The sequence below is a fragment of the Malus domestica genome, chromosome 17, assembly GCF_042453785.1.
Source record: "Malus domestica chromosome 17, GDT2T_hap1".
NCBI lineage: Eukaryota > Viridiplantae > Streptophyta > Magnoliopsida > Rosales > Rosaceae > Malus > Malus domestica.
In genome coordinates this window covers 28,118,621-28,179,568 of record NC_091677.1, presented here as the reverse complement: position 1 = coordinate 28,179,568, position 60,948 = coordinate 28,118,621, and the positions used below count along the sequence as shown (strand labels likewise).

The window sequence follows — 60,948 nt, the reverse complement described above, 5'->3', positions numbered from 1 at the left end:
TATCCTCTTTTTATACTAATTTTGTACATTATAAATGAATATCGTACATTTTCAGAAGAAAAAAAAAATTACAAAAAACTAGAAAATATTATAGAAAGAATGAATAGATGACCCACATTTTTAATTGATACTCCATATATAGTTTACCAGGGAAAACCAAATCCCAGTTTCCATTATCTCCACATTACCTTAATTCTTCCATATTTGCAATAATATTAGAGTGCTACTAACCACATCCTATTGTCCTATTTTCTCATTCACTTTTTAATAAAATAATAATAATAACATGTATAATTTTCTAGAAAAAGACTTTTCAACCCCTATTCTGTTTCTCTCCCTCTTGCTTCTCTCGTTGGTTTATCTCTTCTCGCCTTCTACATCGACTGCTATGGCTTCTCCACCAACCGCCACCATCTCTCTCTTGTCCCTTGTTTACCATTTTAGTACATAAGTTCTCTCTCTTTATCCCTAATAAACACCATGGACATGATGACACTTTTTAGGCGTCATATAATTGTTTTTTATGGCATTTGACCAACGCCGTGAATCTCTCTCTCTTTGAATCTCGCGTTCATCCCATCTCACTCTCTTCGAATCTGGAATTTTTCTTTGGAGTTCATTTGCACCTGCTTTCATAAATTCTTGCTATCTTCTGCAAAGGAACTGAAATGTAGAGGAATTGAAATTTTGCACTCTCTGAATTGAAATTTCTTTATTCTTTGAATTTGAAATCTCGACTGTGGTGGTCATTTTTCCCCCCAAATCAATTCAAATAAGCTTGAATTTACCTGATTAGGATTTGATTACTCTGCATATTATTCTATGCAAATGATATCGTCTAATATTGGAGTACGATCATGGTGATTACAAATTTTGGGTTTGTTTTATTAGATTAGGTCCCATCCAATTTTCAAGGCATCTCATTGTAGTGCATTCGGAATTTTTCAGAAATTTTTGGAATTTGGATATAGAAAATTTGTACAAAAATTTTGTTTTATTAGGTTAAGTTCCATCCAATCATCTATTTTGTCCTCTTGGTTGTGAAAACGGAACAATGGAACTGTGGTGAAGGTTATTTTAGGAATTATGGTGGATGGAAAAATAGGATTTCAAAATTTTAAACTTTTATAGTGGGTGAGATTATAACGTGGGTGGGGAAATAAGATAATAGGGTGGGTCTATCAACACTCTATTATTATTACGTCATAATTCTATGATATATGCATATATATGCCTTGTAAGTTGGACGACCAGCCTTCTAATATCCCTCTGTGTTTTCATGGCTTCTTTTGCAATTGGAGCTGCAGTATCACTGCTTGTATTTTCTCTTCTGCAACACCAAGTGCATGGAGGACTTGTAGGGAGCGTTATCAAAGGCTGCGATCTTTCTCACGGAAACTGGGTTTTTGATGATTCATATCCTCTTTATGCCGCGCCGACCTGCCCTTTCATTGAGACGGTATTTGATTGCGTAGGGAATGGCCGCCCTGACAAAAACTACCTCAAGTATAGATGGCAACCCTTTGCCTGCGGCTTACCAAGGTACGTTACGATTGCCCATATCATACATGCATATACATACGCAAATAATCTAACCAGACATCCTACATGTAGTATTGTGAGAGTTATTTGGATCACACATTCAAATAACAATTCATCCTCCGAGTCCGAGAAGGATAATGCTACGGAAACTAAAATTTTAAATTAAATTTTGTAAACTATATGATGCGGTTGTTGATAATTCGATTAGGGTAATGTTAGGAATATTGTAGACAAAATGATGTGTTACCAATGAGAATGAGCAAGTTTATCAATACTTAAGTAATAATTCAATCATCAACTTCTATGTTATTTAGTGTACAAAATGTTGCCTACAAATTTAGTCTCCCTAACATTACCCATTAGATTATTACTTAAATGTTGATTACAAATTTGATAGAGGAGGCAGAGGAGTGGGAGAGAAGAAAGCGCAAGGCGTCACATAGGATGGGAGAAGGGGAAATCACAGTAAAAAAAATTCTCATTAAAACAACAATATAAATGAAAGTTCTTCAACCCTTCCTTACATGTCAAAGTATCTAATTATTTTATTTTAGTAATTTTTAACTTTATGGTTAACCGGAACACGGGATGGTACACCACGTGTCATTATACAAATAGTGTGATATATGAATGTTAAAAAGTTAATAACTTAAAAAATAAAAGTTCCCACCACTTATATAAAAACATGTAATGTATCACTCGTGTTCCGATTATAATGAAAAATTTTCGTTGTAGGGTATTTAGGGTTGATTTTTGCAACATTACAACACGTATTTGAGATTGGTTGGTAGCATTTCACATTCTAAAGGACATGCACTTTGTTTCCTTTCATACTTTCGTATAAATTGTAAAGAACCTCTCTATTTGCCGTTCTTTCAACGCTAAGTTGCATATATAAATATGAGGGCCGTGGCCAGATGGAGATGGTAAGTGAAACTCTATGTCTCGTATAATTGAGAAATATACTTTGCAACAACAATATCAAACAGCCGTTGATCAAACATTTTTCTTAATTTGAACACGAAAGTAACACATTTTGAGATGGGACTTCTTTGGCCATTTTCTTGATAAGAGATTCCAAATTTCCAAATTGGACAAATGGCACAATCTGGATTTATGATGAGAGAACATTTGCACAAACCACGCAATTTACTTATCTTTGTAACACTACTATCTACTTAACACGTTATGTAACTTTGATATTGACCCGTGTGTTTAAATTTTGATGATGCAGATTCGATGGAAGTACTTTCTTGTCGACGCATAGAGGGAGAAACATATTGTTTGTCGGGGACTCGTTGAGTTTGAACCAATGGCAGTCACTTACTTGTATGCTTTATACGGCTGTTCCAGGAACCAAATACACATTGGTCACGAAAGGAGGGCTCTCTACATTCACATTCCTGGTGAGCTTCTCAACTTATACAAATAGATTAGATGCACAAAAGATGATATACATATATATATATATATATAGAGAGAGAGAGAGAGAGAGAGAGAGAGAGAGAGAGGAAACTTTTAATGAGCTTCTCAACTTATACAAATAGATTAGATGCACAAAAGATGATATATATATATATATATAGAGAGAGAGAGAGAGAGAGAGAGAGAGAGAGAGAGAGAGAGAGAGAGAGAGAGAGAGAGAGAGAGAGAGAGAGAGAGAGAGAGAGAGAGAGAGAGAGAGAGAGAGAGAGAGAGAGAGAGAGAGAGAGAGAGAGAGAGAGAGGGGAAACTTTTAAGGGAAGGGATCCCTATATTTTTATAAAAATGAGGATTAGTTGTGGAATCCACACCACATCAATCTTTAACAATCTAAACTGTTTATTTTTCAAGTTACACCTCATAGATCATTCTTGTAAAATATTAGCCAAATCAGAAAAGTTTAAGACATCTATTTAAGTTCAAAGAAATTAACGAATACTTTGTTATATAAGTGTTTGGACCCAAATTTACACCATCGGTCCAAGTAATCGAGGCCGTTGAGTGAACATAGCTGTTTGGACCAGATTTTACTTCATCGGCTCGAGTAATCAAGGCCGTTGAATGGGCTGAGTTCTAGACCATTGGATGACAAATTGGTTGAGATAATTTTCAATATTATTAAAGGATAATATTATGATTTTAATCATAATGATTATCTCTTAATAGTATTAAATTATCTAGACTTACCATTATCTGGAACACAACTGGATGATAAAGCCGTAGCATATGATAATGCCGAATAAAATAAATATTGCAATTGATGAGCAATTAACGTGGCATTGCATGGTTGCACCTGTACAAATGAGTGGAAGAGGTAGTCTTTTGTTTAGATTAAGCTACCAAGGAAGGGAAAAGCACAACATGGGATAAAGTGCTCAGACTTTGGTAAGGCATGCACTTGGACGTGAATATGGGTTTAAACATTGCATGGTTATTTAGGATGCTATGGGAAGAGTTCCGTGTGCTTGTAAATTGGTTTGATCGCATGGTTATCATAAGTGGAAGACAATCATCAAAGTGTGGCTTTGCTCCCTTGGAAAATTATTCCTAGGAATATTATTTATTTCGATTGGTAGTTCAAGTCACGGCAACAACTTCACAGCGTACGCCACGACCGCAAGTTTTCTATAAATACAAGGCATTCTGCAACAGAAAAGAGCCCCACAAAAATCAATACAAAATTGCCCTGCGCAAACTCTCACAACTTGAGATCTTTTTCTTTTCCTTTTTCGCTGACACATCTTCCGTTGGCATCAACAGCACTGTGGAAGCAACCGGTGATATCTTAAGTCGGCATAGATAGCTCTGTCACCGTAGAGTCGGTCGGTCTCGCAGTATCTTCCGTTGGCATCAACAGCACTGCGGCGAGAACGGTCGATTGCCTATCCAAGTCTCGGTCGAGAAGGGTTTTCGAATCCTTGTTGGTCGAGGTCATCTCATTAGCCTTCTCGGCGAGGTGAGGTGTTACAGTTATTACATTCGGCACATTGTAAGCCGAATTCGGTTCGTGAACTTTGTAAGAAATAGCAGCCTTGTCTTCAGGCTCGAGAACCCAAGAGGCCGAGACGCGTTCCTTTCTCGGCCGCAATCGCAAGACGCAGAAGTCAGTAGCGCGACCCAACGCAGCATCATCAAATTTACTCCTCGGCCGAGCCTCGGCCGACGAGTTGGCACGCCCCGCAATCACCGAAGGACGTAGTTAGCTTAGAATATATTCGGCCTGCGCGCCACGTAGGCTTGGTAGATTTTAGGGTCAACAATAAGAAACAATGAAATTTTATCTTGATAATTAAATAGGCAAATAGTTTCATATTGAATTAAATTTTTGCAAGGATGATCTATGAATCAAGACTTAAAAAAATAGACGGTTCAGATCGTTGAAGTTTGATGTGAAGTGGGCCCCACACCTAATCTTGATATTTTGAAAAAAATGGGGATCCCTATGCATAAAGGCCTCTGTGTGTGTGTACATATAATATACTTATGTTTCTTATTATTAGTCCTATAATGGAGGACTTAAACTAGGTACGTCAAGGTAGTAGTATTTCAAACAATAACGCATTGCATGTTTTAAATTTTTTTCATATAATAACATATTATTGGTTTGAAATACTGTCATAATGTCGCACTCATATAAACAAGTAGATGATGTATTGTTTGGTTCAGTTCCCAAATGGACTTGTTTGCTGCACTTTTGTCCTAGGCCAATGATTGAAAGAATGCATTAGATATACAAGCTTTGTGTTCCAAACTATTTTGTTATTTCGAATGAAGTTGCCATTTTATTAGTTTTACATGACAGATTTGGTTGGATTACTTACATGATGAATGGCAATTGAACAACTTGCAGGAATACAATCTGAAGGTGTCCTTCTCCCGCAATGCCTTCATTGTCGACATTGTAGGCACACCTGATGGCCTTGTCCTCAAACTCGACTCAATCTCACCCGAAAACGAGCAGCTGTGGCTGCAAAACGATGTATTGATCTTCGACTCGTGGCACTGGTGGCTTCACGTTGGAAGAAAGCAACCGTAAGACGCCTATTGATTAGAATTCCACCCAATCTTTGAGCTTTTAGTTGCCTCTATCTTTTGAATTTGCGTGTTGTGCAAGTAATTGAATGTTTGCTTTCAAATGTGTTGCAGATGGGATTTGATTCAAGTGGGGAATCAAACTTACAAGGACATGGATCGCTTGGTTGCATATGAGAAGGCATTGACCACTTGGGCTGGATGGGTTGACTCCAAAGTAGACCCCAACAAAACCAAGGTCTTCTTCCAAGGCGTTTCTCCAGATCATAGCAAGTAAGTAGTCTCAACCATCTGTGCAAGTACTTGTCCGAACGCGGGCGCAAGCACGACCCACCCCATAACCCGAATCACAACGCATTTCGTAGAATTAGAAATATTGATTCTAGTTTCTGATAGTTTCTAATCAAACTCAAATTTTTGTTTGCATCAGTGCAACAGAGTGGGGCGATCCTCCAGCAATTAACTGCAATGCACAAACAGAACCACTGCCAGGTCCAGACTTTCCAGGAAAACCACATCCAGCAGAGCAAGTACTAGAGAAAGCGTTAAGTACCGCGTCAAAGCCGGTCCATTTGCTGAATATTACAGCTCTTTCGCAACTGCGAAAGGATGCGCACCCGTCGGTCTATGGCCTCGGCGGGCACAAGGGCATGGACTGCAGCCACTGGTGTTTAGCTGGAGTTCCTGATACTTGGAATGTGCTTCTTCATGCAGCTCTTACTCCAAATTAGGCATTCAAAAGGGTGGGCATTACTTGAAAATTTTGAGTTTTAATGACAGGATAAAATAAAAGGTAAAATAAATAGTACAAGAATTGACTTTTTAATGTAAAAATGTGGTTTTTCGTTAAAGTAAATAGTATCAAGAATTTTTTTGTTAAAACTCTCTACTTTTAACCTAAACTACAGTAAAGGGAGGGGTCAAAGTTTGAACTTGAGAAACAATGAGTCAAAAGAAAAGCACAAACTACTAGGGCAATTCATCAGATATTGAAAAAGTAAAGCTATATTTAATCACATAGAAAATTTAAGAAATAATCATCCAACTAAATACTAAAATAATGCATACACATGAACAATAACAATGCTAAATGCATTTAAATATTGTTATAAAAACCGAAAAATGCAGTCAAATAATTATGAATAATACTCGTCGATCTATCTATACCATCATCACATCAGTTGCTTAATCTTTTTAATTCGGAAAATAAGACAACAGATGGCAAGCCTACCACCCGTCCCTCGTCTGCTCGTCGAGTGCGTCCCTGGCCCTTGCTCGTCTCTAGTAACCGGTCGAGTTTCTTCGCCCCTCTCCCATTTTTTGATTAGGGCGAGTCACTCAAGTCCCTCTTTTACGAAAATCCTAAGGGAGTTTATGCGTTTTTCGGAAACTAAAGTAAGTCGCTCGTCAAGCTAAAAACAGAGGAGTTCCCTCACTACGAAAGGTGCCCCGTGGATGGACGAGTTCCTAAACTAAGTCAAGTTTCTCACAGTTAAACAGATTTATCAACTTAAAAGTCTTCTCTCTCCACAAGTATTCGACTCCATCTTTATAGAAGTCGGGCACAAACTTCCAAGCCCACGGAACCATGAGTCGTCCAAACGGACAAATCAAATTAGATTGGAGGCCTTGTAACAATGAGCAAAACCGTAACCATAAGCCTCGAGAACTGGGTACCCGGCAATATATTTCCCCAGACCCAGACCCATTGATTCACACAAACTCACACAAGCTCAGGTACGGGAGTAATTTTTAGCGTGTCCGAAAATCATTTGGTGTTATTATTTAGGCAAATTCAGATTAAATACCAAATTAAATATAGGTTTTCAAGCAAAAAATAACAATCCCAACTTAAGTAAAACTATCAACATGCCAACTTAGTTTCCATAGTTGTACCAATTAATGCAACCTATCTCCCAATCATTTTCATCCACCCAATCAAATAAAAATCCAAACCTTTAGATTCCACCAGCAAACGACACCCGCGCAATGCTGTAGGATTAAAAGCCATACAAACTTTTTGTATATAGTACTACTTTCATAGAAAAGATAATAAATTGATGTGTACGTACATCCTATTTGCATACAAAAGATTTGGTAGTTAGTCCTATTGATAACCTCAGGAGATATGCAAATAGTCAGCCTAACACAAACTATAAGGAAGCCGCCTTGCAATGTATGATTTGGGTAGATCTAAACAATTGAACTCACACATAAAAATAGTAAAAACCTTTTCAATGAAAAATATAAGGAAACCAAGAAAAGGGTTTCACTAAGAACCACTTGATTCCCAGCAAACCAAATTCAATCCTAATTTCCTTAACGAATCGTCTCCTCTAATCCCATCTAACTATTCATCAACATAATTTTGTATCCTATATGCCATGAAATGCTAAACTTACGATTCATAAACCTGCAATTCCAAAATCGAAATACAAACATGAATCAGAAAACCACCAAACATAAATCCAAATCTCAAGAAGTTTGAATATTATAAATAAATAAAGAAAAAATGATCAAAAGACAACCAACAACAAACATTCGTTCCTTTAAAAATACCCAAATTAATTTCAAACGAAATCTGGTGGGGGTTGCTTCAAATGAAATATCCACAACCCAAATTAATTCAAACGAAATATGCACAGACCAAGCTAAATTAATTAATTCAAATAATTATTTGCATCCTCTGCCCAACCCAAATTAAGAGATCAAAACCAAGATAATCCTTTTCTTTTGAATATCTGAGTCTCCCTCGGAGTCAGCGAATTGAGGTGGGCGAGGTGGGTGACGTCAACGGTGAGAAGAAACAGCGTCGTGGTTCAGCGAAGGAGGAGAGAGAGGACTTATAGAGAGAGAAGCCAGAATCTTTTAGAGAGAGAATGATAGAAGCAGAAAGGATCGAGCGAGAGGGAAGAGAGAGGGAGAAGGAAGAAAAAAATATTGAGGGACAAAATCAAAATTTGACTAAATATGTGAGGGCAAAATCGGACGAATACTATGCTTACGAACAATATTTCAGTTGTTTTTCAGTTTTCATTTATATTAAATTTAGGAAGCTAGATTATAATCCCTAAATAAGATTTATTTTTCATTAAAGTTGGTGTAAGATTAAATACTGATTTTGGTCATTTGACTTTATATATCACCTAAAATCTAGCTAATGATTATTAACTTTTGTTTTGTTTTATTTTTAGTATTATAAATAAAAGATTTTTACTTAATGTGTATTCAATAAAGGTAAAAAATTGCCTAAGTGGTAACAATACATATATGTTTATATGCATGTATAGAAATACATAATTTGTGTACCTATGCATATGTACATAAATATATATTTATGTACCGATATATATATATATATATATATATACCTATATATACATTTGTGTACCCATATATATGAACTTATGTATATATGTGTACCTATATATACATTTCTACACCTATACATATGAACCTATGTATATATGTGTACTTATATATATGCGCGCGCGCGCGCGCGCACACACACATATATATATATATATATATTCATGTACCTTTATTATGTATATTGTTTATTGTGTTTGCATATTAGTTTATTTGTTTGGTTTTGTGATTGTCTGTATAAATTTTTAGGCCAAATTTTTTTCGTAATCCCCGTGGTGACATGTTACTTTTGATGTGACCCTCGTGGTGAAAAAACTTTTAATTAAATCATTGTGGTGGGCCTTGTTATCAATTGAGGTCCAAATCCAAATTTTCGTTAGTATTCCGTTAAATAAACTCCCGTGACTATTACATGAAGGGTCAAATTCATCATTTCAATCCAAATTACATCTTAGTCAATGCACATCTAGTATAATTTAGGGTTTAACTGAAATTAGATTTTATAGAAAAAAAAAAAAAAAGCTTGAACGTGAAGACTGAAACTAAACCTGTAAAACCACGTCAATGGCTAGGAGAAGAGGTGAAGGTGAAGTTGTGCCTAATTTCTTAGGTATGATTTAATTTCGTTTGGAAATCCTAATACTCTAATATACTATTGTTATTTTTTTCAATGCCAACACATCTTTGATCATGAGTTAGAGTCTTAGTCTTACTTGAATTTTCATTCTTGTATCAATTTGTACCAATTTGAATGCATAAATGCCTTTCAGTTTTGTCTTTAATTGGTAATGTGGTTTTATGCAGGCCCTAGTCGGCCAGTACACAACCTTTCAATTTTTTTCGTAATCTTCTTTGAATTTTAATTCTTTAGCTTTCATATACTCTTGAAATCACTGTTTGGCGCTAGGCGGCTAGCCACCGCTCCGATTAATGCCTAGATATTTGAAAATTAAGAAAGGGCACCTAGACCTGTTGAGGTGCTCGCCTAGATCGCCTAGGCACCCGCCTAGCCCCCCCAGACCCTCATAGGCACCTGTCTAGGTTGGCACTTACTTAGATGGAAAATAGATAACTTTCATTTTGCATTTTATTGTTTTCGAAAAATTGTACGATACTTATCGAACACTTAAATAAACACACATTGTATGTTTGCTCCACATGTTTTCATTATATTCCAATACTTCATAATATATATGTTATTTTATTTTCTAGTTTATGATGAAATTATATATATTTTAAGTATAAACATACACTTACTTACACGAAATACAATAGATTTACTTAAATCCGCCTAGTCCGCCAATGCGCTAGGCCCGCCGCCCAACTAACGCCTAGTGTCTTTTAGAACCTTGCTTGAAGTTCATATGCAGAGGGCAGACCTGAAGATTGAATTTTCTGCAATGCCTTTCACCCATTGTCTTTAATTTACAATGCCTTTCACCCGTCTGAATGCATATAAATTGCATTTCACCCATTGTCTTTAACTCTTTAAGTTATTCTTGTGTATATGTGATTTTTCTGCATTATATAGGTTGAGATACATGTGCTATCAAATTGGGGTGATGGTTAGTGACGGTGGAGGAGGTCCACTAGTGGCTATGGCGGTGGCTGGGAGCCTAAGATGAAATACGGGGAACTGCTAGGTTTTTTTTTTTTTTTTTAATCGTTACAAGTTTCTTTTATTTGTAATTTTATTTTAATTCAATCATGTTTTTGTCTTTTTATTTTCCAAAATAAATAAACTTAATTTTGACCGATCCACATGTGATCACATGATTTTATTTAACGGAAGACTAACGGAACTTTAGATTTGGACCTCAATTGCTAACATGACTCACCACGGGAGTTGAATTAATAGCTTTTTCACCACAAGGGTCACATTGAAAGTGACGTGTCACCATGGGGACCACAAAAAAATTTTGGCCAAATTTTTATATAGTTTAATTCTCATTAGCAAAATATTTTAAAAAGTTTTCCTTTTTTTTTTTGAACAAACAAAAAAAAGTCTTTCATTTTAAATTGCTAAATTTGATTTGTAGAAATTAAAATTCCTATTTTTAAGGCCTAATTGATGATAAAGTTAGGAATTTTAGAAAGAAAATTTGAAAATAATAAAAGTGGACAGGGTATTTAATATGACTGATAATGAGTTTTAAAGTTAAGGACTAAAACTAGATTTATAAAAGCATCCGGCCATAATGAAAAAAATAATCTTCTTTAGGTCCTCAAGTCTAAATGCCCCTATTAAATTTCTTGGAGTACATCATCTCTCATACACAAAATCTCCGGCCAAAAATAAGAAGAAACATGTAATTTCACACGTGTATATATACATACTACATGCATTCTCACCCCTTAGCTAGTCACATAAATTGTGAGACTCTCCAACCTTCTCTCTCTCTCTCTCTCTCTCTCTCTCTCTCTCTCTCTCTCATGGATAATTTTGCCATCGGCACGTTTCTATTGGTGCTCTCTCTTCTGCACCATCATGTACACGGAAGTCGACAATACTCTAGTGAAGGATGTGATCTTTTCCAAGGAAGATGGGTTTATGATGAATCATATCCTTTCTATACTTCATCACAATGCTCCTTCATAGAGAAGCAATTCGATTGCCTACAAAATGGTCGTTCCGACAAATTCTATCTCAAATTCCGATGGCAGCCCACTCGCTGCAACTTAACAAGGTATATACATGCAAGTGGTAGATTGTCCTGATGGTTAAGACCTTCATCCTTGATTCTCGTAAATTCAGAGTTTGAACCCTCCGCCTCTTAGTATCCGTGGCTACATAACCCTTTGCTGCATGCTTTCTTCAATTTTTAGTTTCAGAAGTTATAATCACTACAATTTTTTGTTCTTTTTTAGGTTCAACGGTGAAGATTTCTTGCAAATATTTAGAGGAAAAAACATCATGTTCGTTGGGGACTCGCTGAGTTTGAACCAATGGCAATCACTCACCTGTATGCTTCATACAGCCAATCCACAGACTCAATATAAACTCTACCGGACGGGAGGACTATCCACATTCGCCTTCCCAGTGAGACCATTGTTACCTCTCTATTTTACCTTCTTTTTAATTGTTAATGCATTTCTTATATTAGTTGTCCTACTGTTGCGCTGTATTTTAACCCTAGCTAGGACTAGCTGGGGAAATAATTTTCTTCACATCAACTGGTTTTTGTCCTTTAATTCACCGTTGATTTACTGAATCAGGTGGCTATAAACAAAACATGAAAATGATAAAAAGGGAATGCGGAATCATTTTCCTTCACACTAATGCATAATTCTTTATTTTTTGGGTCTCATAAAGTTATATTAGTCTCCATGTAGTGGGTCCTCCCTAACCATAAAAAATAATAGAAAAATCTGTAATAATTCATGCATTACTCTACCAGCAATTAAGTTTGGAAATTAGGTACGCTTAATGCATGTGAACTGGAAAGAGCAACCGCAAGGCTGGAATATTAATCATAGATTTATAATTAGGGATTCCATAGTTTCAAATCTCTTCCCCAAAATATGGCCGCAGCATCAAAACTTGACAGTCGACAATAACAAGATATAAACAGATAGTGAGACCCACCTTTGATCCCTAGCTACCAGCCACGATAATACTATTTACGTTTACTAAATTTGTTAGGTAAATGATGACATAGTTCTCGGTGTCTTATTGGTTATAGATAAAATTAAAAAAAAGGCTAAAATTGAATAAATGATGACAGTTCTCATATTATTTGGTAAATAAATTTTGCAAGTGCATGATTACTCTGACTTAATATGTGTTGTCTATGTGTTTGACTTGAGTGTCATCATGTATGAGGAGGCGTATGAGGATGTAGAGTGTTGTCACACATCAAATAATTAAAAGACCTGGCATGTGATCATTGTTCTAAAACGCGGTCTAGGCGGCGGTGCTCTGTCGCGATTAATTTGAAATCGTTCACTAAATCGGCAAAGACATTAAACGGTGTAAGGCGGCCGCTTGGGTGGGCTAGGCGGGCTCGACGGACGTTGGGCGATCTGGGCGGCCTGGAAAAGAAACTTTTGTCACGAGACTCACAACCTTCTTGTCTCCCTGAGTCTCGTCGTCTGCCTCTCTGTTTGCTAGAAGAGAAGTCAAATATGGTGAGAGAGAGAGAGAGAGAGAGAGAGAGAGAGAGAGAGAGAGGTAGTGCAATTGCAGGGATGTGTGATGGTGACAGGTTGTAGAAGGTTTGCAGAGATGGGGAGAAAGGTAGATGAGATTTGTGCAATTGCAGGGATGGATGATGGCGACGGGTTGTAGAAGGTTTGCAGAGAAGGTTGCGGCGGCAAGTTGTAGAGCTGTGAGTTAGGGTTTTAACTTTTAAGCAATTTGCAACTTTTTGGTTTTTGCTTTAGCTATAGCCCCTTTAAGCAGTCGGTGAAAGATTAAAAAAAATGAATGTAGGGCCGTTTTATTTTATTGAGAGGCCCAACAATATGGGCTTACAAAATTATACAATTTTTGAACTATACATGTATCCTCATATTTAACATATATACCTATATATATTCTTTATTTATTATTTTTTTTGAAAATAACATAGTATCAATGTTCATTTATATATATTATGTCGTAAATTTGATTAATTTATAGTTGGTTTGAATTGTGAACTTGTTGTACATGTGTCATCCTATAATACTCCTCACTATTGTTATATGGCATATATGATTAATGCGTTTTAAATTTTGGACTTGTTGGATGCTCTTTTTGCATTTTATTATTCTTTTATTATCTATGGATTTGATAAAAATATAATTTTTTGTAAGTGTCAATCCACATCGATTATTAATGATCCTAGATAAAATAATTTGATGTCATCAACTAGTTCTAAACCCGTATTGTTCCACATCTGGCTGCAGGCATACAATATGAAGGTCATGTTCTCTCGGAATGCATTTCTTGTTGATACAATAAACACAACTGCTGGTCGAGTTCTTAAACTCGACTCTATCGAAAGTGGGAAACTGTGGATGAATAGTGATGTTCTGATCTTCAACTCATGGCATTGGTGGCTTCACACCGGAAGGAAGCAACCGTAAGTCCTGTTTTCCAATACCCTATGCTAGCTAACTGCTTAAATAATTAAATTTGCAAATTTAGCTTGTAAACATTTAGTTAATTAACATCGTTAAGCTAGTATTGCAGTTGGGATCTAATTCAAGAAGGGAGCCGTACATACAAAGACATGGATCGCTTAGTTGCTTACGAGAAGGCGCTCATGACATGGGCTAGATGGGTTGCTACCAATTCGGAATCAACAAAAACAAGAGTTTTTTTCCAAGGTGTTTCCCCAGATCATAATAAGTAAGACTAATTTCATGCCCTAGCACATTGTTTGTAACGTAACCGCATTATACTATAAGGTCTGACTTGTTATGTCATTAAATTATGAATGTCATCCTTGATAACACAAATTTTTATTGAATGCACAAATTCAGTCATCAGGTAAGAAATCTTGCGGCCTTCATCAGATAAGGAAACATTGTTACATTGGTTTTGGGTTTAAGATCAATTAGCTAGTGTTTTACCTTATTTTAACACAATTATTTGCTCATTTTGTTTACATTTTTTCTGCAACCTCTTGTTTTCCTTTCTCATTCTAGTTGTGATGTTTTGTCAGTGGAAGTGAATGGGGAGAGGCAACCTCAAACCAGTGTGAAGGGCAAACACAACCAATGGCGGGGAATGAGTATCTGGCAGGTTCACATCCAGCAGAGGTAGTAGTAGAAAGAGTGCTGCGTTCTATATCAAACCCGGTTCATTTGCTAAATGTCACAACCCTTTCACAACTAAGAAAAGATGGGCATCCATCTGTGTACGGTCACGGTGGTCACAGGGACATGGACTGCAGTCACTGGTGTTTAGCTGGAGTGCCTGACACTTGGAATCAACTTCTATACGCATCTCTGATACAAAGCAAGACCAGTTACGATGTGGACTCGGAAAATTATAAATAAGATGTAAGCCCCCAGGTTCAGTCAAATTGGCGATTCCATCCAATGTAACAAAGAAAAATATGGTTTACATACGGAAGCATATGACTTCAACTTATCAGCATCATCTTTGTTCATCAAGATAAAGTAACACAGTTGTGAAACATCATACAGAAGTACACCAGATACAGATAGCCAATTAGGCCAATCTAAATAGGAGTAATTAATTTCTTCTAAAAGGAAAGTGTGCATCAAAATATTGTGAATAGAACCACTCAATACTATAGTTTATTGTTATTCTACTTTACTTGTAAGTAAGAGGTCTCGTGAATGACGAGTTCAATATCAATTTATTCCCTCACTCCGTAATATACATCAAGGATTTGAGTATACTTCAATAGTCCAAACAGAGAAGATATATAGAGACCGGTGAAAAAGTCGGTAAAAAAATTAAAATGAAAAAGAGGAGCCTATAAGACATAGAAATTAGATATGAACCTCAACCAACTAATAATGTGTTCATTTAACATATGAAATACATATGAAATGATGCTTACAAAGATAAAAGTGTAAAAGCTACAAAGCGCCATGGTTAAAACCTTGTCATAAAAAACTTCCTAAAAGAAGGAAAACCCAGTCAATAAAAGAGTACCGCAAAATCCAATTACAAAATAAAGCACAATAGTTTAAACTACATATGTTTTATATCAATGATGGAAAACAATCATATACATATACACTCATGAGCGGGTTCAACCTCCACCGATTTTCTTGCCACACCAATTCTCCCCCAAGCTCTAAAAAAACACTATCCTCTACATTTGTTTTGATGCAAAATAAACTAGTAAAATGAAAAGGTTAAGTTCCATTAAACCATGCCCTCTCACTCTCGTTCAAATACAGTAAAAGCTATTTAAATACAAAAATGGACACGCTTGATGACGATCTTTATCGTAGGTATGTTTACCATTGTATGTGAGAAAATGTTAGTAAGTGTGTTTGCTTTGAGCGTCTAAATAGCACTGCTATTTTAAATAGTCCTTGTCTCAGGTAGTTGATTGCCACTGCTAGACGGACAACACATGATATTTTTTAAATTACGTCTCTTTGATTTTGTTGTATCAGCTTCGTCATGTTTCTCCATAGTGAATGAACTTGCCATAATACTTTCATTCGAACTCATCGTCTTCGAGATTTTGAGACCTTCCACTTATAGGTAGAACGTACAACCAACCACACTACAAAGTGACACTTTTCTCCCTTTAAATAAGGAGAAAGTCTAAAGACACAAAAGGGTAAATCCTCGCTCAGGTATCTCTCTTATCCCATATCGAATTGCCACAGGACGAGAGATAAGAAAGCGAGGATATACCTCTAATTACACATAAGAATGCTTAGAATGTAACATCTTCCCTAGATGATTTCAAGTTTTAAAGTAGTAAATAGGAACTAAAATAATTTAGGGTTTGGTTGGTATCATTCATATCATTGAAAACCATAAATTAGAACCAAAAAGGTTATCAACAGCCCTTTAGATTTTTCGATCCAATCTGGGTAATTTTAAGCGAACACAAAAAGGGAAGACACAAGTTGAACATTAAGAAAATAAATGGTACATCAAAATTCATGAGTGTGAGCAGAAACAGACCTCAACATTCAAACTTCAGATACAAGGCACATAAACTAAACTTGTAGAGCAATTTTCTCCATAATCACCATTCACAGTCCTCGTCCTCGATGTTAAAAAAATTACGTTGAGGAATTACAAGATATATACAGAGTACACTCTGATGCAAAATCAATACAAGACCACGACCGAGTTCATGATGATGGAGCATATGAAACACATATCAAGCACGACGCTTACTAAGACGCCAAGAGTTAGGTTCATGGTATCTGTCATATAAGGGTTCAATTCGTTCCTGACGCTTGCGCTTACTCATCTTTGTGGGATCTGATACTTTGAAGAACCTTGGTGCCAGTTCTACTAGCCATTTGGGGTCAACAACCGTCACCTCGCGCATGTACTCCTTTGTAGTCATAACCAGCTCATGGTAGATAACCCAATCTGGTTGTCTCTGGAAGAGAGCACTGCTTGGGTGAATATAAACTGGCTGGTTCTCGACTAGGGTTCTATAACCCTCCTGTGGGTCCTTTCTAGCACCATGGAAGAAGAAACCTGCTGTAATTGCCTTCCTGATCTTTGTAAAATTCTTTCCTGCACTGACCACGTCCAATTTATACCTGAAATCCACAATCAGCAGTCAGATCGCAATTTCATCTTCAAATCCTAATACTGAACTTAAATCCATTGACCAGTCCTCTACTTTACATGGTAAAATAAACAAAAACAAAGAAGTGATAGTAGAGACGTTACATTATAGTACAAACAAACAAGTACTCTGATGCTTGAAGTGTAATGCTTTTTACGATGATGCTACATTGTACTATCCTGGAATTTAAATGATGATGTTATGACAATTGATGAGGGTCTGATCCCTTAATAGCGGAGGCCAATGGGCCTCCTCTATCAACTGTTCCAAGATGGGAAAACAAAGAGAGCACGTCTTAAGAAAAACTACTGGGGCAATTAGCTACAAACAAAATGGAAGTCAAAAAGATAGTGCACTACTCCCTAAAAAAATGCAGTGAACAGGTACTGGTGAGATAACTCTCTGAAAAAACAAAGTTGAAGTCACGTGGCAATTCATAATGTCCCTCTCATGTATCAGATCTGGACTGTTAAGACATAAACTAGGCCTGAACAGCACTCAGCGTTTCCACCACGTAATAATAACTGCAATTCTAAAGATGCAATTAGGAAAAGACTGAAAACCAGATCATGTTCATCACATTTTTTAGAACCTTGCATACACGTGAAAAATAAATAAATAAATAAATAAATAAAAGAACCAATGCGACCACCACATACACAAAAAGATAAACTAGAGGAACAGGCATGACACAAACAGCAAGATGAATGAGAATTACTTACTTGTCCATGATGCTCAGAAGCTGTTTTCTGACATCCTGTGCCCTCCTCAAGGATCGAGACTGAACAAAGTTCTCAAAACACCATGGACCTGAGAAATTCTTAGCTTTCCAAGCCTCATAGACTGCAAGTAAAGTCAGATGGTCTCCCTCTGGCTGGAAAAACTTAGCTCTCTTCTGATCAGCCTGGGCTTGTTTTTCCCTAGGCCTGTAAAAGATATTGCCTGTCTGAATCATTGCAATGATGGTCAAGATCTCATCACTACATCCAAGGTCTACGCTAGCGAGTAGCATCTTAGATAACGGTGGATCGAGAGGAAACTCAGCCATCTTCCTACCCAATTTGGTCAGCAGCCCCTCCTCGTCCAGTGCTCCCAAACTGTACAGTTGTTCCATGGCAGAAATGAGTGCTTGCGGTGAAGGAGGATCCATAAAATCAAACGACAGGAGATCATTTATCCCCATGGCTTTCATTGTAAGTGTAGTAGTCCCAAGATTTATCCTCTGGATTTCTGGAATTGAAGTAGGGGACATCTCATTACGGTATGCACTCTCAGTGTAGAGGCGGTAACATTTCCCAGGCCCTGTGCGTCCAGCACGCCCAGCTCGTTGCTTGGCTGATGCTTGTGAAATTGGAGTAATGACAAGCGAATCCAGCCCCTGCTTTGGGTTATAAACATTTTGCTTTGCAAATCCAGGATCGATGACATAAAATATCCCATCAATAGTCAGTGATGCTTCAGCAATATTAGTAGCCACAACCACTTTCCTCTTCCCTGGCGGGGCAGGATCAAATATCCTTGACTGCATTTCACTAGGAAGGGCACTATATACTGGTAGAATAATTAACTCAGGAACATTTTTACCAAGACCCTTCATCCTCTCATAAAGAGACTGGCATGCAAAATCAATCTCTTCTTGTCCAGTCAAGAAGAGAAGGATATCACCTTCAGGTTCTGTTAAGTGGATTTGTAGGACAGTAATTAGAGATGCATCAAGGTAGTCACTTTCTGGCTGCTTGGTGTAGAGTATCTCGACAGGAAAAGTTCTCCCAGGGATAGTAAATATGTTACAGTCGAAGAAATAACCTGAAAACTTCTCTGCATCCAAAGTAGCAGAGGTGACAATCAAACGAAGGTCTGGTCTCCGGATCAGAAGCTTCTTCAGTAATCCAAAAAGAACATCTGTGTGGATTGTCCTCTCATGAGCTTCATCAAGCATGACCACAGAATATTGGGAAAGGTTCTCATCAATCAAAATCTCCCTAAGAAGCATACCATCGGTCATGTACTTGATGACAGTATCTGGTCCAGTGCAATCCTCAAAACGAATAGCATATCCAACTTCCTCCCCCAAACGACAACCAAACTCTTCAGCCACCCTCTTGGCTACAGACATTGCAGCAACCCTACGGGGCTGTGTACATCCAATCTTTCCCTTTGTCGTGTAACCCGCTTCTGCAAGATACTGTGTTACCTGGGTTGTCTTACCAGAACCAGTCTCACCAATGACGACAAGCACTTGATTCTCATTCACCGCCTGAACCAATTCTTTCTTCAGCTTGTATATAGGCAAGCTCTGCCTCTGTTCCTGAATTGATAGCTTAGACCTCTGCCCAAAGCTGATGGTTTTCCCAAAAGCATCCTTCTTCCACTCAGGCATATCATATGCAGACAAACCAACACCTCTAAGCTCCTGGGCAAGATGCCTCTCACCAGTCTCTGGCATTGGATCTTCCCAGGGACGATTCAGATCCTTTGGGATGGAATCCAACATGGTTCTTTGCTGCTGCTCTCGCACTTCTCTACGCTCCTTAATGAGTGCAGACTGAAGTGCAGCTGCACGACTCAAAGACCCTTCTGGATTCTTAAAGATTTTTACAGGGGACATATCCACAGAATACCTGGTCTGCCCATTCAAAAAGGCCGGCTCATCCTCATTGATCTCAATCTCAAGCTCTTCCTCAGCTCCCTCTTCTTGATATAGCATCCCATCTGCTTCATCATCATACATTGGGTACTCTGTCACACCCAAAACACCTGAGGCAATTAACTGTTTGGCTTCCCACTTCTCAGGTGAGCTCATTCGCTTCAATGGCCGGCGTGATGGACCAACATCATCCTCTTCCACAATCCTAATCCCAGAAAGACCAGTCCTAGTCACAGGTCCGTCTCTGGACACCGACGTGTTGGTCCTATAAGCATCATCCTCTGAGCTCTTCTTCAACGGAAGCAAATCCTTCCCAGAATGCTGATCAACATCCCTCATCGAAAGGCTCAACTTCTGACCCGAAACAGAAATCACCTTAACATAAACTTCCTGATCCCTCTTCACCACATCCTTAGCATTACTAATTCGCCGAGTTGCCATCTGTGAAACATGAACCAAACCTTCCTTCCCTCTCAAATCATTTAACTGAACAAAACAACCGGTGTCCATCACTCTCGAAACCCTACCCTTATACACCTGGTACAATTCGGGTTCATCGGAAAGGTTCTTACTAGGACCATTCTGCCTATCCCTATTACCTCTCCTATCATCATCTTCTCTTTCAATTCCATTCTCTTCATACCCATCTCTCTTATGCTTACCGTATCGATCTGTATGCCTCCCCCTTTCCCCATCATCATCATTATAATGTGAATCTCTACGCCTCCCTCTTTCCCCATCATCATCATTATAATGTGAATCTCTACGCCTCTCGTCTCTATCATGCCTATCCCTTCCCCTGCCTCTCCCATCTCTATCCCTACCTCTGTGCCTATCACGATCCCGATCTCTATCTCTATCTCTATTTCCATCCCTATATTTATCCCTACCCCTCCGCCTATCGTCTTCACGCTCTCCGTCCCGCTCTTCTCCGTCGGTGTGCTTCTCCCTAGTCTCCATCTCAATTTCCTTATCAATCTCCTTAACTCTATCTCTATTATCAGCAATAGCCAAAGCCTTAAACTTGGTTTTCTTACCTTCAGAAGCGCCGTCTTTCTTCGAGGCGTCCTTCTCCGGCTTCGGCTTCGGAGGGAGGATTGCGTGTATAATAGTGAGGAGTGTACGGACGAAGTAGTCGGGCATCTCTGCGCCGTTCTCCTTCAATCGGGCGTCGAATTCATCCACCGTCTCACAGCTCCGTCCGATTTCGGTGATGAACTCCGCCAGAACTTTGTCCCCAAACCCTAGATGCGTCTCGAGCTCTGAACAGACTTTGGAGACCAGCGAAAGGTACTCCAACTTCTTCAGACCGTCGTCGGCAGCCGCCATTGTTTCCGGTAGGATTGATCGATTCGAAGACGATTATAGCTAGGTTTTGCGATGAACTGGATTAAAGGGGGGAAGATTTTCAGTGGTTATGGCAATTGTTAGGGTTTTTGGTTGCCAGTACCTTTGATTTTGGTCGCAGACTCGCAGCGAGAGCGCAGTATTGTCCGCACAAAACGGCATGTCGGTTTTGGATCCAATAATTAAACTTAATAAAATGTGTTTGGGTCGCGGATAACCCCAAAGCGGGTATTTTCTTTGGTTACTAGGCCCAAAAGGAAGACTACACGAATTATCAACTGGGTCTGGCCTTTTTGACTGAAAATCCGAAAAAACGACAAATCAAACTGGACCGAATTAAACTGATTTTGTCACGCATCGATTTTGAGATATCCAAGATCGACACATAATGTCATAACGTAACTATACAACAATATAGAAATTCAAATTAGATTCAGTATTTTAATAAAATGCATAAACAAAGTGCTTCTGTAGGCTCGCAAAGTGAAGTACTGAAATGAAAGATAAATAAAGGCAAGGAACCTAGTCACTCCAAATGCTCAACCCCAATACAGCTACATTTGAACTCCAAATAAAGGCAAGGAACCAGCCTACAAAGTGGTACTGCACTGTGGGAGTGATGTACCGATAGGAGTGGTTCGGTATGGGATTTCAAACTGAAAATGGGATTTCGAATCCCAAACCGAAAATTTTTAGGACAGGAATTTGAAGGCTATCCCAAACCAAAATTTCGGTATTCCCAATTTTCGGAATTCCTGAATATTTTCGGTATTTCAAGATGGTTTGGTATTCCCAAATTTCATACAAATTGAAATAGCAATCATTCATATAGTTAAATTAACATGCAACCAAAATAAAATAAGTAACCAACCCAAAAGCAAAAAAATAAGTTACAAACCTAATATGTTTGAAAACTAAAAATACAATTTCGTGTTGAAGAAATAGACACATTTGTGGAAGGTTTGTACCAGCAGATGTGGCGATAAAGGGCTATAGTTACTACCTGTAGACCACACCAATTATATTACTACTAGTAGTTAGCTAGTAACAATTCAAATGTAATATATATATATATATATATATATATATATATTTTATTATTATTTATTTTCTGTTCGGTATGGGATAATCGAATGATTGAGTAGACGATACCAAATCTCATACCGAAATTCCAGGATCAGTTTGGTATTTCATCCCAAAAATTTCGGGAATTTTGGTTTGTGACTTTTTTGGTTTAGTTAAGGATTTTTTTTTTTATTTGGTTCAGGATTTTCGGGAATTTTTTCCAACCCTATATACCAAGCAAATAAAACTCAAATAAGCTTTGAAGCTTGTGTGAGTAGTAAGTAAACTGTGGTTCACAATATTACTAGGATTCACTAAGCAGGCTATGCTATAAAGACCTAAGTACCAATTCACATTTTCTCCATCATAGGTTTTCTAACAATGCTAACACATCCTAAAAACGTTTTTCCCCAAAGTCATATATGACATCTCGAGTTTTCCAGATCAGTAATCCTCTCTTCCATACATAAAACAAACTATAGAGCTAGGATGACATGGCTAGGTCCAAGCCTACGCATTATAGGGTTTCGAGACTCCTCATGAAACTTTAGCATGAAAACATACTCCTAGAACCACTCAATGGAATTTGACAAGCATGATTCATTAGATCCCAAATTTGAACTACTTAGCTAAACCATATGAGAATTAGGATTCCAGAACAACTTAATGGAATCCACATAATATGGCTTTTCGTGGTTGTGGTCGCTCTCTCTCAAGAGGAACCTTTGAGAGCGACTAAGGCTTATTGCTTAAATCAAGATCTTTGAGCAACGATCATCATTAAAAATTGAGGCAGTGATTTTGACATTTATAATGGTTTGTGCACATGACAAAAGACTATAAGCAAGAAGCTTTTTAACGTTTATTTGAGGTGATTCATAGACGTGTTTCTTCATCGACGATTACAACATCATTAGAGAGCGATGTGGTCCTTTTCTCGTGGTGCATTTACACTAGTTTTATGAGTTACAACGTTTTGATCCTCGTAAGTCTTACTTTTCCAAATGGTTGGATGTAGGTCCTCCTCGATTAATGAATTGTATTGGTCTCTTGAGAAATTTGTAATTGTGAATTTGTGCTTTTTTTGTTAGTATGTGTGACCTCTCAGTTATAAGCATGCATACCTTATATATGCTATTGATCATGATTAGCGATATGAAATATGATTAAAAAAGAAAAAGAATATTGCAAATCATTTTCCCATTTACGTAAAGGATTCACTTTTAACCTTTTGAGGAAGTATCGGTATGATATTATTGAAGATAGCATTCATGTACAAAGAGGAAACACTAGAAGCAAACAATATCCGGTAAGAGCATCTCTAACAATTTTGTTAATTTTTTCTAGTCGAACAGCACCTCTTTTTCAACAAATTTTGCATATTTTATTATCAATCAATTCAAAAAGAAAAACTGTGATAACCGATCCCTACTTTTATGATTTTATTAATTTTAAAAGAATGAATGAAAGAAAATGCCCTTGAAACGAGATTGTTGACCGTCAATTCGTGATGCGAACAGGCTGTTATTTTACCCTATTCTCAAAGTACTCGATGGTACGAATGCGTGGGAGCAAACAGACCTTAATTCTGAGTTAGAACGGAGAAGTTACAAGCCTCAGAAGTAGTGAGACCTTTTAGACATTTGGACTTACTATTAGTACTAAGTCTCTATAATTAGTCAGCCAAATTAGGAAGTTTCCATTTGAGGAAACTGACCCAAAAGCCTAGAACCTCTGTGACCTCCCATTTTCTGACGCCGATTTTGGCCAACTCTGGCGGAGTTTTTCGACACCGCCACCATCATCGTGAAGCTCTCACTCCCCTCTACAAAACCCAACCAAGAACCACCTTGATTAACCACCGTACGTGGCAGTGTGAGGCACAAAACTCGATGAAAACCAATGGTGCTCCGGCCACCCTTTTCCTTTTTCCTGTGAATCGGCAAAGCGATGGCTGATGCCACCACTTGGGTTTTGTAGCCCATCATCCCAGGAGTAAATCCCGACTAGATTTGACCCCGTTAGACCACCGTAGGCAATGAATTGACGCTGAGAAGCTTTGGGCACTTGTTGGCTTTATCGGAAAATTGACCATCTTCCGTCCACTTTTGGACTTCGTGGCAGGTATAAAACTTGTTCCTCTTGTTGATCTCTATCTTCTTGTAAATTTTGGTAGAATTTGGAGTTAGTAAAAAAAGTGGGTTTCTAGTTGTTGAAAATCACCACGCACGGCGACGTGTGGCTAGTGGGCCGACGCTGCTTTTTTAAGTTAAATTTAATGTTCTGATTTCAATTTGATAACCGTTTGATATAGTTCGATAGTTTGAACCTAGTATGGAATACAATGCCACTTGACCATTTTATGATTTGACGATCCGACCATTGGATCATCATTGAACCTTAATATGTTATAGTATGTAATATTTGAGGACCATAGGAAGTAATGGATTGGGGATCCGATGTACGGATCTTCCCAAATTGAATTTCTAAGTTTGTAAAACAAACGTTGATAGCAACCTAATTCTAGCAATTGACGGAGATCCGACCATTGGATCGTAAAGAAGTTTTAGTAGGTTGTTCTAGAAGCATAGTGTGGATTTTGGGAAGTTTCGGTTTGGAAATCCATGGGTGGATGTTCCATATTGACTTGTGTAGGGTTGTGGACCTCACCTTTGATAAAGACTTGACTTTTGGACAATATGCTACGAATTGATCTTAAATATTAAAATCAGTATTACTAGAGACTATATAAGGTTTAGTGGGCCTATATTGATTAGTGAGTTATCCTAGATAATATATACATCGGTTGACTTTTTGGGTTAACCGTTAACGTTTTGTAAAATTTGATGGGGACCCTCATTTGCCTATTTTGACGCACTGATTCCGAATCTGCCGTCCGTTTTCCGAAAGTCAACCATTTTAAGATAGTTCATTTATTAGCCGTACTTTGTATGAAGACATGTAATTTCATTAGCACGTTATATTTACCTAAATAGTTTCATTTTTAGGCGAAATGCATCGCAAGGACTCTCGATGCTACGAGGCAGGTTCGACTGGGCGACATGATTTGTGAATGGGTCTTTTCTTTATATATATATATATATATATATATATATATATATATTGGTTAGTTTTCTTTATGCGATTCCCATGATTAAATTAATGTTTATAAGAAATACCTTATTGTTGGGAAATGATGAAATAATCCTATGGGATGCACATGTAAGCTTACTATAAGGAGATGACTTAATTATATTTATGTCATGAATAGTACGATATTGATTAGAATTGTTGAATGGCTGTGGCATGACTATATTGATGTTATCTGCTCATCCTTTGCTGCACTGGTGTTGGTACTCGTCCGAGCCAGGGCTAGTCTTTCGCGTGTATGTGCACATCTCACCGTACGCTGACTTTGGATCCATTGTAGGTGCCAGTCCTGTCGTAAAGGTTGCCATAGGCAACTCCGACTCGTATGTGTTGCGCATAGTACCAGTCTTCATGTGATTGTAGTACTAGAGCGTATATTATTATTACACCCAGTCATGTTCATGTCAAAATACCTCTACATGAACTCATGTGTCAGCATATGTCGATGAGCACTCAATATGATATATTGCTTATGTGAGATTTTGTGATTATGGATGTCATGCCCTTATTTATGAGATATTGTGCCCTAATGAATTCTTGAGATTTTGCAAGTTACGGTAAGTATTTTCTTACTATATGTAGTATGTATATTTTGGAAACTATACTGGTTTTACAGCGAGGAGTTATTATGTTTTTGAAAAGGTTTTTACAAAGATTTGTTTGTAGGCCCACTTACCCTTGTTTTTCGCCCCTCTAGGTTTTATTGCTGAGCTTACATGTCGATGATGATTCTTGGCAAATCTTGGTGTAGACGATTACCTTCGATGGTCTAATTCTCACCTTATCTTACTGTACTTCTTATACTCTGACATCACGTGTGAAATATGTTCATTCTCTCTCACAGCGCACTCTACTTTTAGGTTTAAATTTATACACATTTTCCACATCACTACACTTTATGGCTTCGTCACCTTCCAAGTGTCGACCAACACAGCTCTATTCGGAAGTCCAAGTGAACATTCCGGGTCGGGATGTGTCAAAAACCCAACCTACTCATTTTCTAAAATCACCTTCTATCTCTCATTTTTTTCTTAATTGGCACACAGGTTCCACCCTTAAATTTTATTGTTTGTTTAATATTTAGCTTATGAACCGTTGCCCTAAAACTTGAAGAGTTTATTCATTTTGCTAGAATATAGGCTTTTTATTGGGTATGTTGGAGATTAGTTTTTTAGAGTTGGCTCTTTAAATTAAATAAGTTTTAAGTGGTTTTACAACTTATCTTGGCAATGCTCTAAGAGATGAGGAATTGGGTGAGGGTAACTACACATAAGACTTGATCATCAATCCACTAACGTGTGGTCTTACTCTTAAACTGTATTGCTGACGCTATGATCACTATAATGACATGTTGGCAAGTGTTCATAATTTTCTACAAGAATTCCTCACTCAGTCATCATTTTTCCTTCAATTCAACACCGATAATTGAGCTTTTTCATAATGACTTGTTGGCAAAGTGTTATCTTTCTATAAGAACACCCACCCACTGCTGACGCTATAATCCCACCCCACGACAAATACATGCACCCCACTCCAGCGATTCGTCAACGGCTCCGACTCCAGTTAAGAGTGAGCGTGGTTCATTGGCCATAAACTCTAGCAAGTCATATAAAATAACCGGTGCAATATCAATGTCATACAAAACTTTGAAGTTTTGTTCACTGTATATCCACTGTATATGAATACACAGTGTGACTTATACAATAGGAATTAGGCCCTAGGGTTTGGTTTGGACGCTTATGTGGCCAGCCGTGGTTAATTTGACCCCTAGAGTTTGGTTTGCTCCTAACCAACGAGGTTGTTTCGGTTTCTTCAGAATCCACTGGCGCAAATTATATTTGATTATATGTAAATCTCTACTAATTAATAAAACACTCATTATCAACTAAAATTCTATAAAATTACCAGTTTAATCCTCTAATTAAAGCAGAACATGAATAAGAAATATGGACAGAAATATAATTTCCCACATCCAAATTTTGTTTTTTTTTTAAAACCTCACCTACATACAATCATAATATATCTCTAATTAAAAAAAATTAAAAAATTAAATTAAAAAAACTTCCCACTCCCATCTTGTCTATCACTCTCTTCCTCTCTCTCCTTCTATTTAAAAAAAAATAAAAAATTCACCCATATGCTAGTATATATTCAGAGAAGAGGAAGGGAGCAGTGACAGGAGTAGTCAAAGAAGGGATGATCACTGGAGTAGGAGTCGACGACGAAATCGCCCTTGTTGTCGGGAGTGGGTGTGGGTTTGTCGTGAGGGTGGGATGAGCAGTGGTTGGGCGTTCTTAATATGTACTATATGGTCATTTCACACAATTAAAAATTTAATTGAAAAAAAAATAGTGAGGTGTACTTAGATAAGATGAGGTGTTTAAATAGAAAACCTCTAAGGGGTGTATTCAATTGGGATTTTGAGGGATTTTAATTCTTTTAATGAATCTAGAGATATTCAATCAGGATTTTAGGTGATTATCTGAAATTCAAGCTGTATTCAATTATAATTTTAAGATAGTTTATTAAAATACTTAGAAATTCAGGTGTATTCAATTAGGATTTTAAGAAATTTATAACATTCCAGGTGTATTCAATTAGAAATTGATTTTAAAGAATTTGAGAAAGTTGAGGAATTAAAGGGAATTAGAGAGATTTCGTAGTGTATTTTAAGCACCTACAAATCTCACCCCTCTCCATGAGATTTCGAGGGAATTGAATAAAAAATTTATATGAAATCTCTACAAATCAATTAAACTTCATAAAAATCCATGGATTTATAAATCTATTAAAGTCTCTTAAATTCTCAATTAAATACACCTTCTAAATCAAAGCCAAATTAAGAGCATCTCCAAAGGAGATGTCAAAACTTGCATATAAACGTACAACAGTAAAAAATGAAAATGAATTCACTGAACCTTTTTCTTAGGAGCTAAGTCAATTAAAAGCAAAAGCTTCTGCTGTCAAATTTGGCAGCAGCCGTCAAGTTTATTTTATGATTTTTTTTAATATATGTGATGCAATTCATAATAAATGTTGTTGTGTGTTCGAAGTATTTGATTAGTTGTCCCAACAATTAAACTCCACAAAGAGATGAAAAAAAAATTACAGAATGACATTTTTATTTAACATATCGAATGGATAAAAAGTTGTACAAAATATCAAATTGTGACATAAGCCATTAAATATCATGAGTTTCATATAAGGATGCTCTAAGTAATCCAATTTACTCTTGAGTTTCTTGTACAACAAGATAATCAAACCCAAACCTTAACATGTTAGGTTATACCAATACTCTAGCTATTTATGTAAACATTTATGTTCCTATCTAATAATGTTATCCTTTGACAATAAAAATAAATAATAATAATAATAATAATAAAAACCTTATCATGTTAGGGAGGACCAAGGCCACTAAGAAGCTACAACAAACGAAACAAGAAGGGCATCTCAAACCCAAAAATTAAAAACAAAGAAACAAAGAAACAAAGAAACAAAAGAAACAATAAGGATGTCCTCTACGCTTATAGCCACTCCGCCAGTATATATCTTTTAAAGATCAAGTGGCCCAAATATTGTCTAATACAACATCCATATATTATTCTTAAGAATATATATCTGGTGATCTCGTACTACATTTTATTGGTTAATTAGGGTGCTTTACTCATTTCATTAGTAGCATGAAGCCAACAGGCTAACAATTTTTGACATTTAGTACATCATCAATCTGTGTTTTAAGAGAAAAAAACAAAGGCATCTCTTTGAAAGGAGTTTCATTTGAATTGGTAGGAGTTTCTTTAGTTATTTAAATAAAACAAGAGTTAATAAAGCAATTAAGCAAGACTAATACACAAATTTATGGATTTTAATACAAAAGCAAAGGAAGAACCACTATTTAAACTCACGTGGCAAATCAATAGATCAGTTCTAACCAAGAAGTGATACATTCTCGTTCCAACACATGGAGACTTCCATTTCCGTAAGTGTTGCAGCAGTATTGGTTTTCTGTCTTTTGTGTCAAATCCAAGGGAAAGTTGCCTTTGGTGGTGTTGATAATATTAATGCAACGAAAAATGTTGTAAGGATTGGAAGCTGTGACCTTTTCCAGGGGAAATGGGTTTATGATAGGTCTTATCCTCTCTACACTTCCACTGACTGTCCATTCATAGAGAAGGAGTTTAATTGCCAAAACCATGGACGACCGGATAAGGAGTATCAGAAATACAGATGGCAGCCAACTTCGTGCCAGATACCGAGGTATGTATATACATACGGTTTGTTCGATCTCTTTTCATCTTCTTTGAGGTCTCGTTGGTAATTATTTTATTGCACTGTGTCTAACTCTAATACAAATAATCGTCTAGCTAGATTGAGAATCAAAAGCCTAAACCTTAACTGCAAGTCAGATTACTTAATGAATACGCTTGCGACATCCAACTTATTACCATGTTTGCTTTATCATCATTTATACGTGTAGGATCACTGGAAGAAGTTTTCTTCAAAGATTGAGAGGGAAACGCATCCTGTTTGTAGGAGACTCACTGAGCTTGAATCAATGGCAGTCTCTCACATGCATGATTCACAAATCAGCACCAGAAGCTAAGTACGATCTAGTCAAGATTGGAGGCCTATCTGTACTCAAATTTCCAGTAAGACTTAGCTATTGAGATATATAGCTTTCCCCTTGTCTCGTCAATTTTTCTTTTATTTGCTATATTAAGCCAAGTGAGATCAAACTGATAACCTAGTTATCTTAATCCTAACGCATTGTCTCTCCCACTGTGAAGGCATACGACATCTTGATCATGCTCTCGCGCAATGCCTTTCTAGTAGATATCGTCCTCGAGGGAAGCCGGCGTGTTCTAGTGCTCGATTCGATTCAAAGTGGAAATTTTTGGAGAACCTTTGACGTCTTGGTCTTTGATACATGGCACTGGTGGCTTCATACCGGAAGGAAACAACCGTACGTTATAGATCATATGATAGTATGTTAATTGTTTTGGATTCATAAGGTTGGTAGAAAATACAATATTGTTATAAATTGTGCATGTTTTGGTGGAAAAAATATATAATATTGCAGGTGGGATTTTGTCCGATACGAGGGACGGACACACAAAGACATGGATCGCATGGTGGCTTACGAGACAGCTCTGAGGACATGGGCAAGATGGGTAGATTCCAGTGTTGATTCTACTAAAACTCAGGTCTTCTTCCAGGGTGTTTCTCCAGATCACATGAAGTAAGTAATTGTGCAAGCAAAAATTTCCCCCTTATAATCCGTTACACGTGAATCGAACCTGAGATATCTCGTTTACAAATGAAGAAGAATACTAGTAGATCATAGTACTGATTGCTTAGTAAACCAATATTTTAATTTTGAACTTATAGGTCAGTACATGAATGTTTTATTTTCAACTTAAGTTAATAAAAGAAAATGAAATATAAAAAGAAACAATTTTTACTAAAAAATCCTTTTGTTTTTACTAATGTAAAATGTTTTTTTTTGGTCAATTACTACTGCAAATTAATTAAGGCTAAGTAAAACTTCATATCCAATATTGACTCTTGGACTGCCAGATGAGTTCATATGTATATACGTACATTTAGGTTAAACTTAAATGTGTAGCATAGGAGTTAGAATATGTATATATGGAGCATATTTGAAATTTCTGTCTTGATTAAGCATTGTTTCCCATAACATATTGGCCTGATCTTTCTTCTATTTGTGCTAAAATCTGATCATCTAGTCCAAGAGAATGGGGTGATGCAAAGTCGGAGAACTGCCGAGGACAAACAGAACCAGTGTTGGGGTCACATTATCCAGGAGGTTCACATCCAGCAGAAATTGTCCTAAAAAAGGTTTTGCGCATAGTGTTTAAGCCAGTTCATTTGCTCGACATAACAACACTTTCACAACTAAGAAAAGACGGTCACCCTTCAGTCTATGGATACGGCGGCCGCCGCGGCACAGACTGCACTCACTGGTGTCTTCCTGGTGTTCCAGATTCTTGGAATCAAATTCTAATTGCAGCACTCTTCCAAAGCTGAATTGATAATTTTTTTACTTTTGATTGATGAATAATAAATCATTAGGCTAGCAACCAGGAGCTCCGTGTTGTGAATCGAGATCTTCTCGGGATCTTTGTGTCTAGAGTCCAAGGACTAGGAAATCAGGACCGTTGAAGAGAGAGATCCGACCCATTGATTTGTGTCTAGTGGCTAGTAAAACGGGTTCATAAAGGCCGCATGATTTAAAATAAGTGGTTCAAATCTTGTAGTCCTTAGGCTCCAGACCCAAAGATCTTTCTTTGGAGTATTGCTTCATTTTTCAGTAGGAAAGTGTTAATTAACGTTTCTCCTTTGTGTTTTTTCCTAATTGGGCCCGACTTTCATTTTTCCACAAACATCAGGTGTAAGACCATAATTTTCACCTTCCTAGAACTATGAACGATCAAATTGTTGTGTTTGGCTCATACATTTGTGAGTAATTATGAGTCATGTGTTGACAACAATTGAAGACGTGGTGACTACCACAAGCAAAGTTGGAAGCAAGCAAGACTTGACTTTGTGTTTGCTTGCACACAATTGTGCATGTTTTCTCTTCTATGCATTAAATGACAAATGGAGAAAATTTGTACTTTATAGACTAGGTATAGACTTTGGTGCATGCTAGGTAGGCTAGGTAATAATTATGTCATGTGAACTTAAGACATTTTGGTCTTGGTTGACTTTTTGGTCTTGATTGTTGGCATAGTTACTAGTGTATGCCTATAACTAGATGCAACATTTGTGCATTGAGGAATGCTTAGAAAATGGGAAGGTAAGCATCCAAGGTGGAGAGAGCATTCGGCTCTCCCATGGGAAAGGTTGAACATGGGTTGAGAGAAAATCAAGAGAGCTAAAGTGAAAAGTATTCTAGTGAAAGAACTCTTGGGGTAGAGTAAGACTCTTGGGAAAATTCTATGAGTGGATGTGCAAGGGATTCGGGATTGAGTTATGTTGATTTAACTCATGTGTACTTGTACTGTTATTCATAGTGAAGAGCAATATATCTCCGGGAACGTAAGCATGTTTTTGCCGAACCTCGTAAATTTCTCGGTGTCTTTATTTCTTGTATTTTATTCTATTCAGCTGAGTGTGATTTGGTGAGGTTGTAATCTGAATCTCGTTTCTGCACTAACGAACGGGCCAAGGCACAACAATTGGTATCAGAGCATCGTTGGAGGCTTTGGTTCGTTGGAGGTTCAGATTTGTTGTTCACCATGGAATTTTTAGTTGAGCAGTTTAATGGGAGAGGCAATTTTACTCTTGGTAAAGGAGAGTAATGGAAGCCCAGACCCAAAGAAAAATGTTGTAAGGATTGGAAGCTGTGACCTTTTCCAGGGGAAATGGGTTTATGATAGGTCTTATCCTCTCTACACTTCCACTGACTGTCCATTCATAGAGAAGGAGTTCAATTGCCAAAACCATGGACAACCGGACAAGGAGTATCAGAAATACAGATGGCAGCCAACTTCGTGCCAGATACCGAGGTATGTATATACATACGATTTGTTCGATCTCTTTTCATCTTCTTTGAGGTCTCGTCGGTAATTATCTTATTGCACTATGTCTTACTCTAATACAAATAATCGTCTAGCTAGATTGAGCATCAAAAGCCTAAACCTTAATTGCAAGTCAGATTACTTAATGAATACGCTTGCGACAAGTAACTTATTACCATGTTTGCTTTATCATCATTTATACGTGTAGGATCAATGGAAGAAGTTTTCTTCAAAGATTGAGAGGGAAACACATCCTGTTTCTAGGAGACTCATTGAGCTTGAATCAATGGCAGTCTCTCACATGCATGATTCACAAATAAGCACCAGAAGCTAAGTACGACCTAGTCAAGATTGGAGGCCTATCTGTACTCAAATTTCCAGTAAGACTTAGCTATCAAGATATATAGCTTTCCCCTTGTCTCGTCAAATTTTCTTTTATTTGCTATATTAAGCCAAGTGAAATCAAACTGATAACCTAGTTATCTTAATCCTAACGCATTGTCTCCCCCACCGTGAAGGCATACGACATCTCGATCATGCTCACGCGCAATGCCTTTCTAGTAGATATCGTCCTCGAGGGAAGCCGGTGTGTTCTAGTGCTTAATTCGATTCAAAGTGGAAATTTTTGGAGAACCTTTGATGTCTTGATCTTTGATACATGGCACTGGTGGCTTCATACTGGAAGGAAACAACCGTACGTTATAGATCATATGATAGTATGTTAATTGTTTTGGATTCATCAAGTTGGTAGAAAATACAATATTGTTATAAATTGTGCATGTTTTGGTAGCAAAAATATATAATATTGCAGGTGGGATTTTGTCCGATACGAGGGACGGACACACAAAGATATGTATTGAGAATCGAGATCTTTAGGCTAGCAACCAGGAGCTCTGTATTGCGAATCGAGATCTTCTTCGGATCTTTGTGTCTGGAGCCCAAAAACCAGAAGATCCGGACGGTTGAAGAGAGAGATCCGAACCATTGATTTGTGTCTAGCGGGCTAGTAAAACAGGTTCATAAAGGCCGAATGATTTAAAATAAGTGGTTCAAATCTTGTAGTCCTTAGGCTCCAGACACAGAGATCTTTATTCGGAGTATTGCTTCATTAGTAAGAAAGTGTTAATTAACGTTTCACCTTTTTTTTTCCTAATTGGGCCCGACTTTCATTTTTCCACAAACATCAGGCGTAAGACCATAATTTTCACCTTCCTGGAACTATGAACAATCAAATCAACTCCATTGGTACTAGCTCGGAGTGGGCATAGAGCCACACATCTCCTCATGAGGAGATGATCCAATCAGGTGGTTCCCGGCACGATCATAGCTTTTCGCTCCACTTGCGGAATGATATCACTTCGGGCGGAGTGGAGCGACATGGCTGCTTAGTCGTATCAACTGCTCTCACTCAAACGCCAAATTGCCATGTCCAATCGATGCAGTACATATTCGACCATATAGGGTGCCGTTCAGATTGACTAGGATGGCAGATACGTCCGCCCATACCATGCAGATGATAGACTGCATTGTCTTGACAAAAAGCATGTCTGAATGAACAGGTCATGTTGTTGACGCCCACTCAAGCTATCCACTAAGATCAACATCAGAGAGCTCAGATCGACTTCTCTTGGCTTATAAATAGCCAAACTGACTTCTTAAGCGGGGGTAGACATTATGAGCCTTGTTGATGCACAAAATCAATGAGGACTTTGGTACAACAAAAAGTGTCAAGTTTGTGACCTTCGCTAGATTGCTCTAGTCACTAGTGTGGATAAGTATGTAAATGGATAGAGACAGGGAAGCAAACACAAGATGTACGTGGTTCACCCAGATTGGCTACGTCCACGAAGTAGAAGAGTTCTCATTAATTGTGAAGGGTTTACACAAGTACATAGGTTTAAGCTCTCTTTTAGTGAGTACTAGTGAATGATTTAGTACAAATGACATTAGGAAATATTGTGAGAGAATGATCTCTATTTATAGAAGAGAGTTTCTAGTTTCATTCTGACATGGACACGTGTCGTGTTGTGATTGGCTTCTGATGTTGACACGTGTCGTGCTATGATTGGCTTCTGATGTCGACACGTGTTGCGCTATGATTAGCCTCCTGATTAGATGGAAACTCTTCTGGGTCCTTAAAGGTATAACGTTGACCGGTGCTCAGTAGTTTCGGGATTGGTCAAGTATGGTACAAACAAGCCCTAAAACACTCATCATTTCCATACTTAGACACAATTTAACTTGACTATCAGAGTGCCTTCGCAGGGAACTACCAACCCCGACGCTTTGTCTAATGGTCCTTGCTTGTTTTTGGTCTGTGCAGGTTAGAACCACCGCTCCAACAATTTAAATTCATATTCCCCTGTAAATAGTCTTACCTTCATGCATGGTTGATCATCCTGATCCATCGTACAATCCATACTTTCCTAGAATAGACACCACTTCTCTGACGATTGAGATAATTATCACTGAGAATGTACCTCATGTGTTTGGCAAAGAAGATCATGAACCACCACCTCTTCCTCATTATTGACATTGCTATACCTCATTTGTGAGATGCACGAGAGTATAAGCTCTGACATATAAAGCCTCCGATGCAACCACAAGGTTTTGTCCCTCAATGTTAAGAGGCGTTTGTTATGGCTAAAGTCTCGGTTGGGCAGTGAAACCACTAGAATCCCTATAATTGGTATGAGATAATTGAACAATATGGAAGAGTCTACTTCTACTCCAACGCCTACCCTGCTTATGTGGTCATAGAAACTCCTCGCGCAAGGGTAAACCTTGCAGAAGCTTCGTTTACTGCACAATCATATGGTCCAAGAAATCAGGTGAGAGCTTCTCCCAGTAATCTGTAAAGCTTGCGAAACTTCCTACTAAGCTTGAACTCAATAATGACTCACTTCTTGAACGTGGTGGCAGCTATGCAATTATCTGGCTTATCTCACTTCGCAAACTCAGTGCAGAGAAGGGAGTCATCATTGAGTTCGAGCTTAGTAGGCAATTTCGTAAGCCTAAGTACGAGTACATTACCCTAGTAGAGGGCTTTGACAAAGCAAAATAAATAGTCGCACGAGATGAAGAGTATAGAAAGAATGGAAAGTTAATGGAGCCGTGTGCGATAGAACGGATAATAAACGAGCCTTGGTAGGAGTGTAGTGGAGGCAAACGTGGATGCCCGAGGCAGGCGGATCGATTGGAGCCCCGGGCGAAATCATGATGAGAGCTTTATAGAGGTTCGCCTTTGATGATTTTGCCATGTCAGTTAAGCTCTATCAACTTGAACACTTGCAAACATTCTTGTTCACCTCAACAGAAAATTTGGCATCGGCCTCTCAGAAGACATCTTCGGCTGCCGTGGACGAGACTCTGACAAACTCTGAACTTCACTGAGCCATGTTCAAGTCCTTGACAGATTCCCACAGTCATACTTCCGTGGACTCCATAGCCTCGGGCTCAGTCTGCCAGCTCTCCCGGGGCATTTTCTCTTTAAGGGTACCTTATTTTTTAGTCCGACTAGGCATCATCCATAACTTTAACAATTTCAGACCCCCAACCAAACGTGCAAGCTCTGAGGTGGCTAGAACGCTCGACGGACCCGAGGATTATAAGAGATCCACCATTTTCTCTCGTTCTCTCTTCCTCGTCACTTTACCTTCAGTTCGAAAAACTATTATGGTCATCCCTATTTTGCCCATTGACTCTGATGGCTCCTCATTTGCTGTTATGTCTACCTTATCGATCTTCTTCTTATTCTCATTGTAGTCTATAACCCTCTTCCCTATCACATTTTCATGATATTTCCTAGTTACTTCTACCAAACCTTCAGGCAAGTTTCTGTTTGGGTGCACGATCTACGACCAATCCCGATAAGCTTTAGGGTTCATAATGTGGGTCGTATTAATCATGTGTGCCATGATGACCCCTACTCCACGAGCCAGATCAGCCAAAGTCATAGAGACAGTGGGTTTCATGGCAACTCAGGGACCATTGATGTCTTATTCCCACTCACTAACGACTCTCAGCACATCTTGATCGTAGTCTTTATCCTTGGTTGGAAGGTTCTTGATCCAAGAATGATTCCATCTTCCAGCAAAATGGCTTTGAAAGAAGTAGTGACAGTTTGCGGGGATAGTCTTTAAGAGTTAAAGGGCATGAAATTCAGGTAACCCCATCTCAATTTCATAAATCTTGTTCAATTTGTTAAAGGTATGCAAGACTCGGTAAGCCGTATGAGTGAGAGCTTGCCGGGATAGTCTTTAGAAGGTAAAGGGCACAAAATTCATACAAACCCATCTCGATTTCATAAATCTTGTTCAATTTGTCAAAGGTATACAAGACCCGGTAAGCCGTAAGAGTGAGGTTGGTCGGAGCCAACTACTGGTGCAACAATACCTTCTTTATGAAACCCTCTAGTGGAAACTTAAGCCCTTAACTTAGGAACCATGGATGAATGTGGATGTTCATTCAGGTCAGGTCTAGAGACTCGGGCAACTTGCTAAGACGTCAATGATGCATCTCTCAAACTCAAGATGACAGTTATCGAGCACGTATCGATGGGCTTCCATGACACAACATCTTGAGTTGGAGAGACACGATATCGGCGTTTCCAGTAAGTTGCCCAAGTCTCTAAATCCAACTCGACCGAACATCTGCATTCATCCATAGTTTCTAAGCCTAGGGCTTAAGTTTCCACATAAGGGTTTCATAAAAGAGGTACTATTGCACTATCGGCTAGCTCCCATTAACCTCACTCCTACGACTTATCGAGTCTTACATGCATTTGATAGTCTGAAAAAGATTTATAGAATCAAGATGGGTTTGCCTGAATTCCATGCCTTTTAGGCTATCTCCAATCGAAGGAAGGCCAGATGGCTCGTTTTAGCCCTCTAGCCTTCCAAAAAATTAATATTTTAATGAATAGTGTAGGGCCATATTTCTTACCATCTCCAACTGAGGGCCAAAGAGCCATAGGGCCAAACATAGCTCTGTGACAAAAAACCTTCTTCAACCGAGGGCCAAACATAATTTATTATTTAAATTTAAAAACTACAACAACTTAAATTTAAAAACTACATTGACCAAAAAAAAATATATATATTTAAAAACTACAACAATTTAAATTTAAAAACTACAACTTAAATTAAAAAACTACAACAATTTAAATTTAAAAACTACAACAACTTAAATTTAAACTCCATAATCAACATCATCTTCATCATCCGCCATTGTAAGAGTATAGTCAAAGGTAAACAACTGCCGCCGGGTCATAATTACCCTCTTTTTCCAATCAAAATAGGCCTTACTCATTGGAGTGTAATCCAAAGTGTTCATTTGCATATTCATATTATCCATCTCTTCTTGTATTTGTTTGGCCCGTTCTTCATGCCTACGATTCATTTCTTTCGCGGCAAAGACATTTTGCTCCGCCATTAATCATCCTTTGCCTTGCCCTTTTCCTTCAACCTTCAGGCCTTGTTTCGTCCCATAGCCCTTGGTATGGAACCTTCACCCGAAGATGGATTTTCTACCCTTATTTCTTGAATGGTAAAAGATTCATCTTCATCCTCATCTACAGATGAGGATTGAGTTCCAAACACTAGCATAGAACCTACTCTATGTTGAGGTGGATCTTCAGATAACACCCACCATTGACAAATTTCCCAATAACTGTGAAATTGAAAGGCTTTCGAGTTGCCCTCCATACACAATTCCTCCACTTGGAGTACCTAAAAAATATAATTACAAAAATTAAAGGAAATTATTTTATGAAATTAAATGTAATATAATTAAATAGTTAAAATAAATTGTGAAAACACTTACTTCGTCGTATTAATTGGCCTCGCTTTCATGTCTACTTGCAGCTGCTATCATGCTTGATGCCATTTATTCAAAATTGGATGAAGATGTTTCTTCCATCTTGAAGAACAACTCTCATGGTTTCGGGTATTTGGTGGAGTGGTGCCTTCGTAGAACTCATAGTATCTTTTGGACACACGAGTCCAAATACCTTCACTTGTTTGAGAAGTCCCCCTCACACTATCTTCTGAGACCCATCTATAAGCGTTGCAATTTTTCTTTTTGAGTCCAAGCCCTATCTTTCATTGTAGATGAGGCCATTTGAAAATTATTGAAAAACTTGAAGGAAAGATTATTGGAAGAGGTAAGAAAATATGATAATTGAAATGGTGAAAATTTTGTGACAAATGGTGTATGAATGACTTAGGTATTTATAGGCAAAATGAGAATTTTTTAAAATTTAAAAAAAAAAAATCAAATCCAATGGTAACTGAAGTCAGCATGATGTCAGCTAGCCATTGTGTTTAAAATTGTGGGCTAGAACAGGCTGACTGGCTAGTTCCTTTGTGCCAGCCGGTTAGCCCTTTGGCCATTTTTTGTCCAGTGGGGCCCACGAGCCCTTTGGCCTGACCCTCGGTTGGAGATGGTTTTCTGGCTATTTTCGACCCTCTAGACCATTCGATTGAAGATGGCCTTACCTCCTTAAGACTATCCCAGCAAGCTCTTGCTACTTCTTCCAAAGCTATTCCACGAGAAGATAGAATCGTTCTTGGATCAAGAACCTTCCAATCAAGGACAAAGACTATGATCGAGATGTGCTGAGAGTCGGAAAGTGGGAATAAGACATCATCGGTCTCTGAGTTGCCATGAAACCAAATGTCTTCATGAATTTGGCGAATCCAGCTTGGGGAGTCGGGGTGAGCGCACACATAATTGATAAAACCAAATTCAGAAGTAAAATGGTGACTAGTTACACAAGCAAAGTGGGTATTTGAGAGATCAAGATGACATATTTTGAGGAAGATTCCTTCTAAGGATTTGTAAGGGACGACCTAAGCTTTCAAAAGTGACCTTTTGGGACCAAATCGGAGTTGATTTGGTCGGTTAAAAGTCTGAATTTTTGAGAAGTCCGAATTTTAGTTCAAATAGAAAACCTTTTATTTTATGTTTTATTATTTTATTATGTTTCATAGTTTTATTCTAAGACCTTTTAGGGTTTTATTTTGCAGTAGTATAAATAAGACTTTTTAGCCGTTAGGGTTTGAAGGGAAGGAGAAGAGGAAACACACGCACACTTTAGAGAGTTTTCAAGTTTATTTTCTAGGTGTTTTCTATCCTTACTCTTAATAATATTTTGTTTTATGATTGTTCGTAACTAAGTTCTTTTGCTAGGGCGAAGCCATGAGTCTTAGCATGAATGTGGTTTTATTAATTTGCTTATGAATGGATGCATGCTTACTTTGAATTATTAATCACCGCGATTAAAACTATCTAATTGTCTTAGTAATTCATGACCATTAGGATTTTTAGACAAATAATTTGATGCACATCACCCTGAAACTGACGGCTTCTTGTGATTAGTAATTGCAAGTTCACTTAAGGCGAACATCACACTCTTAAGGGTTGCTTGGTTTTTCAAAGGGTTTTCACAAAGCTTAATGAATCTTGTATGTTTTTATTTGATCTGAACATCATAGACGGGTTGTAACACATCCCAACCTAGATCGAGGCATGATGGCCATCACGTGAGGGTGACGTAGCCATATGCACAGTATGGAAGCAATAAAGATATAAGGAAAAGTGAATAATAAAAACCAACTAACTAGAGCACTAGATAAGGTAAGGTGCAAGTGCGACATTAAGTGAGAGTTCACAATCAGAGTATAAGTAGCCTAAGTGCAGTCCAGCAGGACGAATACTAATTATACAACACCAAAGATAATCCTACATTGGTGATAATCTGTCAAAGCTGCTGTGAATTCCTCGTAAGCCACCGACAAGCACTCCTAACTAGAACCTTGAGGGGCGCAAAACAGAAAGTGTGAGTGGGCAAAAACAAAGCTGTTCAAAACCATTTCATTTAAAAAAAGTTATAACCCTTCGCCGTAAAACCTGTATAATTTCCAAGAAAATAGAATGCATATATATATAGATACATATCTCAAAACCATGCTCAGAAAACAACATTCATAAGTATGCCATGCCAAATATCTCAAAATAACAGAATAAGTAACTCAGGTGAAATAACATATCAGCCGGATCCACCTAAAGTGGCCTGTACAGCTGAATCTATACCTCAACAAGTATGCCTGCACACGAGTCGGAACCACCTAAAGTGGTCTATACGACAGGACTGGGTGTAAATAAATAAATATGCTCTAGTACTACGATCACGTGAAGACTGTGAGAATAATCGTGGGTCACCTATAAGTCGGAACCACCTATAGTAGTCTGTACGACAGGATTGTGCACCTAACTTGGATCTAAGGTGAACGTATGGTGCGGGAAGTGAACATCACGTGAAGGCCTGCGCCATGGCCACGGGCGGGAGCACTAACACCGGGATGCAGGTTTATAAATTCTCAACACATCTCACATCATCATCAAATCACACATAAACAGTCTAAAACTTACCTGAGTGTCCACAACGTCAAATCATATTTATGCATACTCTACTAATTCATACTCTAAGTATAAATCAATATGCATGGCATTTCAAAACATAATTTCATTTAAACGCATTTTTTGGGAAAAATACCAAGTATATAAGTATATATTGAAAACTAAAAGTCCACTCACTGATATGTAGAAGGGTCGTAAACCCTGAGCCTTGCTTGACTGTGCTCGTCTTTAGGATAGGTCTCACCTATATGCGAAACAACTATATAAATGTTATTTAAAGCACATACGCAAAACTAGGAAATAACTTCTCATACATTGCTCAATTGGGGTATTTGAATATACCAACATGGCCCACTCAACTTCAAGAACACCCCCATATTTTTAGAAAATTTTTCTGAGCACCCACGCGCCCTCATGCGCCGCCCAAGGCACGGCCAAACGCGCGACCCACGCGCAGGCACATGCTTGGCACACCAAACGGATTCCCTAATGGCGTTATGGAATATTTCGTTAAAAATCAGCATATACCGTTATAATTACCTGATGGCGTTAGAATATTCCGTCAACTTTGACGGAATATTCTCTTCCTTCTTCCTTGGTTCGCCGGAGTCCGGCACCGACGCCGTTGCTATCGCCGAAAACTGGAAAAATCTTAAAACTTCAATATCTTTTTTGATTCTCAACCAAAATTCATGAATTATATACCAAAATGAAGCTTGTGATGAGAGGAACAATTCCTTACCACTTTCAAGTCTTAAATCCACCGGAAACTCGTCGGAAAAACCCACCATAATCCAGCCACCTTTGCAACTCCGCGAAATGGGATTTCCCGACGTCCAAAATCCTTCAAAATTCTTCTAAAAGCTTCGCGAAGACTATCTAAGGCTTCCAAAAAGCTCAAAACTTCAAGAAACACTCGCGATCACGTCGAGGTCACTGTGCATTACCTCGGAGCTTCTTGGTTCTCGGGTTTTTGAGGGTTTCACGTCCAACCAAAACCACTATTTGACTCCTGAGCTTGAAAGGAGCATGAAAACAACTACGAAAACCCTAATCTGTGATTAGAGAGCTAGGTTCGAGGTTGTCCGTATGGTTGTACGGAAATAAAAGAAAATCCGAGAAGGAGGAGAGAGAAAGGGTTAACGAGATTGGTTGGTGTGTATGTGTGTGGTCCAGGTTTGGCCAACCAAACCAAAAACAAATAAAATCTTAAGTTCCAATTGGGTCCAAATCTTTAGGAAAGGAAATAATTGGTCAAAATATTAAGCTCAACACACAACACAACTCAATGTCCAAGGGTAAATTAGTCAATTCACACCATTGATAAATTATATTTCGAGACGGGATGTCACAGGTTACATGTTAGATATATGTTTTCGCTTGAACATCACGAGGAAAATATGCATTAAGAAAACCTAACATTCAAAGCATGTATGTAGAAATTCATAAGTAATTAGTAGAATTGCTTATGATTGTAACGGTGACGGCTGAACCCTAGGACTTGTACAAATTGATTTTCTTTAAATTGTTCTCTAGTTAATTTATTTAATTGTCTTTAATTTAAATTTGTTTTTATTATTTTAAATTCCAAAATCATCATTTTCACAACTTTATTCTAAATAATTAGTTAAGGATTAGTATAAATACAAATTATTCATTCAATCCCTGTGGAAAATGACATTGCTTGAGCTACTATACTATGACCACCTTGTTCTTTTGCAAGTATTCTTAAGTGTTTTTATCCCTATTTTTGTATGTGGTAAAAATTCCTATCAGCTTTAACAGCAAAACGCGTCCATGGATGTAAAGCGAGCAAGAAAGGAAGAGCGGCATAAAAGATGGGCATAGTAACAGAGAGAGAGGAAACGCAATCCTTAATATGTTAATTGTAGACCAAGAGTAATATTAGAGAAACTAAATTCAGAGATTAAATTTGTAAACCAAATGATGTGTTACCAATAGAAATGAGCACGTCTATCAACGCTTCAGTAATAAACTAATCATCAACTTACGTATATTTTAATTTTTAAAATTTAATATCTCTAGCATTACTTGTAGAACAGACGCGTCGGTATTGTTGACACCGACTACCAGCAAATGCAGTTGGATTGGACTTCACGTCCGCACCAAGAAATATTAGAAACATTTATGCGTCGAATTTACAAATGAGATGGGGATGATGAATGGACATCGGGAAAAATTTGACATGACAAAGATATTTTCGGTTTTATTCGTTTGCTTTTTCGTCCCACTTTTAATTTGAAGAGAGAAAATATGGGGGCAATAGCAAATAATGAAAGAGCAGAGCATAAGGCTAGTCGGTCAGCAAAAAATTTATGGTAATTCGGAATATAAGGATTATAGACATCGTTTTGAACTCAATTTTACACAAAAATGCAAGTTAATTTTGTAAAAATACATCTAAAACTAATTTTGAATAAAAATACAAGTTAATTATAAAAAAATACTTAAATATAATACATTTTGAAGAAAACACTTCAAGCACTTTTAGAATCCACAAAATATTTTCTCTAAAAGTATTTACAGTCATTTAAAAACACTTCTCAAACAAATACTTAGAGCTCGTTTGAAAATACTTTTTAAAATATTTAAAAACACTTATTGTAAAAATATTTTTGGTATTAATTCTTAGAAAAAATACAAGTCAATGTTAGAAAAGTACTTGAAACAACTGGTGTTTCTTGTAGAAAACACTCCAAGTTCTTTTGAAACTTAATTTTTTATTCAAAAATACTTTCAGTTATTTTAAAAATACTTTCAGTTATTTTAAAAATACTTTTAAATTAACATGAGATACTTTAATTTTTTTCCTACTAAATATCACAAAAATTGTCTTACGTACGGTACGACATGAATGAAATACCGTAGAAAGTAAAGTTACCTCCCTGTCCCTCTCTCTCTCTCTGTCTCTCTCCCTTCCCCTATATCGAATGGTGCATATTTCTATGTATCTATTTTTTTTGGACAAAGCATATTTTTATGGGACGTGGCTTCTCTGTAATTCCAGTTTTCATATATTTTTATTTTTTTTTGTTTGTGTGATCATAATTAAGTTAAGTTAATATTTTATATTATTATTATTTTTTATTTTATTATTTTTATAAAAAAAATTAATATAAAATATTAACATGGTTTAACTGTGACCACTGGACGGCAGAGAAGCCGGGTCCATTTCTATGTATCTGGTTGGTCCCAATTGCTTCCTCCACTGTATCCTTCTTGTCCGAACCCAATTCTCACATTCCCATTTCTTCTGCATATTTACCATCTTTTTCTGATGTGTGTTCATTCTCCTAGTCTCTTCTTCTCTTTCCGTTTGCTCAACCTTTCTCTCTGGGCTGTAAACTTTTGAAGCTAAAAATGGCAGTGGCTATGGCTTCTTGCAGTGTTGGGGTTAACTTGAACAGTAACTCCAGTTTGAAAAGATCCCTTGCAGTTCCAGCACCAACTGGGGCTATGGCAGAAGCCTCCTTTGGGTTTGCTCCTAAAAGCTTCTGCACTGTGCACAAGGGAAGGTAATGCTTCTTTTTTGCTCACTGTTTTATTGAAATTTTGTTGGTTTTTTATTTGCTTTAATGGGTTTTGTTTACCTTCTTAGATTGTTTCCAGAAATTGATTTTTTATTTTTGTGTACAAAAAGTGATGAAATGGGTCCACTTATTGTTGTTTGGTTCTCTATCTCATTTGAATTTTCTAGTAATATGAGGTCTGAATTATGTATCCTCATTGTATGAATGAAGTCTGTTTTGCACATCAGGTTATTTCCATTAGCATGACCTCTGCATCTTGATTTATTGTGGCTGATTTGTTCACTTAACAAGTTTTGATAAGTGATTTTTTCAATATATAACCGAAATATCATGTCTTTTGCACTTGAGGTTGCAATTATCCGATATCGTCCGACCTCTGTTTATCTACCAGCTCTTGAACCTTTGAGTCCAAGTCCTCGATTGTGGCTTGAACTCAACGTTCCCTAGCGAGCTTACAGATTTTTAGTCGTAGTGTGTTTAACACATTTACTATTCTTGAGGTATGCAAGCATTAAAGTTGGGGTCTTGCATAGTTGCTATTCTTTATCTTAGAAAGTGTCTGTGCAATCTATGACAGATTAATATCTTCATCAACCTCAATTACTCCACGAGCAGCTGTGGAGGTATTCTAAAAAATTGTTTTGTAATTGTTAATTACTGAATATCAACTTGCTGAATACTTCTTTTTTGTACTGGGTTTTTTATGTTGGAAAATAGGATGGTAAAACTGATGGAAGTCCAAGCGAAACTGACGCTGTTCCGATTCCTAAAGTTATTATTGACCAAGATTCTGATCCAGATGCAACGGTGGTGGAGATAACCTTTGGAGACCGGCTTGGAGCTCTTCTTGATACTGTATGGAGCATTACTTACTACTTTCAACAATATTGTTATCTTTTGTTTTCTCCTGTATAGATTTTCATATATTTGTTTGAATGATCTATCTTCATCTTTACGTCTGAGCGTAGATGATAGCATAGATTAATTATCATTAACTGAATCACCAGATGAGTGCGCTTAGAAACCTCGGCCTGAATGTTGTCAAGGCCAATGTCTATTTGGATTCTTCTGGGAAGCATAACAAGTTTGCCGTCACTAGAGTGTGAGTATACTTCACAAGCCTCATGCCCTTGCTTTGAGTACAGTTTTGCCTTGTTGCTATGACATTGTTATTATTTGTCAATTTGCAATTGATTTCAATGATCTCTTTTCTGCTTCTTCTACTTCTTCGTCCGGCTTTAATTTCCCTTCCCTTGTTGTGCATAGAACTCCCATACTTGTGGTATAATTGTTTTCTCATTGGATTTATGTGCTGAAGAAAAAACAGTTAGAATCATGACAATCAAGATTGTAATAGGACAAGAACTTATCAATGTGATTAGTGCGTACGCACCTCAAGTAGGGTTGGATACGAGTTCGAAGGAGAAATTTTGGGAAGATCTTGGAGACTTGGTGCAAGGAATTGCTCAGACGGAGAAATTATTTATAGGAGGAGATTTAAATGGACACGTGGGCAGGGAGACAGGCAACTATGGAGGTTTTCATGGTGGCCATGGTTTTGGGGAGAGAAACGAGGATGGGGAAGCTATCTTGGATTTTGCAATGGCATATGATCTCTTCTTAGCCAACACCTTCTTTAAGAAGAGAGAAGAACATGTGATCACCTACAAGAGTGGGTCGTCAAAAACACAAATAGATTTTCTTCTAATGAGGAAAGGGGATCGTATAACTTGTAAGGATTGCAAAGTTATACCAGGAGAGAGCGTGGCTAATCAACATCGCTTGTTGGTGATGGATGTACATATCAAAAGAGTAAGACAAAAGAACAAGACTTGGAAGTGCCCAAGGACTAGATGGTGGAATCTAAAAGAAGAAAAACAAGCCATTTTCAAAGAGAAGGTAATCACCCAATGTGTGTGGGATAGAGAGGGGGAAGCTAGCCAAATGTGGGATTCCATGGCTAGTTGTATCCGAAAAGTAGCAAAAGAGGTATTAGGAGAGTCCAAGGGCTTTGCCCCACACCAAAAGGAATCTTGGTGGTCGAATGAGGAGGTACAAACGAAGGTGAAGGCTAAGAAGGAATGTTGTAAAGCGTTATACAAGGAGAGGACCGATGAAAATGGTGAAAGGTATAGAAAAGCGAAGCAAGAGGCGAAGAAAGCTGTCAGAGAAGCTAAGTTAGCGGCTTACGACGATATGTATAAACGACTAGATACCAAAGAAGGAGAGTTGGATATCTATAAACTATCTAGAGCAAGGGAAAAGAAGACAAGGGACCTAAACCAAGTGAGGTGCATCAAGGATGAGGATGGAAAGGTTCTTGCTACAGAGAACGCGGTTAAAGACAGATGGAGAGGTTATTTTCATAATCTTTTCAATGAAGGACATGAAATGAGTGCTTCTTTAGGGGAGTTGAGTAACTCAGAAGAGTGTAGAAACTACTCTTTTTATCGTCGAATCCGGAAGGAAGAAGTGGTTGTAGCTTTGAAGAAGATGAAGCATAAAAAAGCAATAGGCCCAGACGATATACCAATCGAAGTGTGGAAACTTTTGGGAGAGACAGGTATAACATGGCTCACTGACCTTTTCAATAGGATTTTGAAAACGAAGAAGATGCCAAATGAGTGGCGAACGAGCACTTTGGTGCCTATCTACAAGAATAAGGGCGACGTACAAAATTGCATGAACTATAGGGGTATTAAGCTAATGAGTCATACAATGAAGCTCTGGGAGAGAGTCATTGAGCATAGATTGAGGCAAGAGACACGGGTTTCGGACAACCAATTCGGGTTCATGCCAGGGCGCTCAACCATGGAGGCAATCTATCTCTTACGAAGATTGATGGAAAGATATAGAGATGGGAAAAAGGATTTACACATGGTCTTTATAGATTTGGAAAAAGCGTATGATAGGGTCCCAAGAGACATTCTTTGGAGGATTTTAGAGAAGAAAGGAGTACGAGTAGCATATATCCAAGCTATAAAGGATATGTATGAAGGAGCAAAGACTGCCGTAAGAACTCATGAAGGACAAACCGAAAGCTTTCCCATAACTGTAGGATTACATCAAGGCTCATCCTTAAGTCCTTACCTTTTTGCGTTGGTAATGGATGAGTTAACAGGACATATTCAAGATGATATTCCTTGGTGTATGCTTTTCGCAGACGATATAGTGTTGATAGATGAAACTCAGGAAGGGGTAAATGCAAAGCTTAACCTTTGGAGAGAAGTGTTGGAATCTAAAGGTCTTCGCCTAAGCCGATCAAAGACAGAATATATGGAGTGCAAGTTCAGTGCAAATGGAGGCCAAAACGAGTTAGGGGTGAGGATCGGAGATCAAGAAATACCAAAGAGCGGCCGTTTTCGTTACCTAGGATCTATCTTGCAAAAGAACGGAGAATTAGATGGAGATCTCAACCATAGAATACAAGCTGGATGGATGAAGTGGAAGAGTGCATCCGGCGTGTTGTGTGACCGCCGTATGCCACTGAAGCTCAAGGGAAAATTTTATAGGACGGCAATAAGGCCGGCGATGCTGTATGGCACAGAATGTTGGGCGGTGAAACATCAACACGTACACAAAATGGGTGTAGCGGAGATGAGGATGCTTCGTTGGATGTGTGGGCACACGAGAAAGGATAAGATTAGGAATGAGGATATCCGGGGTAAAGTAGGAGTAGCCGAAATTGAAGGAAAGATGAGAGAAAATCGGTTACGGTGGTTTGGACATGTGCAAAGAAGGCCTATTGACGCTCCGATTAGAAGATGCGACTATGGGACAGAGGTTCAGGGCCGAAGGGGTAGAGGAAGACCTAGGAAAACTTTGGAAGAGACTCTAAGAAAAGACTTAGAGTACTTGGATCTAACGAAGGACATGACACATGATCGAGCACAATGGCGTTCTAAGATTCATATAGCCGATCCCACTCAGTGACTTGGATTTTCCAAGTCTCCAACTGAGAAGTTTTCCTCATTCGGGAAATTAAGGGAACACTACCCCAACCTACATGCTCCACTCAGAAAGCTTCAACATACAAGCTTCAACAAAAGAAAATTCAAAGAACTTAGCGAAGAAGGCTTTGGTGTATTTAACACAATACGTTGAAATGAAGGAAAGCTTATTTATTGATATCCCCGATAAGCTACAAATATGTACATATACATGAGTCAAAATAAACACACAAGAGGGAGCCTTCACAAAGGTTGCTTAGGAGAAGTCTCAGCAGTCGGTAGAGGCCCAGAAAGAGAAGGCACCGGAGGGGGATCATTTGGAGTCTCAGTACTGGACAGAACCCTAGAAGGAGGAGGCATCAGAGGTTGATCATTTGGAGCTTCATTACGCGGTACAGCCCCAGAAGACGAAGGCAATAAATGCCTTTGGAACAAACCCACAAATCTCTGATGATCAAGTAAAACCTGACCATCAGTTTCCTTCATCTGGTCAAGCTTCCTCTTCATGTTTGTAGCATAGTCATGTGCGAGCCGGTGCAACTGTTTATTCTCATGCTTGAGCCCTCTAATCTCCTGTTTGAGACTCATCACTTCAGCCGCCAATGATTCAACTTGGCGGGTTCGAGCAAATAGGCGTTGGGCCATATTAGACACAGAACCTGCACACTGAACACTGAGAGCCAGCGAATCCTTAACAGCTAACTCATCAGACCGTTTGGAAAGTAGTCTGTTATCTTTGGGAGTGAGAAGGTTCCTGGCCACCACCGCAGCGGTCATATCATTCTTCATCACGGAATCCCCAACGGTAAGAGGACCAGTAGGGGAGACGAAGGATGGGCGCCATATGTTGTCTGGAGAAGGCGGGGCTGCCTCTTCAACAAGGTTCAAGTCAAAACGACGGTCGGAGGGGCCAGACATTTTCAAAGGTGTTGAAGAGAGAAGAGGTCGGACAAATCAAGATCTTAGAAGTGCAAGAATGAAGCTTCTACTGGTGGAGATTCAAGTGTGCTTTGGAACTTAATGCCAGCCCCTATAAAAATCTGCACTCGACGGAGCTTCAGAAATCGAAGAGGCGCCTGCTCAGAAATCGAAGAGGCGTTTGCTTTCTCAAAAGCTGAGCTGCTTAGAGATCACGAGGGTTGATCTCAGAAATCGAAGAGGCGTTTGCTTTCTCAAAAGTTGGGCTGCTCAAAGACCACGAAGGCCGATCTCAGAAATCGAAGAGGCGCTCGCTTTCTCAAAAGCTGGGCTCCCCAGAGATCACGAGGGCCGATCTCAAAAATCGAAGAGGCACCTACTTTTCCAGCCTTGTCAGCACCTGTCACACGCACACTCAGCTTTGCGGAAATTATGGGCATTCTGTCGAAGACTTCTGGGGAAGTAGAAAACACATGAATCTTACTGTTCAATTACCCACTTCCCACACGCAACAATAGCTCATGGGTACCACAGATAACTTTGCCAAAGTTCTCTGCCAAAGTTGAGCACGTGAAGCTTGCAGCTCCCACTACATCGCTCTGACCAAGAAGGGTAAAAGAATAGCAAAGAAACAGCACTAACAAAGTTTAGACCCATAAATTTTGAAGGTCTAGCTACCATATTATTACCCACAAGGGTAAAGGAACAGTACCACTGCTGGATAATTGGAAAGTCCCTGTGTGTCAACCTCTGTGCTTCGTGGCAAGGTAGACTAGCAAACATGCCCAACCTTTACTCACATTCGAGAAAACACTCCCAATAAGATTGCTTGCTCCAAAATCGAAGAGGCACCGTCCTCTGAATCTCGAGAGCCAGACTCCCAACATGACTACTTTATTAAAAATCGAAGAGAGGGTAAAGGAACAGTACCATTGCTGGATAATTGGAAAGTCCTTGTGTGTCAACCTCTGTGCTTCGTGGCAAGGTAGACTAGCAAACATGCCCAACCTTTACTCACATTCGAGAAAACACTCCCAACAAGATTGCTTGCTCCAAAATCGAAGAGGCACCGCCTTCCGAATCTCGAGAGCCAGACTCCCAACATGATTACTTTCTCAAAAATCGAAGAGACACTGCTCCCCGAATCTTCGAGAGCCAGACCCCCAGCATGATTGCTTTCTCAAAAATCGATGAGGCATCGTTCTCCGAATCAATCGAAGAGGCGCTCGCTTTCTCAAAAGCTGGGCTGCTCAGAGACCACGAGGGCCGATCTCAGAAATCGAAGAGGCACCTACTTTTCTAGCCTTGTCAGCACCTGTCACACGCACACTCAGCTTTGCAGAAATTATGGGCATTCTGTCGAAGATTTCTGGTGAAGTAGAAAGCACATGAATCTTACTGTTCAATTACCCACTTCCCACACGCAACAATAGCTCATGGGTACCACAGATAACTTTGCCAAAGTTCTCTGCCAAAGTTGAGCACGTGAAGCTTGCAGCTCCCACTAAATCGCTCTGACCAAGAAAGGTAAAAGAATAGCAAAGAAACAGCACTAACAAAGTTTAGACACATAAATTTTGAAGGTCTAGCTACCATATTATTACCCACAAGGGTAAAGGAACAGTACCACTGCTGGATAATTGGAAAGTCCATGTGTGTCAACCTCTCTGCTTCGTGGCAAGGTAGACTAGCAAACATGCCCAACCTTTACTCACATTCGAGAAAACACTCCCAACAAGATTGCTTGCTCCAAAATCGAAGAGGCACCGTCCTCCGAATCTCGAGAGCCAGACTCCCAACATGACTACTTTCTCAAAATCGAAGAGAGGGTAAAGGAACAGTACCATTGCTGGATAATTGGAAAGTCCCTGTGTGTCAACCTTTGTGCTTCGTGGCAAGGTAGACTAGCAAACATGCCCAACCTTTACTCACATTCGAGACAACACTCCCAACAAGATTGCTTGCTCCAAAATCGAAGAGGCACCGCCATCCGAATCTCGAGAGCCAAACTCCCAACATGATTACTTCCTCAAAAATCGAAGACACTGCTCTCCGAATCTCGAGAGCCAGACCCCCAGCATGATTGCTTTCTCAAAAATCGAAGAGGCATCGTTCTCCGAATCTCGAGAGCCAGATACCACAGACCACTTTTTCAAAGTGCTCTGACAGAGTTAAAACATGTGAAACTGACAGCTCCCACTACCGTGCTATGACCAAGCAGGGTAAAGGAATAGCATTACTACTTGTTGTTAGGGAGACTCCTATATATGTCGACCTCCATCCCCAACGGACAGGCAGACCTGCAAAAATGCTCAACCCTTCATCATATCTGAGAGGGCACTCCCAACGAAGCCTTTCGAAATATTCAGCTTTCTTTCCCCCCGATAATACCTCTGCAAACAAGCTATACTAGAGCAAGAATATCTCATATCATCAGGGTTAAAAGCAAGAGTATCCCATATCATGCTTTTTCCCTGTCTTTTCCTTTGGCCTTGTTTTTACCTGCAAGACAAGGAGAAAGAGAGCAATCAGTCAGCACTTGGAATCAAGCTTCCAGCCAGGAACTGACTGCCTGGAACCCCTTACCTGATTACTTACCTGGCATTGCTCTCGAGTACTCATCTTCAACATCTTATGTTTCCAGGGAAGATTCCGCATCTGCTTGAGGAACAGATAGGGCAAGTGCGAAGGATACAAGGAAGCACGTGGAGACAAGCGTAACAGTACACGTGCCGATACATCCATTACTCTGTCAAAAGCAAAAGTATCCCATATCAGCAGGGTGGAACGTACTCTAGATTTGATGGACTTGTTTTGACCCACAAATTCTTCAGTCGGCCTTATACTCTGGAGGAAACCAGAAAACCCTCCAGCTCAGTTCAAGAATAAGCCTGTGGAAAGTTACTTCTTCAAAAGCAAAAGTATCTCATATCATCTCTTCTCATTTTTCTTCTCTTTATCCTTCATGCTGTTGCAAGATGGGGAGAAGGTGAACAATCAGTCGGAGCTCTGATTGCTTACCTTGTCTGTCACCTCTTTCAGCAGACCCCCTAGCTCGGCGACTTGGGGGACTCCTACTACATGGTTTGTATCGCGCTTGACCAAGCCTGAAACTACAAGTAAGCTTTAAGTGAAATTGATACATTACCTTGTGCATCTCCACCAGTTAAAGATACCACCCCTGGATGGAGGAAAAGTACTTCCAGAGAAGATGCCACATCTACCTATGAGACTATTAAGGCAAGTCAAGACGACACCACACTCCGATACTTAGAAGTTTCGTGATTACGAGATCATTCTCCCACAATATTTCCTAATGTCATTTGTACTAAATCATTCACTTGTACTCACTAAAGGAGAGCTTGAACCTATGTACTTGTGTAAACCCTTCACAATTAATGAGAACTCTTCTATTCCGTGGACGTAGCCAATCTGGGTGAACCACGTACATCTTGTGTTTGCTTTCCTATCTCTATCCATTTATATACTTATCCACACTAATGACCGGAGCAATCTAGCGAAGATCACAAAAAGTGACCGTTTTCGCTACCTAGGATCTATCTTGCAAGAGAACGGAGAATTAGATGGAGATCTCAACCATAGAATATGAGCTGGATGGATGAAGTGTAAGAGCGCATCCGGCGTGTTGTGTGACCGTCGTAGGCCACTGAAGCTCAAGGGAAAATTTTATAGGACGGCAATAAGGCCAGCGATGTTGTATGGCACAGAATGTTGGGCGGTGAAGCATCAACACGTACACAAAATGGGTGTAGCGGAGATGAGGATGCTTCGTGGGATGTGTGGGCACACGAGAAAGGATAAGATTGGGAATGAGGATATCCGAGGTAAAGTAGGAGTAGCCGAAATTGTAGGAAAGATGAGAGAAAATCGGCTCCGGTGATTTGGACATGTGCAAAGAAGGCCGACTGACGCTCCGGTTCGAAGATGTGACTACGGGACAGAGGTTCAGGGCCGAAGGGGTAGAGGAAGACCTAGGAAAACTTTGGAAGAGACTCTAAGAAAAGACTTAGAGTACTTGGATCTAACGGAGGACATGACACAAAACCGAGCGCAATGGCGTTCTAGGATTCATATAGCCGACCCCACTTAGTGGGAAAAGGCTTTGTTGTTGTTGTTGTTGTTGTTAACGGGTCAGTACTTCCAATAGCTGTTTTGTACTCATTTTCTTATTTGATGGTGGGGTTTGTTTGCAGCGATACTGGTAGGAAAGTAGAAGATCCAGAACTACTTGAGGCTATTCGATTGACAATTATAAATAATCTGATAGAGTATCATCCGGTAATCTTTCTTAAACATTTCCATTTGTTCTTGAGATAGTATCTGGTGGAATATCTTCAGGATTTCTACATTTTGTAAGCTTTATTAGTGAATTAATTTTGTGGTTAGGAATCAAGTTCCCAGTTAGCGATGGGAGCAGCATTTGGAATTGTGCCCCCACCAGAACAGGTTTTCTTGAAATTTATTAAATTTTCAAACTTTCTGTGGGGAGACTGTTTGTGCAAAGGTTGGTTAGTTCAAGTTTCCCATTTTCACGTTCTAGCACACACATAATTCATGTGTCCTGTTTTGAGGAAATTCTCGTTTGAAGTTCACTCCGTAAGCATTTTTTTTCTTCCCAATTGTAGTCATTCTGGAGTCATTTCTCTCCTTAATGAGTATTATGAATTTTTGGGAATAATTTTTTTTGACTATCACCTTTTGATTTTGTTCACCCGTAAGGTAATTAAGATATTGACTTGACACTCAGCTAATGTGGTAGCATCTTAACTTCCAAAGAGTCTTGTTTACTTTTACGCCAAGCTGTTTGATCCATACCTAGTCGTCATTTTTTCTTGATCGCATCCCTAGCAATTTTCTTGATTCAAACCTGTATTTAATTTTTCAGGTTGATGTGGACATAGCAACCCACATAAGCGTCAACGACGATGGCCCCACCCGAAGGTAATGTGTGTCATTCTTTTTCGATAGGATGGGCTACCCCAGAGTCAATTCCTATGTCAAAAATTGTTGCGCCAGCAGGCACACAATAGTCTTCAATTGCATGAGTGACATCGCGTTTGAATGAATGTGTTCAGCTAATATTGGGTTTCTGCAGTTTGCTTTACGTGGAGTCAGCAGATCGCCCTGGATTACTGGTGGATCTTGTAAAGATTATAATTGACGTTAATGTTGCTGTTGAATCGGGAGAATTCGACACAGAGGTGTGCTCTTTTCTCACCTACAGTTGCAGCTTCAACTTATCCTTTTCTCTTCTTTTTTTGGGTCTCTAGTATCCATGTGTATGGAGCTCATCTCTATTATTATTTTCTTTTAGTTTTTGGTAACCAAGTTCATGCTAATTCTTGTCTCGGAATTAGGGGTTGTTGGCGAAGGCAAAATTTCATGTTAGCTACAGGGGTAAACCCCTCATCAAGTCTCTTCGGCAGGTAAAGCTATAATTACGGCAATGTTAGATCATTGGATTTAATATATGATAGCGGTCGATGTGGTGAAAGATAACTGTTTTCTTGTTTTCTAAGAGAAAGTTCCATCATTCACCAACTTCAATTTTACAATCTGATTAATTCCGAAATAGACTTATGTTTTTGTGTGTTCTGTTACAAATTAAAAGATGACGTCTGAGATTACTGACCGTAGAACTTGCAATTTTTTTAGGTTCTTGCTAACAGTTTACGATATTACTTGAGGCGACCGGCAACTGAGGAGGCGAGTTTTTGAGCCAAATGTAGGCTATATTCAGGAAGTATACTTGGAATTTCCAAAACTAAGCTGGGGGAAATTCTGGAACATTATTGCAGTATTTTGTTCAGTTGAAGGATAAATGGATAAGAAATTCATACAAGAGTCGGATAATGTAATGCAAATATAACTTTAAATTCAATACCATGTTTGTCCAAATTGTTGTAATGATATCATAGTTACCCTTCTTTTGTTTTTTGGTAACCCATTCCTTCTTCTCATGGTTCATTTGCAAAAGCTGCTTCATGGACGCGTATTGTTGTTGTTGTTGTTGTTGTTGTTGTTCTGACATTTAGCAAGGAATGGAATGTCCGGTACATTAATTTTTCACGAGTGAACGGTTGATACTTGATAAAATGAGATTTAGTTAAACCTTAACTGTTCTTTTTGATAAGTGTAGACACATGTCATTAGTAAAATAAGGGTGTGTGCCATGTCAGCTAAATACAGTTGAGAATTGTTGGCAGTTAGTTGAATGGTTAAAAGTTAGGTGGATAGAGATGAGATGACAAGTGTAAAATGCTATATATAGCATAGCTTGTAAGCATTAAGACGTAATGAAGTAATCCGAAAAGTCTCTACATTTCTCTCTCTTTCTCTTTTGCTATTCTCTCTGTAAACTTTTCATTTCTTCATCAGATTCATAGTGTTAATATGGTATCCAGAGCTGTCGATTCTGTTGTGGGCTGGGTTATCTTAGGTTTATCGGTGCTGAAAGCTTGATCGTCTTAGGGTTCGTCGGCGTATTGGGAAATTTTTTTTTCTGGAATTTTGTGTTGGTGCATCTTCATTGTTGGTGCGAATTAGGTTATTGTTTCGATTCTCTATCATGCTTTAATTCTGTGGAGTAGTAGATTTAGTTTGTTTGCGGCACGAAGCCATTACTGTTTGTTTGTGGTACAAAGTCATTTCAAGATTGATCGTATTGTTGGGCACGAAGCCATTTCTATGAATGTTTGTAAAAGATTAGTTAATTGAAGATTGTGGGCACGAAGCCATTTTTGTGAATTTCTTTGAAGAGATTGTTGAAATTTGAGGGCACGAAGCCATTTCTGTGAATGTTTGTGACGAATAGTTGAATTTTTATGACCACTGTTAGTTGAATTTTGAAGCATTTCTTGTTACTTTGTTCTTCTTGAAGTGTTGAGGAGATAGTTGTTTCTTGATAAGACTGTTAATCTAGCCAATAGCGATGGCATCTTCATTTGTAAAAATTGAAGGGCTTTTAGGAATGTTGACAATTAAGTTGAATGACAAGAATTTTTCGAAATGGGTGTTTCAGTTCAAATCTGTTCTCAAAGGATATAAGTTGTTTGATCACTTTGATGGGGCACTTTCACCTCCACCAAAATTTGTGGTTAGTATTGATCGTGGTGTTACAAATGAAATCTCTGAGGCATATACAGAATGGGAAGCTGTTGATCTTGCTCTCTTGAGTTTGTTGATTGCTACATTGACTGATGAGTCTATTGAGCATGTTTTGGGATCTAGGACTGCTCATGAGGCCTGGACTAATCTTCAAGATAGGTATGCTTCTGTTTCTAAAGCAAGGGTGAATACGTTAAAGACTGAATTTCAGACCACGCAGAAGGGTAGTGACTCTATTGATCAATATCTGTCTAAACTTAGAAATATTAAAGATCAGTTAATTGTTGCGGGGGAATTTGTAACTGATAATGATTTCATTGTTGTTGCTTTGTCTGGTTTACCAAGGGAATATTCTGTGATTAGAACAGTGATTTACACAAGAGACACTACTATGTCTTTAAGGGAGTTTAGAGAGCAGTTACTGTGTGCAAAAAGGGAGGCTGAGTCTGTGGTGAGTGGTTTATCTCAAAATTTTTCTGGAATGTATGTGCAAGGGAATGTTGCTTCTTCTTCACAATCTACAATGGCTCAGGGGTCATCAAGTAATTCTGATGAGGTTGTGTATAGTACTGGTGGGATTCTTACACGGATTCTGAATGCAGCTCCATCTTTTGGAGTGCTAAATCAGGGAGCATCATCATTTAATTCTGTAATGCATCCATCACCACAAATACCAGTTTCTCATATTCAGTATCCATCACCATTTCCTAGTACTCAGTATCCTAGGGTGCAGCCTCAACCTCCAGTGTATCCTGATTTCTCTAATACATCACTATTTCCAAGTAATCAATTTCCTATAGTGCATCCTCAACCTTCATTCTATCCGGATTTTTCTAATGCATATGGCTTTGTTGAGAATACTAATGCATAGAGACAGTATCCTAATTCCAATATTGGTATAAGAAATTTCTATGGTACAAAACCAAATGGTAATGGTAATTTTAGATCATCAAACTATGGTGGTAATCGTGGGAATACCTCAGGCAAAAGACAGAATGGTGGAAATTGGCAGTCATGATCTGGAAACACTGAAACTAGGCCGAATATTGTCCTTGAATGTCAGATATGTTCCAAAAGGGGGCATACAGCTCCAAATTGCTGGAAGAGGTCTACCAATCCGAGTTCAAATGGATCAATTCTTGAGTGTCAAATTTGTGGCAAGCGAGGACATAGTGCATTAGATTGTCATCACAGGAACAATTTTGCCTCTCAAGGTTCTGCACCTGCTCCTACATTAACTGCCATGCAAGCTCAAGCTCCAGCCAACTTTCTTCCTAATGATTCATGGATCATTGACACTGGAGCATCACATCACATGATAGCAGATCTCAATTCTCTGCAGCAGATTTCTCCATATGAGGGCAATGATAAAATAACAATTGGCAATGGTGAAGGTTTGCAAATCAAACATATTGGTTCTACATGTTTAAAGACATTACCTCATTCATTACTTCTGAGAAATGTCTTACATGTTCTAACTATTGTTGTTAGTCTTTTATCTGTCAAACAAATGTGTAAAGATAACTATTGCTGGTTCATATGTGATGATACTAACTTCTATGTGCAGGACAAGGTAACCAAGGCTGTAATATACCACGGAAGGAGTAATGATGGTGAGTTGTTTCAAATTCCGATCAAGATGTTTTCAAAGAATTTAGTTTCTCCAGCTCAAAAGTCAACTGCTTTGCTTGGTCAGAAGGTTAAGTCAACAGTGTGGCATCAAAGATTAGGCCATCCCAGTAATGAAGTTCTCTCTGTTATGTTGCAGCAATCCCATATAGTTAGTGCTTCTGATGATTCACAACATGTATGTTCCTATTGTATATCTGGGAAAATGTCTAGACAACCTTTCTTAGATAGGAAAGAACAATGTAGTTTTCCATTTCAAAAAGTCCATTCGGATCTTTGGGTTCCTTCACCAACTAAGTCTGTAGAAGGGTTTAGATATTATGTGAGTTTTGTGGATGAGTTTACAAGACATGTATGGATTTTTCCCTTGATAAATAAATCAGAAGTGTTTGGTATCTATCAGAATTTCTATCATTTCATTTATACTCAGTTTGATGTTAGAATTAAATGCTTGCAAACAGATGGGGGTGAAGAGTTTAGTAGTAAACAGTTTGAGGGTTTTCTGCAAACTAAGGGAATCCTTCATATGGTTTCATATCCATACACACCTCAGCAAAATGGAATTGCTGAAAGAAAGAATAGACATATCATAGAAACGGCTATAACTCTGATGACAACTGCTCAGTTACCTCAAACCTTGTGGTTTGCTTGTGCTCACTCTGTGTTTTTAATAAATAGGATGCCATGTAGAACTTTGGGAATGAAGTCTCCTTATCAGTTGTTATTTGAGGTTAAACCTCAACTTTAAAACCTGAAAATATTTGGCACTGCTGTATATCCTTACATCAGACCTTATAATACTAACAAGTTGCAACCAAGAGCATCGCTGTGTGTTTTTGTTGGCTATGCACTAGGATATAAGGGTGTTATATGTTATCATGAACAAACTCAGAAGCTATTGATAACAAGACATGTGGTTCATGATGAGAGTGTGTTTCCCTGCAAATCTAAATTTGGTGTGTTAAAGTGTACAATTCAAGCTGAGTCTCAGACAGGGGCTCCATCAAGCAATTCAATTATAGTGACTATTCCTTTGCAACAAACACAGAGTGTATCAGAATCAGGATCTCTGGCACATGACTTATTGGATATTGCTAACTCAAGTTCAGAACGTAACTTTGTGCAAAAAATTAGCTACTTCCGGTAGTCTCACAGTGTCACACCCATCTGAAACAACTCACTCCCTTCCAGTTACAGCCTCAATGTTACCTGTCCTGGATCCTGCACAATTAGAGGTACATCTTCCTTTTGATACTCCTTTATCTTTTGATTTGCCTACTGATCATCCAGTGCACAGTATGAGTACTAGGTTATAAACTGGAACCATACAAAGAAAGGATTATTCAAGCTATATTGCTACTCTACCTCAATTAACCACTCTTCAGATTGATGATCAAGATCAATATGCAGTTGGAGGTTTCTCTTTTGTATCTCAATGCAGTGATATAGCTGAACCTACATCTTTCAAAAGTGCTGCAACAAGTGCATATTGGCAGAAGGCAATGCAGGAGGAATTTGATGCTTTAAAAAGTCAAGGCACATGGATTTTGGTGCCTCCACCAAACAATAGATCAATCATTGGTAGCAAATGGGTTTACAAACTAAAAAAAGAATCTAGATGGTTCAATTTCTTGGTATAAAGCACGCTTAGTGGCACAAGGGTTCACTTAAGAACATGGTTTAGACTATTTTGAAACCTTCATTCCGATTGTCCGACATACCACAGTTAGGATGATTATATCTCTTGCAGCTTCGTATAAATGGGAGTTACGGCAATTGGATGTCAAGAATGCATTTTTGCATGGTGATTTAGAAGAAGAAGTGTATATGAAGCAACCTCAAGGATTTGTGGATTCATCTAAGCCAGGGCATGTTTGTAAACTTGTGAAGTCTCTATATGGTTTGAAACAGGCACCATGGGCCTGCAATGCCAAATTCACAGGTTATCTTCCTGCAATGGGATTTCAAATGTCTTAGGCAGATACAAGTCTCTTCATTAAGCATGATGGCACTGATGTAATTGCTTTGTTACTCTATGTCGACGACATAATATTGACAGGGGCCAATGCTTCAAAGGTGCAATCTGTCATTCAAGAACTTAGTGATGTGTTTGATTTAAAAAACATGGGCAATTTGTCTTACTTTCTGGGATTACAGGTTGAATACAAGACCAATAAGGATATTTTTATCAATCAATCAAAGTATGCCACATATTTGATTCATAAGGCTGGTATGGACAGTTGCAAGCCTACTGTAACTCCATGTAAACATCAAAAACAATTTCTTGCTTCTGAAGGTACTCATTTGGATGATCCAAGTATCTATAGGAGTTTGGTTGGTGCTTTACATTATCTAACCTTTACCAGGCCTGATCTATCATATGCTGTTAATTTGGCATGTCAATATATAACTAATCCAACACATGAACATTTTGGTCTT

At 38.5% G+C, this 60,948-nt stretch overlaps 5 protein-coding genes and 1 pseudogene across 8 annotated transcripts; 5 read left to right on the top strand and 1 right to left on the bottom strand.

Annotated features, from left to right (window-relative positions):
- The first annotated feature begins 1,253 nt into the window (after nt 1–1,253).
- Nucleotides 1,254–6,438, top strand: LOC103417327 (protein trichome birefringence-like 43). Its single transcript, XM_029096725.2, has 5 exons — nt 1,254–1,542; nt 2,777–2,948; nt 5,375–5,556; nt 5,671–5,829; nt 5,987–6,438. The coding sequence occupies exons 1-5, from the start codon at nt 1,280–1,282 to the stop codon at nt 6,285–6,287; spliced, it is 1,077 nt and encodes a 358-aa protein (XP_028952558.2). The 5' UTR covers nt 1,254–1,279; the 3' UTR covers nt 6,288–6,438.
- Nucleotides 6,439–11,287: 4,849 nt separating this feature from the next.
- On the top strand, nt 11,288–15,010 carry LOC103405529 (protein trichome birefringence-like 43). Of its 2 annotated transcripts, XM_029097673.2 has the most exons (5): nt 11,288–11,612; nt 11,794–11,965; nt 13,813–13,988; nt 14,099–14,257; nt 14,574–15,010. In XM_029097673.2, exons 1-5 carry the CDS (start codon nt 11,359–11,361, stop codon nt 14,908–14,910), a joined length of 1,098 nt encoding a protein of 365 aa, XP_028953506.2. In that variant the 5' UTR covers nt 11,288–11,358; the 3' UTR covers nt 14,911–15,010. The 2 variants fall into 2 exon arrangements, with proteins under 2 accessions (XP_028953506.2, XP_028953508.2); XM_029097675.2 differs by lacking the exons at nt 11,288–11,612; nt 11,794–11,965 and adding an exon at nt 12,796–13,253.
- A 1,449-nt stretch (nt 15,011–16,459) lies between these two features.
- On the bottom strand, nt 16,460–21,315 carry LOC103426093 (probable pre-mRNA-splicing factor ATP-dependent RNA helicase DEAH5). The gene is made up of 2 exons (XM_008364180.4): nt 17,882–21,315; nt 16,460–17,130 (listed from the first exon to the last, which is right to left on the bottom strand). The coding sequence occupies exons 1-2, from the start codon at nt 21,133–21,135 to the stop codon at nt 16,737–16,739; spliced, it is 3,648 nt and encodes a 1,215-aa protein (XP_008362402.3). The 5' UTR covers nt 21,136–21,315; the 3' UTR covers nt 16,460–16,736.
- Nucleotides 21,316–29,201: 7,886 nt separating this feature from the next.
- Nucleotides 29,202–31,772, top strand: LOC103405532 (protein trichome birefringence-like 43). 2 transcript variants are annotated; one of them, XM_008344541.4, is made up of 6 exons: nt 29,202–29,347; nt 29,477–29,625; nt 29,846–30,017; nt 30,156–30,331; nt 30,449–30,607; nt 31,116–31,772. In XM_008344541.4, the coding sequence occupies exons 1-6, from the start codon at nt 29,330–29,332 to the stop codon at nt 31,414–31,416; spliced, it is 975 nt and encodes a 324-aa protein (XP_008342763.3). In that variant the 5' UTR covers nt 29,202–29,329; the 3' UTR covers nt 31,417–31,772. The 2 variants fall into 2 exon arrangements, with proteins under 2 accessions (XP_008342763.3, XP_008342762.3); XM_008344540.4 differs by having other exon boundaries at nt 29,212–29,625.
- A 750-nt stretch (nt 31,773–32,522) lies between these two features.
- Nucleotides 32,523–33,893, top strand: LOC103417326 (protein trichome birefringence-like 43; annotated as a pseudogene).
- Nucleotides 33,894–44,512: 10,619 nt separating this feature from the next.
- Nucleotides 44,513–55,699, top strand: LOC103405528 (ACT domain-containing protein ACR11-like). 2 transcript variants are annotated; one of them, XM_008344536.4, is made up of 10 exons: nt 44,513–44,869; nt 45,462–45,507; nt 45,602–45,739; nt 45,892–45,986; nt 53,967–54,051; nt 54,160–54,219; nt 54,659–54,714; nt 54,869–54,974; nt 55,131–55,199; nt 55,429–55,699. In XM_008344536.4, the coding sequence occupies exons 1-10, from the start codon at nt 44,715–44,717 to the stop codon at nt 55,489–55,491; spliced, it is 873 nt and encodes a 290-aa protein (XP_008342758.3). In that variant the 5' UTR covers nt 44,513–44,714; the 3' UTR covers nt 55,492–55,699. The 2 variants fall into 2 exon arrangements, with proteins under 2 accessions (XP_008342758.3, XP_008342759.3); XM_008344537.4 differs by lacking the exon at nt 54,160–54,219 and having other exon boundaries at nt 44,519–44,869.
- The last annotated feature ends 5,249 nt before the right edge of the window (nt 55,700–60,948 follow it).

What these genes read in the sequence shown, in the direction of transcription:
- LOC103417327 (XM_029096725.2), top strand. Translation starts at nt 1,280, where the DNA reads ATGGCTTCTTTTGCAATTGGAGCTGCAGTATCACTGCTTGTATTTTCT. An exon ending in TCTCTACATTCACATTCCTG is followed by an intron (nt 2,949 to 5,374) that starts GTGAGCTTCTCA and finishes AACAACTTGCAG; the next exon opens with GAATACAATCTGAAGGTGTC. An exon ending in GTTTCTCCAGATCATAGCAA is followed by an intron (nt 5,830 to 5,986) that starts GTAAGTAGTCTC and finishes TGTTTGCATCAG; the next exon opens with TGCAACAGAGTGGGGCGATC.
- LOC103405529 (XM_029097673.2), top strand. Translation starts at nt 11,359, where the DNA reads ATGGATAATTTTGCCATCGGCACGTTTCTATTGGTGCTCTCTCTTCTG. An exon ending in CACACCGGAAGGAAGCAACC is followed by an intron (nt 13,989 to 14,098) that starts GTAAGTCCTGTT and finishes CTAGTATTGCAG; the next exon opens with TTGGGATCTAATTCAAGAAG. An exon ending in GTTTCCCCAGATCATAATAA is followed by an intron (nt 14,258 to 14,573) that starts GTAAGACTAATT and finishes ATGTTTTGTCAG; the next exon opens with TGGAAGTGAATGGGGAGAGG.
- LOC103426093 (XM_008364180.4), bottom strand. Translation starts at nt 21,135, where the DNA reads ATGGCGGCTGCCGACGACGGTCTGAAGAAGTTGGAGTACCTTTCGCTG. An exon ending in CTTCTGAGCATCATGGACAA is followed by an intron (nt 17,131 to 17,881) that starts GTAAGTAATTCT and finishes TGTGGATTTCAG; the next exon opens with GTATAAATTGGACGTGGTCA.
- LOC103405532 (XM_008344540.4), top strand. Translation starts at nt 29,330, where the DNA reads ATGGAGACTTCCATTTCCGTAAGTGTTGCAGCAGTATTGGTTTTCTGT. An exon ending in CATACCGGAAGGAAACAACC is followed by an intron (nt 30,332 to 30,448) that starts GTACGTTATAGA and finishes ATAATATTGCAG; the next exon opens with GTGGGATTTTGTCCGATACG. An exon ending in GTTTCTCCAGATCACATGAA is followed by an intron (nt 30,608 to 31,115) that starts GTAAGTAATTGT and finishes CTGATCATCTAG; the next exon opens with TCCAAGAGAATGGGGTGATG.
- LOC103405528 (XM_008344536.4), top strand. Translation starts at nt 44,715, where the DNA reads ATGGCAGTGGCTATGGCTTCTTGCAGTGTTGGGGTTAACTTGAACAGT. An exon ending in TTGGAGCTCTTCTTGATACT is followed by an intron (nt 45,740 to 45,891) that starts GTATGGAGCATT and finishes CTGAATCACCAG; the next exon opens with ATGAGTGCGCTTAGAAACCT. An exon ending in TTGTGCCCCCACCAGAACAG is followed by an intron (nt 54,220 to 54,658) that starts GTTTTCTTGAAA and finishes TTAATTTTTCAG; the next exon opens with GTTGATGTGGACATAGCAAC.